This window comes from Oncorhynchus nerka, linkage group LG3 (assembly GCF_034236695.1).
Source record: "Oncorhynchus nerka isolate Pitt River linkage group LG3, Oner_Uvic_2.0, whole genome shotgun sequence".
Lineage (NCBI taxonomy): Eukaryota > Metazoa > Chordata > Actinopteri > Salmoniformes > Salmonidae > Oncorhynchus > Oncorhynchus nerka.
The window spans coordinates 3,318,040-3,388,226 of record NC_088398.1 but is presented as its reverse complement, the minus strand read 5'-3'; the positions used below and the strand labels follow the sequence as shown (position 1 = coordinate 3,388,226).

General features: G+C 51.5%; 4 protein-coding genes across 5 annotated transcripts in view; 1 reads left to right on the top strand and 3 right to left on the bottom strand.

Moving 5' to 3' along the window:
• Window positions 1–10,900, bottom strand: part of LOC115125607 (dual specificity protein kinase CLK2-like) — a 45,493-nt gene extending 34,593 nt beyond the window's left edge. The window contains exons 1-8 of the mRNA XM_065007119.1: window positions 9,512–10,900; window positions 7,328–7,418; window positions 7,091–7,209; window positions 6,822–6,988; window positions 6,280–6,374; window positions 4,783–4,912; window positions 4,624–4,711; window positions 3,993–4,072 (exon numbers count right to left, since the gene is read on the bottom strand). Coding sequence (XP_064863191.1) covers window positions 4,042–4,072; window positions 4,624–4,711; window positions 4,783–4,912; window positions 6,280–6,374; window positions 6,822–6,988; window positions 7,091–7,209; window positions 7,328–7,375 — 678 coding nt within the window. The 5' untranslated portion in view covers window positions 7,376–7,418; window positions 9,512–10,900 and the 3' untranslated portion in view covers window positions 3,993–4,041. The remainder of the gene's footprint in view (window positions 1–3,992; window positions 4,073–4,623; window positions 4,712–4,782; window positions 4,913–6,279; window positions 6,375–6,821; window positions 6,989–7,090; window positions 7,210–7,327; window positions 7,419–9,511) is intronic.
• A 4,311-nt stretch (window positions 10,901–15,211) lies between these two features.
• Window positions 15,212–24,218, bottom strand: LOC115125606 (KH homology domain-containing protein 4-like). The gene is given in 17 exon segments (XM_065007111.1): window positions 15,212–16,161; window positions 17,127–17,218; window positions 17,385–17,500; window positions 18,450–18,593; window positions 18,771–18,799; window positions 18,802–18,822; window positions 18,825–18,862; window positions 18,864–18,981; window positions 19,066–19,123; window positions 19,281–19,341; window positions 19,598–19,809; window positions 21,162–21,325; window positions 21,437–21,489; window positions 21,651–21,730; window positions 22,080–22,208; window positions 22,417–22,609; window positions 24,135–24,218. Coding segments are annotated over 17 exon segments (1,791 nt in total). The 5' UTR covers window positions 24,164–24,218; the 3' UTR covers window positions 15,212–15,907.
• Window positions 24,219–24,367: 149 nt separating this feature from the next.
• Window positions 24,368–28,728, top strand: LOC115125605 (Fc receptor-like A). 2 transcript variants are annotated; one of them, XM_029655123.2, is made up of 8 exons: window positions 24,368–24,465; window positions 25,154–25,186; window positions 25,335–25,505; window positions 25,731–25,900; window positions 26,103–26,441; window positions 26,603–26,695; window positions 26,790–26,870; window positions 27,005–28,728. In XM_029655123.2, the coding sequence occupies exons 1-8, from the start codon at window positions 24,368–24,370 to the stop codon at window positions 27,022–27,024; spliced, it is 1,005 nt and encodes a 334-aa protein (XP_029510983.1). In that variant the 3' UTR covers window positions 27,025–28,728. The 2 variants fall into 2 exon arrangements, with proteins under 2 accessions (XP_029510983.1, XP_029510982.1); XM_029655122.2 differs by having other exon boundaries at window positions 24,432–24,590.
• A 14,159-nt stretch (window positions 28,729–42,887) lies between these two features.
• On the bottom strand, window positions 42,888–44,140 carry LOC115124045 (urotensin-2 receptor-like). Its single transcript, XM_065005911.1, has 2 exons — window positions 43,846–44,140; window positions 42,888–43,728 (listed from the first exon to the last, which is right to left on the bottom strand). The coding sequence occupies exons 1-2, from the start codon at window positions 44,056–44,058 to the stop codon at window positions 42,907–42,909; spliced, it is 1,035 nt and encodes a 344-aa protein (XP_064861983.1). The 5' UTR covers window positions 44,059–44,140; the 3' UTR covers window positions 42,888–42,906.
• Between the last annotated feature and the right edge of the window lie 26,047 nt (window positions 44,141–70,187).

Genomic DNA, 70,187 nt, shown 5'->3' with positions numbered 1-70,187 from the left:
GTGTCTTTATCTCAGGGGTAACTTACCCATAGAGGTTTAATGTGGTCTGTGACGTATCGTCCTGCCTTGGAGTTATCGTTCCAGTCTAGTCTCAGGTTAGAGTGTCTTTATCTCAGGGGTAACTTACCCATAGAGGTTTAATGTGGTCTGTGACGTATCGTCCTGCCTTGGAGTTATCGTTCCAGTCTAGTCTCAGGTTAGAGTGTCTTTATCTCAGGGGTAACTTACCCATAGAGGTTTAATGTGGTCTGTGACGTATCGTCCTGCCTTGGAGTTATCGTACCAGTCTAGTCTCAGGTTAGAGTGTCTTTATCTCAGGGGTAACTTACCCATAGAGGTTTAATGTGGTCTGTGACGTATCGTCCTGCCTTGGAGAGTTCCAGTCTAGTCTCAGGTTAGAGTGTCTTTATCTCAGGGGTAACTTACCCATAGAGGTTTAATGTGGTCTGTGACGTATCGTCCTGCCTTGGAGTTATCGTACCAGTCTAGTCTCAGGTTAGATTGTCTTTACCTCAGGGGTAACTTACCCATAGAGGTTTAATGTGGTCTCTGACGTATCGTCCTGCCTTGGAGTTATCGTACCAGTCTAGTCTCAGGTTAGAGTGTCTTTATCTCAGGGGTAACTTACCCATAGAGGTTTAATGTGGTCTGTGACGTATCGTCCTGCCTTGGAGTTATCGTTCCAGTCTAGTCTCAGGTTAGAGTGTCTTTATCTCAGGGGTAACTTACCCATAGAGGTTTAATGTGGTCTGTGACGTATCGTCCTGCCTTGGAGTTATCGTTCCAGTCTAGTCTCAGGTTAGAGTGTCTTTATCTCAGGGGTAACTTACCCATAGAGGTTTAATGTGGTCTGTGACGTATCGTCCTGCCTTGGAGTTATCGTTCGTTCCAGTCTAGTCTCAGGTTAGAGTGTCTTTATCTCAGGGGTAACTTACCCATAGAGGTTTAATGTGGTCTGTGACGTATCGTCCTGCCTTGGAGTTATCGTCCAGTCTAGTCTCAGGTTAGAGTGTCTTTATCTCAGGGGTAACTTACCCATAGAGGTTTAATGTGGTCTGTGACGTATCGTCCTGCCTTGGAGTTATCGTACCAGTCTAGTCTCAGGTTAGAGTGTCTTTATCTCAGGGGTAACTTACCCATAGAGGTTTAATGTGGTCTGTGACGTATCGTCCTGCCTTGGAGTTATCGTTCCAGTCTAGTCTCAGGTTAGAGTGTCTTTATCTCAGGGGTAACTTACCCATAGAGGTTTAATGTGGTCTGTGACGTATCGTCCTGCCTTGGAGTTATCGTTCCAGTCTAGTCTCAGGTTAGAGTGTCTTTATCTCAGGGGTAACTTACCCATAGAGGTTTAATGTGGTCTGACGTATCGTCCTGCTGGAGTTATCGTTCCAGTCTAGTCTCAGGTTAGAGTGTCTTTATCTCAGGGGTAACTTACCCATAGAGGTTTAATGTGGTCTGTGACGTATCGTCCTGCCTTGGAGTTATCGTACCAGTCTAGTCTCAGGTTAGAGTGTCTTTATCTCAGGGGTAACTTACCCATAGAGGTTTAATGTGGTCTGTGACGTATCGTCCTGCCTTGGAGTTATCGTTCCAGTCTAGTCTCAGGTTAGAGTGTCTTTATCTCAGGGGTAACTTACCCATAGAGGTTTAATGTGGTCTGTGACGTATCGTCCTGCCTTGGAGTTATCGTACCAGTCTAGTCTCAGGTTAGAGTGTCTTTATCTCAGGGGTAACTTACCCATAGAGGTTTAATGTGGTCTGTGACGTATCGTCCTGCCTTGGAGTTATCGTACCAGTCTAGTCTCAGGTTAGAGTGTCTTTATCTCAGGGGTAACTTACCCATAGAGGTTTAATGTGGTCTGTGACGTATCGTCCTGCCTTGGAGTTATCGTTCCAGTCTAGTCTCAGGTTAGAGTGTCTTTATCTCAGGGGTAACTTACCCATAGAGGTTTAATGTGGTCTGTGACGTATCGTCCTGCCTTGGAGTTATCGTCTAGTCCAGTCTAGTCTCAGGTTAGAGTGTCTTTATCTCAGGGGTAACTTACCCATAGAGGTTTAATGTGGTCTGTGACGTATCGTCCTGCCTTGGAGTTATCGTTCCAGTCTAGTCTCAGGTTAGAGTGTCTTTATCTCAGGGGTAACTTACCCATAGAGGTTTAATGTGGTCTGTGACGTATCGTCCTGCCTTGGAGTTATCGTACCAGTCTAGTCTCAGGTTAGAGTGTCTTTATCTCAGGGGTAACTTACCCATAGAGGTTTAATGTGGTCTGTGACGTATCGTCCTGCCTTGGAGTTATCGTACCAGTCTAGTCTCAGGTTAGAGTGTCTTTATCTCAGGGTAACTTACCCATAGAGGTTTAATGTGGTCTCTGACGTATCGTCCTGCCTTGGAGTTATCGTTCCAGTCTAGTCTCAGGTTAGAGTGTCTTTATCTCAGGGGTAACTTACCCATAGAGGTTTAATGTGGTCTGTGACGTATCGTCCTGCCTTGGAGTTATCGTACCAGTCTAGTCTCAGGTTAGAGTGTCTTTATCTCAGGGGTAACTTACCCATAGAGGTTTAATGTGGTCTCTGACGTATCGTCCTGCCTTGGAGTTATCGTTCCAGTCTAGTCTCAGGTTAGAGTGTCTTTATCTCAGGGGTAACTTACCCATAGAGGTTTAATGTGGTCTCTGACGTATCGTCCTGCCTTGGAGTTATCGTACCAGTCTAGTCTCAGGTTGGAGTGTCTTTATCTCAGGGGTAACTTACCCATAGAGGTTTAATGTGGTCTATGACGTATCATCCTGCCTTGGAGTTATCAACCAGTCAGTCTCAGGTTAGAGTGTCTTTATCTCAGGGGTAACTTACCCATAGAGGCTAGACGCCTGCAGTGAAAATACTTCTGCTTCCTCAAAGGACAAATCACACAAAGTGTATACTATGTGTGTCTGTGAGGAGTGTGTCTGTGTGTCTGTGAGGAGTGTGTCTATGAGGAGTGTGTATGTGTGTCTATGAGGAGTGTGTATGTGTGTCTGTGAGGAGTGTGTATGTGTGTCTGTGAGGAGTGTGTATGTGTGTATGTGAGGAGTGTGTATGTGTGTATGAGGAGTGTGTATGTGTGTCTGTGAGGAGTGTGTATGTGTGTCTATGAGGAGTGTGTATGTGTGTATGTGTGTCTATGAGGAGTGTGTATGTGTGTCTGTGAGGAGTGTGTATGCGTGTCTGTGAGGAGTGTGTATGCGTGTCTGTGAGGAGTGTGTATGCGTGTCTGTGAGGAGTGTGTATGTGTGTCTATGAGGAGTGTGTATGTGTGTCTGTGAGGAGTGTGTATGTGTGTCTGTGAGGAGTGTGTATGTGTGTCTATGAGGAGTGTGTATGTGTGTCTGTGAGGAGTGTGTATGTGTGTCTATGAGGAGTGTGTATGTGTGTCTGTGAGGAGTGTGTATGTGTGTCTGTGAGGAGTGTGTATGTGTGTCTATGAGGAGTGTGTATGTGTGTCTGTGAGGAGTGTGTATGTGTGTCTGTGAGGAGTGTGTATGTTTGTCTATGAGGAGTGTGTATGTGTGTCTGTGAGGAGTGTGTATGTGTGTCTATGAGGAGTGTGTATGTGTGTCTGTGAGGAGTGTGTATGTGTGTCTGTGAGGAGTGTGTATGTGTGTCTATGAGGAGTGTGTATGTGTGTCTATGAGGAGGGTGTATGTGCGTCTGTGAGGAGTGTGTATGTGTGTCTATGAGGAGGGTGTATGTGTGTCTGTGAGGAGTGTGTATGTATGTGTGTCTATGAGGAGTGTGTATGTGTGTCTATGAGGAGGGTGTATGTGCGTCTGTGAGGAGTGTGTCTGTGTGTCTATGAGGAGGGTGTATGTGCGTCTGTGAGGAGTGTGTATGTGTGTCTGTGAGGAGGGTGTATGTGCGTCTGTGAGGAGTGTGTATGTGTATCTGTGAGGAGTGTGTATGTGTGTCTATGAGGAGTGTGTATGTGTGTGTGTGTAACTGTCATCATGTGTTACCTGGTCTTGCAGATCATCGTAGAGGGGAGAGGTCCCTGTACTCTCTCCATCATGGCCAGGTGCTCCTGGTTGTCATGGGTCTGAGACAAACACAAACACTGGTCAGCAGAAGCTATAAACTCCCAACTTAGTTCACTTTCACTTGTATCACACAAACAACAAACACACAAACAGTCTTTTGTAACTAACATTGTGGGGACACACAATTCAGTCCTATTCAACAACCAGTTTTCCCTAACCCCTAATCCTTAACCGTAACTCTAACCCTTACTTTAACCCTAGCCCCAAAACCTAACTTTAACACTAACCTTAATCCTAACCCATAACCCTAAAACTAACCCTAACTCCTAACTCTAACGCTAACTCCTAACGCTAACTCCTAACGCTAACTCCTAACGCTAACTCCTAACCCTAACTCCTAACCCTAACTCCTAACCCTAACTCCTAACCCTAACTCCTAACCCTAACTCTAACCCTAACTCTAATCCTAAACCCCCTAGAAATAGCATTTGACGTTGTGGGGGCTAACAAAATGTCCCCAGTTGGTCAAATGTTTGTTTGTTTAGTATAGTATAGTATAGTATAGTATAGTATAGTTAAGCATGTCCACACAGACACGTCCACACAGTACCTGATATAGGGTGAAGCCCTATAGTAGTAGTACTCAAACAGGATGCAGCCGATACTCCAGACATCACACGGATGACTCCAGCCCAGCTCTGAGTTGGAACAGTAACACATGTTCAGCTAGCCAATAGTCCAAGATTAGAGTGTGATGTGTGTAGGTTACCCAGAATAACTTCAGAACCACGGTAGTGGCGTGTAGATATGATGGTGCTGTGGTGTTCGTGCTCAAACGTGGCACTGCCAAAATCCACCAGCCTTACTGTTGTATCCTTCACTCTCCTCTCATCCCGCTTCTGAGAGAGCGAGAGAAATAGAGGTGGGGGGCAGAGAGAGAGGGGGGGACAGAGAGGGGGACAGAGAAAGAGGGGGGGACAGAGAGAGCGAGAGAAATAGAGGTGGGGGGACAGAGAGAGAGGGGGTGGAGAGAGAGGGGGGACAGAGAAAGAGGGGGGGGACAGAGAGAGCGAGAGAAATAGAGGTGGGGGGGACAGAGAGAGGGGGAGGCAGAGGAGGGGGGGAGAGAGAGGGAGGGACAGAGAGAGAGGGGGACAGAGAAAGAGGGGGACAGAGAGAGCGAGAGAAATAGAGGTGGGGGGACAGAGAGAGAGGGGGCAGAGAGAGAGAGAGGGGGACAGAGAGAGAGGGGGACAGAGAGGGGGGGACAGAGAGAGGGGGGCAGAGAGAGGGGGGACAGAGAGAGAGGGGGACAGAGAGAGAGGGGGGACAGAGAGAGAGAGTGAGAGAGAGGGGGGGAGAAAGAAGAAGACAAGAAGAAAGGAGGGGAAAGGAAGATACAGGCATTTTATCAATTAGATTTGCTCACCTTCTGCATCCACTATCCTCAGTCCTCTATCCTCCGTCCACTATCCACCGTCCTCTATCATTCGCCCTCTCTCCTTCGTCCTTGGTCCTCTCTCCTTCGTCCTCTATCCTCCGCCCTCTCTCCTTCGTTCTCTCTCCTTCGTTCTCTCTCCTCTGTCCTCCGCCCTCTGTCCTCCGCCCTCTGTCCTCCGCCCTCTGTCCTCCGCCCTCTCTCCTCCGTCCTCTCTCCTTCGTTCTCTCTCCTCCTCCCTCTATCCTCCGTCCTCTCTCCTCCGCCCTCTGTCCTCCGCCCTCTGTCCTCCGCCCTCTGTCCTCCGCCCTAAGGTAAAAGTTCATCTAGGAGGATTGGCAAGGAGAGTGACCGGGGTTGAAATGAGACGGTCCTTCTCCACACATCAGGCAAATGACGTTTACAGGGGTGGATCCCAAAATAAATGTTTAAAGTGATCAAAACAAATTAAGATGCAAAAAAGTTTATGGTTAAAACAATACGTAGCATATTGTTTTTAAAAGTGTACATGTTTTTATATATATTTCAAAGGGGATGTGGTATGTTTCAAATGGGGTGTGGTATATTTCAAATGGGGTGTGGCAGATGTCAAAACTCTTCTGCAGTAGGATACTGTAGACATGAGTATCCTCAATGAAAAGTGGCTATCGAGGAGGGGACGACACTCTTCTTTGCCTACTAATAAATTGACACACTCCTCGACCACTCATCGGTTTCCGGGTCACAGATGAGAGAGGACAGAGGAGAGAGGAGGAGAAACCCCCAGATACAGCGTAGGTAAAGCAGAGAGTGATGAAGGAAGGATAAAGCCCTCCCCCTCCCTCTCACCTTCTCAGCGTTGTAAGTGATGGTGTAGTCAGAGTTGACAAACAGGATGTTCTCAGGTTTGAGGTCAGTGTGGGTCAGCTTGTTGATATGGAGAACTGCAGAGGGAAACAGATAAACCATGCATCCATCATGATAATACCTGGACAGCCAAGGTGAAACTGCCCAGCGTTGCACTTGCTGCCCATAGTTCCTCTACAGTATGTAGGAGACCAGCGGTATTCAACTCTGACCCTACGAGGTCCGGAGCCTGCTGATTTTCTGTTCTACCTGATACTTAATTGCTCTAAATCAGTCCCTGATTAGAGCGGAACAATGAAAAAAGCAGTGAAACTGGCTTTGAGGCCCAGAGTTGAGTTTTAGGCTTGTAGACTGAGCTACATCAATGAACCAGCGCCCTCTTCTGGTCAAAGAGACCAATACCAGACACGAAACAATCCCTGGTAAGTAATGTCATAGTCTATGGAAGTAGTCACCACCAACCCTGGTTCTGGAGAGCTACCAGCATGCACATGGGCATACATATATGTGTGTGACACACTCACAGTTGACAGCGAGGCAGATCTGGTAGGCCATCTGGCGGATGTGATCCATACAGTACGGCAGGAAGTTGTTCTCCTTCAGGAAGTCAAAAGTGCTGAGGGCTAGCAGCTCCATGGAGATACACACATGACCATGGTAGTCAAACCAGTCCAGCATCTGAACACATTGACTGAGAGCGAGAGAGGGGGGGGGGGGGAGAAGTAAAGAGAAAGCCACAGAAAGTGAGGGAAACAACTTCTCAAACTTTCTACTGGTTCATCAGACTCCGTACTGTTTGTTGTGTGGGTCTTTCTCGTTGATTTTCTCCAGGACATTGATCTCCAGTTGAGCAGCTTGTCTGTACTTCTCCATGTTCTTAATGATCTTCAGAGCTACATGTGCAATTAAAGACTGGGAAGTAGAGGAGTCTCTTTATGAGAGGGCTCGAAAACATTCACCTATCATGTCTTTTCAATGTGTGAAGACTAGAGGATAGTGGGAGGGACTAGTAGATGTAAACATAGCCTACATCTCTCTTGTAGAACGTCTCCATTCTGGTAGACCAGGTGACCATCATCAGGGGCCTTCTCGTTCTTCCCTGGCCCCTCACTGCTGCTCCGCTAGGGGTCAGAGGTCAGGGGTTTAGAGGAGGGGACTACAGGGCAAAAGTCATCAGCATAGTTGGACTGAGCCTCTCAATAACACACACACACAGCTGACATAACAGCTGCTTAATAATCTAAAATGCTTGTAAGCTGAGGACTAGTGTTGCAAGCCCCCGATGATGTTATCCAATTCCACAGGCTCCTCCTAACTCTTTAAGAAAACAGTCCATTCCTGATGAATGAAATGACTTGGGACTGCCACCTGGAACTGAACTGGTGAACTGAACTGCACTTAAACAGAGTATGCACTAGTGGACTATGTCAGTAGTGGACTATGTTATCTGTACATACAGTAGAGTGGAGCCCTAAACCCTCTCCCTGTCCTGTCCTGGTATTACGGGCCTAAAGGAGAAATGTCATGTGACTGGCTGGCCTACATGGGGCAGCTCTGTGACTATTTCCATCTACATTCTAAGACTGTTATTAATATCAGAACATCACAAGGAGAAAGAGTGCTGAGAGAAAGAGGGAGCCAGAGAGAAAGAGAGAGAGTGCTGAGAGAAAGAGAGAGCCAGAGAGAAAGAGAGAGAGTGCTGAGAGAAAGAGAGAGAGTGCTGAGAGAAAGAGAGAGCCAGAGAGAAAGACCGAGAGTGCTGAGAGGAAGAGGGAGCCAGAGAGAAAGAGAGAGAGTGCTGAGAGAAAGAGAGAGCCAGAGAGAAAGAGAGAGAGTGCTGAGAGAAAGAGAGAGCCAGAGAGAAAGAGAGAGAGTGCTGAGAGGAAGAGGGAGCCAGAGAGAAAGAGAGAGAGTGCTGAGAGGAAGAGGGAGCGAGAGAGAAAGAGAGAGAGTGCTGAGAGGAAGAGAGAGCGAGAAAGAGATAGTGCTGAGAGGAAGAGGGAGCGAGAGAGAAAGAGAGTGCTGAGAGAAAGAGAGAGCCAGAGAGAAAGAGAGAGAGTGCTGAGAGGAAGAGGGAGCCAGAGAGAAAGAGAGAGAGTGCTGAGAGAAAGAGAGCCCAGAGAAAGAGAGAGAGTGCTGAGAGAAAGAGGGAGCGAGAGAGAAAGAGAGAGAGTGCTGAGAGAAAGAGGGAGCGAGAGAGAAAGAGAGAGAGTGCTGAGAGAAAGAGAGAGCCAGAGAGAAAGAGAGAGAGTGCTGAGAGGAAGAGGGAGCCAGAGAGAAAGAGAGAGTGCTGAGAGAAAGAGGGAGCCAGAGAGAAAGAGAGAGAGTGCTGAGAGAAAGAGAGAGCCAGAGAGAAAGAGAGAGAGTGCTGAGAGGAAGAGGGAGCCAGAGAGAAAGAGAGAGAGTGCTGAGAGAAAGAGGGAGCGAAAGAGAAAGAGAGAGAGTGCTGAGAGAAAGAGAGAGCCAGAGAGAAAGAGAGAGTGCTGAGAGAAAGAGGGAGCGAGAGAGAAAGAAAGAGAGAGAGTGCTGAGAGAAAGACAGAGCCAGAGAGAAAGAGAGAGCGAGAGAGAAAGAGAGAGTGCTGAGAGAGAGAGCGAGAGAAAGAGAGAGAGTGCTGAGAGAAAGAGAGAGCCAGAGAGAAAGAGAGAGTGCTGAGAGAAAGAGGGAGCGAGAGAGAAAGAAAGAGAGAGAGTGCTGAGAGAAAGAGAGAGCGAGAGAGAAAGAGAGAGTGCTGAGAGAAAGAGGGAGCCAGAGAGAAAGAGAGAGCGAGAGAGAAAGAGAGTGCTGAGAGAAAGAGGGAGCCAGAGAGAAAGAGAGAGCGAGAGAGAAAGAGAGAGTGCTGAGAGAAAGAGGGAGCCAGAGAGAAAGAGAGAGCGAGAGAGAAAGAGAGTGCTGAGAGAAAGAGGGAGCCAGAGAGAAAGAGCTGAGCGGGCAACTTTCTCTGACTTAGAGGGTGGCTTAGAGACTGAATGAACACACACACAGACTCTCTCTCTCTCTATGAGTTGTGGTAGAGAGGCAGAAAACAGGTAGAGTGAAGGGTTGCCAGGAATAAAACTGAGCTGTATCAAACTTCACAAAACACAACTAAATGAATTCAAACATTAAGAAAAAGGCAGTGAACATATGAACAGTGCATATCAGAGGAAAGGAGGGGAGGGGAGAGAGAAGCAGACGAGGAGGAAGAGGAGGGAAGATGCAGATGGGTACTCACAGCGAGGCAGAGACAGTCCAGGAAGCTCTTATACACAGAGTACAACTCTGTCTTCCCCATAACTCAGAACAGAGAGAGGGAATTAAGGAGTTAAGGGAAAAGAGGGAGAGGAAGATACAGTGTAGGGAAAGAAGACAGCGAAGGAAGGAAGGATAAAGTCCACAAACAGTGAAACAGGAAAAGGAAAGACGACTGAAGAGAGGAGACAGAAACTAATGACAGAGCAAAAAGCAGTGCAGAGGAAGACAGAACTAATATAAGAGTGAGAAAGATAGAACAGACAAAGTCAACAGAGGGAAGAGAAAACAGCAAAAACAAAAGGACAGTGGCAGAGAAGAGACAAAAGTAAGAGAGTGAAGTACGAATTAAACAAGATGAGAGAGAAAGACAGATTAGATGAACCGATGAAGATGGAACAGAGAAGCAAAGAGACAGACAGACAGATAAGGAGAAAGTAGATGGGGAAGGAGAGATATGAGAAGGATACAGGAGACAGAGAGGGAGACAGACGGTTGAGACAGACAGACAGAGGAGAAAGTAGATAGGGAAGGAGAGATATGAGAAGGATACAGGAGACAGAGAGGGAGACAGACGGTTGAGACAGACAGACAGAGGAGAAAGTAGATAGGGAAGGAGAGATATGAGAAGGATACAGGAGATTGAGAGAGGGAGAAAGACGATTGAGACAGACAGACAGAGGAGAAAGTAGATAGAGAAGGAGAGATATGAGAAGGATACAGGAGATTGAGAGAGGGAGAAAGACGATTGAGACAGACAGACAGAGGAGAAAGTAGATAGAGAAGGAGAGATATGAGAAGGATACAGGAGACAGACGGTTGAGACAGACAGACAGAGGAGAAAGTAGATAGGGAAGGAGAGATATGAGAAGGATACAGGAGATTGAGAGGGAGAAAGACGATTGAGACAGACAGACAGAGGAGAAAGTAGATAGAGAAGGAGAGATATGAGGATACAGGAGATTGAGAGAGGGAGAAAGACGATTGAGACAGACAGAGGAGAAAGTAGATAGGGAAGGAGAGATATGAGAAGGATACAGGAGATTGAGAGAGGGAGAAAGACGGTTGAGACAGACAGACAGAGGAGAAAGTAGATAGAGAAGGAGAGATATGAGAAGGATACAGGAGACAGAGAGGGAGAAAGACGATTGAGACAGACAGAGGAGAAAGTAGATAGGGAAGGAGAGATATAAGAAGGATACAGGAGACAGACAGAGGAGAAAGTAGATAGAGAAGGAGAGATATGAGAAGGATACAGGAGACTGAGAGAGGGAGAAAGACGGTTGAGACAGACAGACAGAGGAGAAAGTAGATAGGGAAGGAGAGATATGAGAAGGATACAGGAGATTGAGAGAGGGAGAAAGACGATTGAGACAGACACTAATAATAACCTTTGGTCACACCCCCCAGGGAAAGTCCTGAGACCAGAATCAAGATGTGGAGTGTGTGTGTGTGTATGAGGGGCATATTTAGTTTCCCTCGCTGACACTCCTGTCACCTCCTTAACCCCGGCATAGTGCTTTTCTACACCTGTCCTCTGTGTATGCTGTTGAAGAAAAACCTCTTCCAAGGATCAGGCAGAGCTCATTTTCAAGTTAAGATTTTATTCAAGCAATTGCAAGGAAGTTAACTCTCCGGATATACCAGGGAAGAACTTAAACATGTACACATTACTCAGTCATTTATATTCTTCACCTATACAAAGAACTGCTTTCAACGTGGCACCGTCATAGGATGCTACCTTTCCAACAAGTCAGTTTGTCAAATTTCTGCCCTGCTAGAGCCGCCCTGGTCAACAGTAAGTGCTGTTATTGTGAAATGGAAACGTCTAGGAGCAACAACAGCTCAGCCACAAAGTGGCAGGCCACACAAGCTCACAGAACGGGACTGCCGAGTGCTGAAGGGTGTAGCGCGTAAAAAGTGTCTGCCCTCAGTTTCAACACTCCCTACTGACTTCCAAACTGCCATGTAGTGCAACTTCTGAAACTTTTATAGGAATAATGTTACCAAGCAGGACTAGACACATCTCTAAGCTTTACACCAAACCAAGTGGGTGGGCTGCTGTTGGGCTGACACAAACTCAGGATTGTACCTTTAAAGTTTGCCGTCTGTGTTTGGTGATACTGACCAGCCTGTATGTCGGTTAGTAGATGGATAGGTGTAACAGATCAATATGGGAGCAGTATAGCTTTAATATGCTAAATGGGCTGCTTGTGTTATCATTAAGCAGAGAAAGAATGAAGTGGATGTGATTTACCACTTAAACATTCACTTTAGCATCGTAATTGAGCAATTTCTGATGGAAATTGTCAGTTAAACTGATCTGGACAGTTATTTAATTCTGTCTGTAGTTACATACAATAAATATATTACCACTCTAACCCCCAATGCTGACCCTTTGCCTTCCACCCAAACTACTGAGCTGAATAACATTCATCTATATCAAAGTAAATACAGTCAAACGTCAACAGAACAGAAGACGTTAAGTCATTTTATTCTAGCGTCATAACAGATTGGACTTTTTATTACAGCTTTTGTGGTGTCCATCTCACATAGGAAAGAGCAGGAAGTCACTGAAGGAGCTGTGTTTATTTGAATCATCATAGATCCTTTAGCCTGATGGGAGACGCATGTAGACCAAGTCCCCCTCCTCCAGTTCTAGAGTCCCAGAATTGGAGAGATACTGTCACCTTCCGTGACTATTGTACTGTCCATTCCACATTACACCCTGGTCATTCCTGAACAAACCAAAGTCCATGTACTCCTCTCACTGGAGCACTGAAGACCCCTGCATCAGAGGAATAACAGATCAACATGGTCAGTCTCTCAAAGCCTGGACCAGACACTGGAGTACTGAAACCACCTGCATCAGAGGAATAACAGATCAACATGGTCAGTCTCTCAAAGCCTGGACCAGACACTGGAGCACTGAAACAACCTGCATCAGAGGAATAACAGATCAACATGGTCAGTCTCTCAAAGCCTGGACCAGACACTGGAGCACTGAAACCACCTGCATCAGAGGAATAACAGATCAACACTATCAGTCTCTCAAAGCCACCAGACACTGGAGCACTGAAGACACCTGCATCAGAGGAATAACAGATCAACACTATCAGTCTCTCAAAGCCACCAGACACTGGAGCACTGAAGAGCCCTGCATCAGAGGAATAACAGATCAACATGGTCAGTCTCTCAAAGCCACCAGACACTGGAGCACTGAAGAGCCCTGCATCAGAGGAATAACAGATCAACATGGTCAGTCTCTCAAAGCCTGGACCAGACACTGGAGCACTGAAACCACCTGCATCAGAGGAATAACAGATCAACATGGTCAGTCTCTCAAAGCCTGGACCAGACACTGGAGCACTGAAACCACCTGCATCAGAGGAATAACAGATCAACACTATCAAGTCTCTCAAAGCCACCAGACACTGGAGCAGCCTGTTAGTGATGTTGGACTCTGTCTGTATCTGGTCCCATTGGACATGTGTTTATACATGTAGATTGGTGTGTAAACAAGCAGTTGGCTACCTGTAGCCGCTTGGGCTGAAATTACTAATATAGGAACAATTTTGGGAACCTGTTCCTTGTCTGATTTGGACCAAATACATAACATCCTCTTTACATACTGTCTTTTTTCATCTCTACATTACCTGCATTCTCTGTCTTCAGCTCCTCTACCTGGCTCTCACTCTGGCCTGCAATCCTACAGTATCATACAAAGAAACTGTTGCATTCAACACACCACTACTCTGCTGATTACAGTAATCACATTAGATACAGCTGTCTTACTACCTGTGTTCGCTCTCTCCAGTTCCTCCACCTTGTTCTTGTAGAACTGCAGTTCAGTCTTAGTGATACTCAGCTCCACTCTCTGTTCCACCACCATGTTCCTCAGCTCCACTCTCTGTTCCACCACCATGTTCCTCAGCTCCTCTCTCTGTTCCACCACCATGTTCCTCAGCTCCTCTCTCTTCCACCACCATGTTCCTCAGCTCCACTCTCTGTTCCACCACCATGCTCCTCAGCTCCACTCTCTGTTCCACCACCATGTTCCTCAGCTCCACTCTCTGTTCCACCACCATGTTCCTCAGCTCCACTCTCTGTTCCACCACCATGTTCCTCAGCTCCTCTCTCTTCCACCACCATGTTCCTCAGCTCCACTCTCTGTTCCACCACCATGCTCCTCAGCTCCACCCTCTGGTCCACCACCATGTTCCTCAGCTCCACTCTCTGTTCCACCACCATGTTCCTCAGCTCCACTCTCTGTTCCATGTTCCTCAGCTCCACTCTCTGTTCCACCACCATGGTCCTCAGCTCCACTCTCTGTTCCATGTTCCTCAGCTCCACTCTCTGTTCCACCACCATGCTCCTCAGCTCCACTCTCTGTTCCACCACCATGCTCCTCAGCTCCACTCTCTGGTCCACCACCATGTTCCTCAGCTCCACTCTCTGGTCCACCACCATGTTCCTCAGCTCCACTCTCTGTTCCACCACCATGTTCCTCAGCTCCTCTCTCTGTTCCACCATGTTCCTCAGCTCCTCTCTCTGTTCCACCATGTTCCTCAGCTCCACTCTGTTCCACCACCATGTTCCTCAGCTCCACTCTCTGTTTCACCACCATGTTCCTCAGCTCCGCTCTCTGTTCCACCATGTTCCTCAGCTCCTCTCTCTGTTCCACCACCATGTTCCTCAGCTCCACTCTCTGTTCCACCACCATGTTCCTCAGCTCCACTCTCTGTTCCACCACTATGTTCCTCGGCTCCACTCTCTGTTCCACCACCAGGTTCCTCAGCTCCACTCTGTTCCACCACTATGTTCCTCAGCTCCTCTCTCAGCTCCACCACCATGTTCCTCGGCTCCACTCTCTGTTCCACCATGTTCCTCAGCTCCACTCTCTGTTCCACCACCAGGTTCCTCAGCTCCACCACCATGTTCCTCGGCTCCACTCTCTGTTCCACCACCATGTTCCTCGGCTCCTCTCTCTGTTCCACCATGTTCCTCAGCTCCCCTCTCTGTTCCACCATGTTCCTCAGCTCCTCTCTCTGTTCCACCATGTTCCTCAGCTCCACCACCATGTTCCTCAGCTCCTCTCTCTGTTCCACCACCATGTTCCTCAGCTCCAGTCTGTTCCACCACCATGTTCCTCAGCTCCACTCTCTGGTCCACCATCATGTTCCTCAGCTCCACTCTGTTCCACCACCATGTCTCTCAGCACCTTCAGTTCAGTGCAGATGTCAGGCTAGGTGGTCAACTGTTCAGCATCAGTCTTTCATCCTTCACTGTGACCCTGTTCAGTGATATCCTTCTCTCTGTCCCCTCTACTCTCTCCATGAGCCATGTCCCAGACAGACAGTGCAGCAACACCAGCAGAGCTACAACACCCCTCATTCTGAAACAATGTCTCTTCAGATCTAATGTAGTCTACTGGGCTCAGTCCTCTTCTTTATTCACACAGGTGTTGTTGAACCAATACATGGACATTTAACAGGTGTCCTCGTGTAATATTTTGAGAACATAGCCAAGGAATGTGTGATAGAACAAGTAAAGATGATTTCTTGGCAGTTGATTCAGATTGTGGGTTGTTAAAGACCATGGGAGATTCACACCTGCTAGTCAGTTAAACCACCCATTTTCTCTCTATTGCATGATCTGTCAAACCAGTCTTTAAATAAAACTCTTATACACAGAGATAATGCTCATTTATTCCACAAAAGCATTAGAACAGTTGAGCCAATTGCATTTTATAAAAGTCCAACAAGCATATTTATATGATCTGTACTCAAGGAAGAGAGAGATTTGATTAAGATTTGGACCAAGAAAGAAAATGGAGATGGGGGAAATATATTTTTTGACAAAGAAATAACTTAGAATGCATTGAAATCTCTTCTACCTCAGTGCTTTTCTACACTAGTAAAACCAGGAGTGGACACATTCCAAATCAACCAAAAACAGGCCACTATTACCCTTCATTTGTGTCTGTTCCTCAGCTGTCTCTCCTATACAGAGTTCAGAGTACACTTGAATCTGTGTGGAAGTCTGGGGCATCTTGCTGCTTGTCACCATGTATCCAGTCTGTCAGTATCCTGGTTGTCACTGGTTGGCTGGTTGAGTCTGTTCTCTTTGTATCAGCCAGCCGGTCTGTTTAGTCCATTTTACACACACACACTGCTTTACTGCTGAGCGCATGACAAAACTGTTTTAACGAAATCTAAGTCATCACAAAATAAATGATATCAAGTGGAGGAGCAGGTAGGAGTGATGGTTCAGGGGAAGGGGGGGACTCGGGCTCAGTTTGGGGTGTAAAATCTTCATTTTGGGACCCTCCAAAAGGCCCTAGGTGTCAGGGGAGGGTATGAGGTTTAATACTCCTGTGTTATGGGGCCATCCAGAAGGGCATGGGCTGCTGTGACTGTGCCTGCTGTGTTTTGGCACGTTGGGGAGGCGGAGGGGGGCAGCGGTACCCCAGAGTCCAGCCCGGGGATGACGTGGGGGTCGAGTGGGTTGCCCCAGCGACGTTACCATGGTTACCTGCCCCCAAGGTTTTGGGGGTGGAGTGGTCCTCCTCTTCGTCCGAGGAGTCACCAGCGTACGCCACGAGCCCCGTCTTCATCCTCTTCACTGAGGGATCTGAGAGAGATGAGAGAGAGGGAAAAACAGTGGGAGAAAGAGGGAGGAATGAGGGAGAAAGGAGAGGGGTGCAGGAGAGAGAAAGAAGACATACACACAAAGAGAAAGAACACAACCAAAGACCAGCACAAAGGTTTCAAAAACAACAGTTGGAAGTCAATTGTTTTACCAACAGATGGGGAGAGAAAGTTAATAGATTGCATTGTGTTTGGCAGGAGGGGTGAGTTAGGTAGAGGGGCATGGGTCAGCAGCAGCAGTCATTGGTCGGTGGGGAGCGGCAGCGTTAGGGCCGTCCAATCACAATGCAGGACAGCGCCACAGGAGAAGAGCCCCACCCCCATCCGGCATCCCACCCAGAGAGACATGGAAGAGAAGAAAAACACAGAAAGAACACAAAAAAAAGAGAGAATCTTGTTAGTGAGGGAGTCAAACACGGGCACAGACACTCCTGTCTGATGACGTCATCAGAAAGGGACGGGCAGCGAGGGGACAGCACCAGTTAGACAGAGAGGGGGACTCCCAATCTGAAATCCATCCCTAGACACCTCCTAGATGTCACAAGATGAGATGCCAGGTGTAAGCAGTATGGTAATAGATCAGCCTTACTCTTCTCAGGCCAATTGTAATTGTCTACATATTGCTTACACCTATAAAATACTCTCAGAACTACACAGTGCCTAGGGCTAGGGGTTGACTTAGGATCAACGACAGAGTTACCTGAGGCAGTGGGGGATCGAGCGTTGCCCAGTTCTTGATTCTGAACTGACTGACTGGCTTTCAAAGCAGAACTTATCGAGGAACACTATGCCGGTCTGATGTAATCTGCTAGAACCTGTTCTATCACGTGTGAGAACAGCATGTCTGCATGCAAAATGCTATTTGACTCTGACTACTGACAGCCAAGAGTCCGGGGGGGTGGGCAGCGTGCTTTATGGCTGAGGCCATGGATGGGGTGGGGCCCTTACCCAGGGGGCCTTGCAGCAGCCTCCTCTCCTCCATTTTGGGTGTCATGCCTCCGTTCATTGGAATGGGTGGTGGAGGCATCAGCTGCCTACTGCTGGAGAGAAAGAGAGGGAGGGAGGGAGGGGGGAAGGAGAGAGACAGAGAGGGAAGGAGTCAGTGTTGCACAACATCAATCACAAGCCTGCACACACGGTGTGTCCAGCATCTGGGATGAAGGACACTGTTATAAAGGAGAGCGACTCGTCGCCCCCATCTCGTACCTGTCCCTCTCCCTCGGCGGCCCGGAGGAACTCGGTGGCGGGGGTCCTGAAGCCTCTGGGCCGGGGCTGCCCACAGGGAAGCCTGCACCTAAATTAGTCATATGAATGGGTCCATGCTATGAGCAGAAAAACACACAGGCGCATTAGCACACATCCTCCCCTAAATTACTATTATTAATAGTAGGCCTACAAGCATGTAGTTATCTAAACTATTGAATGGAACTGAACTGCAAAGTTATTATTCCAAAACGTTTTCCTTTTCACTACACCTTATTTAAGCAGCTGAGAATAAAACTATTATTTTAAGTTTATACATGCTCCGATTGCACATAATCCAAAAATAGGAATGGACTGTATTAAAGTAACATATCATTAAATCAAGAGGACACATTTAAATTAGGCCTGTGAAGAAACTAGTATTGCGATATATTTTCCAGGGCAAAAATTAAAACAGGAAGCAGACCAAACTGTTTGGTCCTTTAAAAACCTGCTGTATGTAAAACATGATGTGCTATAGCCTGGAAAATAAATCTAATGACTCTGGGGGACAACATAACGATGGTTGTTTCGAACATTAGGGCCGTTTTCCTAAAGAAGTTCATCCGTTTCATGTTTTGTTTCCTTGCCATGATACTGATATCTTACCTGCACTAATTTCAATATATTGAAGTACATTTGATGATTATCCAACAATACCTTTCCAGAATCTCCATAATCTGAAAGTTATATAAATCCAATAATACATGGACTCAGATAATAACAGCTATGGTTACAATGCTTTTCAATGAACGTCATAAGATCTACTAGGGAAAAAACAAGTTGACACTGAACAGACACTTAGACCCATTCAACAAGCAAACCTTTTCTATAGAATGCAGACAGGGACTCACAGAATTACAGACAAGAGACAGTGAGAATCATAATGAATTGAGTCTAACAGAAAGAGGAACAGATATCAGATACATGGACAGAAGATAAGAAAAGACAGGAAGACAACAGAAGCAGAAGGGACAGACTGGATGAATACAGTACATAAGGTGGAAGAATAAAAGAATGGGAAATCACCTGGTATCCCAGCAGACCGCTGTCACTCTCGTCTGGCACCTCCTCCGTGAAGCGTCTTTTCTGCGGCGGATTGGCTAAGACTACAGGAGGCGGAGCTTTGGGCGGAACCGGAGCAGTGGGTGGGAAAGGAGAAGGTGGGAGAGTCTGGGGACAAAAAAAGAAGGAAAAAAAACAACTTGGATGTAATGCATGTTTAATACATCATATATACACAGCCTATCAAGAAAATGTTTTTCAACTAGTTTCATAACACGGATGTAATAGTCTCAATGTACTGTATTATAGGTCCAGACAAGTCTAAATCTGATTGACCAGCCTTACCTGTGGTAAAGTGACAGGTGCAGGGGGAGGGCGTACCGGTTGGGAGGGGGAGACCGGCAGGCAGCCCAGGGGGAATGGGAGGGGGACAGCATAGGGGGAGGAATGGGCTGAGGGGGAGGTACAGGGAGGGGGTAGCTGGGCTGGTATCTCGATGGGGGGTAGTAAGGAGGCTGGGGGGGCATCCCGTTGGCCATGGGGGGCTGCATAAAGCCTGGAGGAGGAGAGGAAGAGGAACACATCAGTACGTTGACACATTGTAGAGGCTGTAAAAGAGAAAGACAGCCAGAGTCTGTACCGGGAGTAGGCATCATGACACTCATCTGGTTGAGGAAGACAGAATACTCTGCATGAACCTGGAGAGAAGAGAGAACAGTCACAGATCCACATGGCAAACAGCCCAGCTACATAATACAACGCACTTCACATGGGACAGCTTGAAACAGGGTTTAAGTGACAGTAGAGCAGTGTACAGAGAACAGAGTGCCAGTCAGTAAACCATTAGACACTCACAGTCTGCAGCAGGTTGTCACACAGGGTCTTCGCTGCAGCAAGGCCCTCTGGTTTGGGATGACTGGGGAAGAGAGAGGAGTTCATGTGTGCCTGGTGTCTAAGCTCTGTGTCTCTGAGCTAATACAAATCAACATGGACTTTGCTCCCCCATTAATACTGCTATTTACCTGATGTAGATGTACATGAGTTCAAGGCCCTCTCTGAGTTGATACAGATGAACGAGTCTAGTCCATGAGACTTACCTGATGTAGATGTACATGAGTTCAAGGCCCTCTCTGAGTTGATACAGATGAACGAGTCTAGTCCATGAGACTTACCTGATGTAGATGTACATCGGTTCGAAGGCCTCTCGACCAGAGGCGGGCTCCAGACAGCCTGATCCCTTCCCCCTGAGGAAGACCTTGGCCCCAGTCTCACCCTGGATGTGCTGCAGGTAGGAGCTGCCTGGCCCTTCCACCCTCTCCTTCACTGAGAAGCCCTGGATGGCATGCTCCAGACCCACAAACAACTTTTCCTGCACATAGTGCATCTGAAAGGATATGGATGTGAGTCTTAAAGATTCATCAATGACATTGACACACACTGAGCGACAATCACACACACAAACTCTGTTTTCTTATTAGTGTCGGCCATCAGCTAATCAGCCGGTTACAGACTCATTTTCAGCCACCTACTTTTTCCACTTCATATTATCTAGGCTACTTTCCATTTAAACGTTTCAATCCCTAGTCCGCCGTGTGGATAGAGTGAACGATATGCATCTTCTAGCGATCTATTGATAGGATAGGTGCCCATCAGTCACAAAGCGAGCGATGACAGGGAAACGCAATGTGCTGTCTGTCCCGCCTCCTGGTACAATTTGTGTGCACTGTGGTTGGTTGCAGTCTAATTTCTTTACACAGAGGAAGGAGAGAGCATGATGCTAGTGAATTTGCACACCCCACGTTGCGTACGTACGAGGTAACACCCCACGTAGAGGATGGACGAGGTAACACCCCACGTCGCGTACGTACGAGGTAAGGCCCCACGTAGAGGATGGACGAGGTAACGCCCCACGTAGAGGATGGACGCGGTAACGCCCCACGTAGAGGATGGACGCGGTAACGCCCCACGTAGAGGATGGACGCGGTAACGCCCCACGTAGAGGATGGACGCGGTAACGCCCCACGTAGAGGATGGACGCGGTAACGCCCCACGTAGAGGATGGACGAGGTAACGCCCCACGTAGAGGATGGACGAGGTAACGCCCCACGTAGAGGATGGACGAGGTAACGCCCACGTAGAGGATGGACGAGGTAACGCCCCACGTAGAGGATGGACGAGGTAACGCCCACGTAGAGGATGGACGAGGTAACGCCCACGTAGAGGATGGACGAGGTAACGCCCACCGTAGAGGATGGACGAGGTAACGCCCCACGTAGAGGATGGACGAGGTAACGCCCCACGTAGAGGATGGACGAGGTAACGCCCCACGTAGAGGATGGACGAGGTAACGCCCCACGTAGAGGATGGACGAGGTAACGCCCCACGTAGAGGATGGACGAGGTAACGCCCCACGTAGAGGATGGACGAGGTAACGCCCCACGTAGAGGATGGACGAGGTAACGCCCCACGTAGAGGATGGACGAGGTAACGCCCCACGTAGAGGATGGACGAGGTAACGCCCCACGTAGAGGATGGACGAGGTAACGCCCCACGTAGAGGATGGACGAGGTAACGCCCCACGTAGAGGATGGACGAGAAAATAGTCCTGATCATATAAGCCTAGGCCATACCCCCAAACAACTAATTCATTCATTTTCAGTCAATTAAAATTGCCCTCGCTGGCTACTTTTTCTATTTGGCTGGCTACTCTATGTACTTGTGGAAAACACTGCTTACCCCAGACTGGAAGTGTGGTCTGTGATGGTGGTTGATGGGGGGCAGTGAGGGGGGCTGGGGTTTGTGTTGCTGGTAGACTGGGACTGTGGCTCCGGTTCCGCTGTAGGAGGTGGCCGCCTTCACCACTCCGTTAGTGATGATCTCCTTGATGCGGTTCACAGCTCCTGGAGAGAGAGATCGGATCGTCACAACATAGAAAGTCAGGAAAGAAGGACCCTGTTGATCATAAATGGTGATAATCTTAATCAAATTAGGTGAGGTAGAGATGTACTGACTGTCGACAAGCTCCCTGGTCTGGCCCTGGACATGAAGATAGAGGGGTCGGTCCCTGACGACAGAGAGAGAAGCAGTCGGTCAGTAGCCTAAGACTTGGTTGTATGATGCAATCAGACAACATATCTACTTGTCTGTATAGAGAAAAGTAAATACCAGTAACCTCTTTGGTAGAGCAGTGTGGTAATAATAAAGAAGGTGTGAAGCAGGACTCACCCTTGTGGAGCCTTGTACTTCTCCACTGCTGCCATGTATCGCCCCCTGGTGGACACAGCAGCACCGCTCACTTTGCTGATCTTCACACAATAGGATGAAGAAGAAGCTGGTCATTTACTGTCCTCAAGTGAGACATTTTCAGTCCCATACTGGTTTACATGACACTGATTCAGTCTGTACATGTGTGTATCACACAGAGAAAGAGCTGGGTAAACATACTGGTTTACATGACACTGATTCAGTCTGTTCATGTGTGTATCACACAGAGAAAGAGCTGGGTAAACATACTGATTTACATGACACTGATTCAGTCTGTTCATGTGTGTATCACACAGAGAAAGAGCTGGGTAAACATAGCAGTAAGTTTGACTGTTGACCAGATTGTCAATCAATGGGTCTAAAGATCACAATGATGTCATGGACTCTGACCTCGTCCTGTGTCTGTCCGCGGGTCAGCAGGTTCCGGCAGGGGAGAGGAACGTCGTTGATCTCCACCTCCGCCACCACCAGGTCATCCTTCGCTTTCATAGGAGGCTGGGGCTTCCCTGCACCCACAACCTGGTGATGACAAAGATTCATTTTTATGTGTCGCATGCTAACATTTACAACAATACCTCTAAAAAAAGAGAGAGATTAAGAGTGAGGGGATTATAGAATTTGGAGGCGAGAGAGGGACAGACAACGAAGACAGAGAGAAGCCAGATTACAGGTGGGAGACTGAAGGCGTTTCTAATGTTTTCAGTGTAAGAGGTTTCCTGACCATTACCTTGTCTGGGGGTCCAGATGGTCCAGAGGGTCCTATCTGGGAGGGCTTGAGCTTGCCCTTGGCTACCAGCATGGCGTTGATCTTAGCTGCCACAGCAGCTGCAGCGTCCAGAGCCCCTGTAGGAGCCGCCTCCGCCTCCCACATCTGGTCTGAACCAGGACCTGGGCCCGGCTGGTCCCATTTACTACGGCGCCTGAGGAACAAAGAGGGGAGCGGGTGGGGGAACAGAGAGAGGGGGAGGGGTGGAGGGAGAAAAAGAGGGCAATGGTAAGTGGAAGGGATGGGAGAAGCAGAGGGAGAATGGAGGGCAGTGCAAAAGCAGCAATCACAAGGCCTCTATCCAACCGTTTCTGTAAAAAGCTGGAGGGATCGGTGCTGGAGAAGCGTAGGCCTAACAACTCTGACAGAGCTATGGATGCAAAAACGGACCATCTATGATATAAAAATTATAGTTGTAACCATTTGTGGCAAAAAACAGTGTTTGTTTACATATACTTTTTGTTTTACTCCCATGTGGTAAAAAAAAGAGGTATATTTTGGTTTCTGATGTTGTATGTCAGTTGAGCTAAACTTTTTGGGTGACCGACCAATTTCACATGTTAGTTATATGCGTCCTGAGTGGCGCAGCGGTCTAAGGACCTGGAGTCCAACAGGACAGCACAAAAAAATGGTCCAGCATCGTCAGGGTTAGAGAAGGGTTTGGCCGCGGGGGCCAGGCACCTGCAGGCTGACTTCAGTCGTTAGTTGAACAGTGTTTCCGCCAACACATTGGTGTGGCTGGCTTCCGGGTTAAGCGAGCGCAGTTTGGTGGGTCATGTTTCGGAGGATGCATGACTTGACCTTCACCTCTCCCGAGTCTGTTGCGATGAGACAAGATCGTAAAACGTAATAATATGAAATTGGGGAGAAAACAGGGGAAAACATTTTTTTTTTTTTATGTATGCTAGTTATAGATTTGTCAAATCTAAGAAGCAGTAGATTTTCTATGCTTTCCGTTATTAAGTTGTTTTGTACCCCAGCTTCAAACAGCTGAAAATACAACATTTTTGGTTATGGAAAATATATTTGACATGGGATTAGATGGTACAATGATTCTCTACACTGTACCTGCTTGTTTTGTCAAACTGAAAGTAGGTGAACTAAATTACAATCAGGAAATCATGAAGTAAAAAAAAAAATGGATGTAACAACTGCAGGTTGCCCCTTAAATGACCACATCAATTACAGGGTTCAGAGGTCGTAGGCTAACAAGTTAGTTTAGTCATTGCCATCTAACGTTACAATTAATGTTAACTTTGTGGATTGAATTAATGTTGTTGACTTGCTAACGTTGGCTAGCTAGTTATCCAACAGTTTTGTTCAAGTCGCTGTGCTTAACGTTAGTTAACTAGCAACCATACGTAGTTAGCTAATGTAACTTACCAAAACAACATTTATCGAGCTAACTAATCGATAGCTAGGTAACCAACTCACATCGATTTTCAAAAAAATAGACGTAACACCCAACGGCGCTTTTAGCTAGCTATATAACCATCAATTTTCTAAACTGGGCAGCGACAGCTAGCTAGCTACAACGTTGGCTACTAAGCATACCCCACGTAGTTAGCTACAAGCACTCCGCCATTACAAATGAACTAGCTAGCTTTGTGCTGCTCAGTCAGTGTTGAGCAAGTCTGTGGTCAAATGCACCGTGATAACGCAACGTTCTTTCAACTCACCCGCCGTTTTGCGTTCCACTAAATGACATTAATCTTCTATTTGGTTGAATTTCTCTTTGCGTAAAAACACTAACGTTAATACTGACTCCGCCAGACTTTCAATATTGTCCAGACAGCGGAGTACTGCAAGAGCTTTCACTCTATGCGATATCGTTCCCACTTCCTGTTTTTTGGGGAAATTACCGGTGCTGTGTTGAATTTTGCTTCCCGCACACAGATTATTTTCTTCAATCATGTGCGACGCTAGGGGACGTAGTGAGCGGGACGCAGCGTCTCACCGGATGATGCAGTCCTGTGGCTGCCTGCTATCATCGTTTTCCTGCCACCCCAGGTGAGTGTTGCGGATATGAACCAGATTCATCTCGGTTCAGGTTTCCCAAATGAAACCCCACAGCTTGGTCTACGTCTACAGACATCTTACAAGCAGGATGCTGAGGTGATGATTGCCAGAGCCAGGTAAACTATGGTTGTTAGCCAGGTAAACTATGGTTGTTAGCCAGGTAAACAAACTATGGTTGTTAGGCCAGGTAAATTATGGTTGTTGTCAGCACGTGGTGTTGTCTCTGTGTTTAAAAACAATAACATTGGCCCCATTGCAGTTTATTGCATGTGTAAAATGTATTGTTGTCAACTTTTTTTTCAATATGTGTGGTTCTTTGTGGACCGTTTAATTAGCCCAACTGTTTATTGACATTTTTCAGTAAACTGATTTTCCCCTCCAACTACATGTTGTTTCTTAAAAACCCGTTTGCCTAGCTACTGTTGCTAACCATGATTTATTTATTTACCATGAATCACTGAATAGCTCAGGAATGTCTCTCCTTCCTGTACTTTGTAAGTAGACTATCAGCCAAGTTTAACCTTTTTTAATCACCTTGGCAATTAGATCATGGATCTGCAGGCTAAAATTAAATACCCAGTGCCACATAGGCTTAGCCTATTTTTACTGCTTATGTCTGAGTTTGGGTTATCAGGTCCTATGCCTTATTATGCATAATGTCTTGTCTATTCTGTTCTAGTGTTGAGTACACTGGTGGTCTATCCATCATCAGGTGAGTATCATTTTAAAACTACACACTCTTCATTTTTAGACCATGAATTATATTCAAGTTTACAGATCAAGTTACTTAATGTAGACTTTAGGTGTGACAGACTGGGCAATATCTTGAAATAAACACCTTGGGTGCTTTGCCAAAACAGCCCAGAATGTGTTGAAATTCTACACACAGAGTTCACAGAGGTTCTACTGATGCCGACTCTGACCGTGGAGCCTTCAGGACGACAGGTGTACTCTGAGGACACAGTCACCTTGGCATGTCAGTTACCTGGCCACTCTGGGCTGGGCTGGCAGTTCTACTGGCACAAAGACAGGTGTGACCTCCGGCTCCCTCTTTATGTTGCTTCTCTGATGGTGTATATTGGAGGTCGGGAGGTGTGATAGATTTCAGTTCAATCTAATAGAATGTGGGTGTTAGGCTACTTGTTGTATCCATCACTCCCTGAGTGATGATCGTAAAACATGGCACTGGATAACTGTGTACAGGAACTGGAATGTACTAACAAGTGGAACAAACTAATGCTAAAACACTATATTAGGCAGGACACTGGCCCTGTGGAGCAGATGTGGGGCAGTGGTGGAGGTGGGGCGGTCTACCAAATGTGGCGTGCCTCTGTCACACACACAGGCCAGTACTGGTGCAGAGCAGGGAGAGGACAGCCAGTCTTCTACACCCAATACAGCCAGGCAGTCTCTGTTAATGTCATTGGTGAGTGAGGAGACTAGCACATGAGTAATGGGTGTCTTGCATGTGGTGTCATGCTCTTTTTCATAGATTACTTGACAAGCCCCACTCATTACTCTAGCTCTTGTCAGTGACAATTGGAATATATTTCACTTCTCTACTTCTTTGTAATCTATATATTTCTCAACTTCCTCCTATCAATCTGTGTAATCAATATCCTCTCCAGAGCTCTTCACATCAGTGACTTTGTCAGCATTTCCTTCGACCGTGGTCAAAGAGGGCGGGGCTTTCAACCTCACCTGTGAGGCCCAGTTTAGCAACTGCAAGCTGAGCCAACATCATGGTAACCACAGTCTACATAGTCACCCTGATCCTGACCGTAACTGGACCACAGTGGTTGTAACATTCTCCTTCCTGAGGGACGGCTGGCCAGTGGCCAGGGACTCTGTCAGTGGGATGTACAGCGTAGCGAGGGCTTCTAGGTGTCACATGGGGACCTACAGCTGTGTGGCCAGAGCAGGCAGGGCCAGGAGGAGCAGTCAGGAGATCAGCATCACACTAGACAGTGAGTTCATACTATATCACCTGAACGTTTAGTTTGCCAATTGCTATAGGTTTTCATTCCTCATTGTTGGTCTGAAATCATGTTCATTATTGTGGTGCCAAAACTGCCACTCTTTACCGTTCACTTTGTATCCTGATCTCTCTCATGCTGCCTTCATCCAGACCTGTCTCTGATACTGGTCGCCTGCTTTGGCACCTTCCTGATCCTCTCCGTGGCTCCATTGGCATTTTTTGTGAGACTATACGCGATGAGATGTAAGTGGCAGCATAGTGGATCTTAGTCTGACTCTTGAGTCTCTGGGACTGACTCAGTTCAACACCTATCTCTTCTCTTTGTGTGACCATGTAGTATGGCAGCTCAGAGGCAGAGGACAAGGAGAATTGCAGTGCAATGAGTGCAGTACAATACAGGGACCAAAATGGAGGACAGGTGAGACGTGCTGTGAGAACTCATGTAGTTCACATGGCTGTATTAGTGCACAGGTGTAGGATCTTAATTTGATCACCCTGTTGCATGTTTTTTACTCAAAAGATTAAAACAGATGTTTTATTGTAATCTTGCAGATGTATCTGGACCCAGCTGACTTGAGACACTTTCTATAATTTATTACAAAATTGGAGTGTAGAATAATAAACATATAATTATTTGGAGAATTTTGACCAAAGAATGTTTTTGTTTTATTTTCATCACACCCAAATAATACATTGATTCAAAACTGCAACATGCCTGTATTGTCAAATAGAGCCAACTCTTTTCTCATAACAGGTTCCATATTTTGTAAAGAAATAACTGCCCACCACCAGTTGATTAAAAGTGAGTGTCAGTGAATCTCAACAGTGTAAGGCAAACTATAATATGTTTGCCCTTATGTTCCATTTATTGGTGAATTGTTAGACCTAAAGGATTGTATGATGAATGAGCCAAGATCTGAGAATTGCATTCTGTCTCCATATAAACTCACAAAAAAAGAAACGTCCCTTTTTCAGGACCCTGTCTTTCAAAGATAATTCGTAAAATCCAAATAACTTCACAGATCTTCATTGTAAAGGGTTTAAACACTGTTTCCCATGCTTGTTCAATGAACCATAAACAATTAATGAACATGCACCTGTGGAACGGTTGTTAAGACGCTAACAGCTTACAGACGGTAGGCAATTAAGGTCACAGTTATGAAAACTTAGGACACTAAAGAGGCCTTTCTACTGACTCTGAAAAACACCAAAAGAAAGATAGTTAGATAGAAAGACAGACAGCTGATTGTCCTCACAGTGGCAGACCACGTGTAACAACACCTGCAAGGGATCGGTACATTCAAACTTCACACCTGTGGGACAGGTACAGGATGGCAACAACAACTGCCCAAGTTACACTAGGAACGCACAATCCCTCCATCAGTGCTCAGACTGTCCGCAATAGGCTGAGAGAGGCTGGACTGAAGGATTGTAGTAGGCCTGTTGTACGGCAGGTCCTCACCAGACAACGTCTCCTATGGGCACAAGCCCACCGTCGCTGGACCAGACAGGACTGGCAAAAGTGCTCTTCACTGATGAGTCACAGTTTTGTCTCACCAGGAGTGATGTTCGGATCCGTGTTTATCGTCGAAGGAATGAGCATTACACCGAGGCCTGTACTCTGGAGTGGGATCGATTTGGAAGTGGAGTGTCCGTCATGGTCTGGGGCGGTGTGTCGCAGAATCATCGGACTGAGCTTGTTGTCATTGCAGGCCATCTCAACGCTGTGCTTTACAGGGAAAACATCCTCCTCACTCATGAGGTACCCTTCCTGCAGGCTCATCCTGACGTGACCCTCCAGCATGACAATGCCACCAGCCATACTGCTCGTTCTGTGCGTGATTTCCTGCAAGACAGGAATGTCAGTGTTCTGCAATGGCCAGCAAAGAGCCCGGATCTCAATCCCAATCCCATTGAGCACGTCTGGGTCCTGTTGGATCGGAGGGTGAGGGCTAGGGCCATTTTCCCCAGAAATGTCCGGGAACTTGCAGGTGCCTTGGTGGAAGAGTGGGGTAACATCTCACAGCAAGAACTGACAAAACTGGTGCAGTCCATGAGGAGGAGATGCACTGCAGTACTTAATGTAGCTGGTGGCCACACCAGATACTGACTGTTACTTTTGATTTTGACATCCCCTTTGTTCAGGGGCACATTATTCAATTTCTGTTAGACACATGTCTGTGGTACTTGTTCAGTTTATGTCTCAGTTGTTGAATCTTGTTATGTTCATACAAATATTTACACGTTAAGTTTGCTGAAAATAAACACAGTTGACAGTGAGAGGACATTTCTTTTTTTGCTGAGTTTATTTTGAAGTGTAAGTTCGGGAATGGGGCTCAGATGAGAGTGTCAATAGGTCAGAGGAGCTTTGATGCCCAACTTGACAAGGGAGGACTGTTTATGGGCAGAGACATGGAAAGAGGGAGAGACGGAGGGATACTCTGCTTTGACATAAAAAATGTATCCACTTGTCCTTCGATATTACAATGACAGAAGACGTTAGCGCAAACAACAAACATTCCATCTTTAAGGCTCCCCTGGAGGATGGTTGGCCACCCTTCATAGCGTATAAAATATTGCAGCATTAAGCCTATAATTACAACCAAATACTTTACATTTCTTTATAAAATAATTTACTCACTCAATGAATCAGGGATCAAATGGATTTATTTGGCTAATTCAAAGAAAGGTAACTAACTAAGGCGTGTTTATCTATAACCTTGTAAGGCTAAAATATTCTTGTTTCCATGGAGATCTATTGACAGCATTGGAGATATTTGTCAACTAGGCTATTCCAAGAATATATTTTACAGTTGTCAGAATGACATAGCCAATGTTGAACAGAGGGGAATTCCAGCTTTCCACACAGATTTATTTTTCAGCTCCCAATATTCAGCGCTGTAGAGACGGTTGGTCTCTACAGGAGTATGTGGCATTGGTTTATTAAAGATGGAAGCTGCAGTAGGGGGAAACTGCTCCAATGGCCGCCCTTCCACCGTTCGTATAATCTTTGTTGATGAGCTGAGGAGCGTCACACGGCATGTTAAAATTCTTTGACGGATTCCAGCTTTAAGGCACCAGTTCATCAACTGCTTGTCGGTCATTTGCAGTTTGAGTACCGGTGACATTAATACATGATAATGTTAAATAGATAACTGCCGAGATAACTAGCCAGGCTTCACGATATGTAGTTAGTTGTTATGTAGTTATCTAATTAGTCTGTTGTCTATCATTATTTTATAGGCTAGGCCTACCTGCTGCAATGTCTCTCTCTCTCTCTCTCTCTACTCTGGCCGACTCACACTGGCACACATGCAGGTGATGCGCAACAGCTGCACACCATGAATTTTCCAGGATTTTCATGACTGTACACACCCTGTTTGCTGACCAAAATGTGCATTAACTGTGTAAATAACTCACTAATTAGCACTGAATATCAACACTTGCACACACTGCTACACACAGCTCTTTGCTTTGATCTCAAAAGCTCACAACCCGGGATGATTGAAAGACTGCTCCTACCTGTCATTTCAATACAATCCTACTGCAGTCTGCAGAAATGGGGAGAACAGCAATACATCGCATTCAGGGGGGACAATGATCCAACTCTGATCCAATTGTCATTGTTTGATATTGCAATGTTTTTGTGTGATTGTTTTACTTGTCCATTCGGACAACTCAAATCTATATTCTTCTTGTTCAACTTTTTAAAATTATTTTTTTCTACAAGCCCTGGGAGAAGGATGGAGAGACATGCCATATTTACAGTCTTTACTAGTAAGAGCCCATGTGCGAACTGCAGAGCCTATGTAGGTTTATGTAACCTCCAGCCTTCAAGGCACGCAAGCCTGGGTCTCGCCTGATGTTGGCGGCTGACACAGAAGTGTGAAGACAGGGGACGTGGCTGAGAGGAGGGTTCCTCATGGTGGGGGTGCCATACGGTGAACAAAGAGACTGTCTGTTCCCTGGTTTGAGTGTTTGCTGTCAAACCAGCAATTACGAGTAGGGGAGTTTTGAACAGGTTTTCGATTGCATTCGCTAAAATAAACCCTACCCTAATACTTTGATAAATGTTGTTACCACATTAAATGATGTAGTAAGTAACCATGTGTCAGTTGTGACTGGTTGTGATGCTTCAGGGAGTCAATAAATTCAGTTTATTTGCTCACACAGCTTGGCCTACAGGGCATGAGTAACTACACTGACATGAGTAACTCACACAGCTTGGCCTACAGGGCATGAGTAACTACACTGACATGAGTAACTCACACAGCTTGGCCTACAGGGCATGAGTAACTCACACAGCTTGGCCTACAGGGCATGAGTAACTCACACAGCTTGGCCTACAGGGCATGAGTAACTCACACAGCTTGGCCTACAGGGCATGAGTAACTACACTGACATGAGTAACTCACACAGCTTGGCCTACAGGGCATGAGTAACTCACACAGCTTGGCCTACAGGGCATGAGTAACTCACACAGCTTGGCCTACAGGGCATGAGTAACTACACTGACATGAGTAACTCACACAGCTTGGCCTACAGGGCATGAGTAACTACACTGACATGAGTAACTCACACAGCTTGGCCTACAGGGCATGAGTAACTCACACAGCTTGGCCTACAGGGCATGAGTAACTCACACAGTTTGGCCTACAGGGCATGAGTAACTCACACAGCTTGACCTACAGGGCATGAGTAACTCACACAGCTTGGCTTACAGGGCATGAGTAACTCACACAGCTTGGCCGACAGGACATGAGTAACTACACTGACATGAGTAACTCACACAGCTTGGCCTACAGGGCATGTGTGACTACAGGACATGAGTAACTCACACAGCTTGGCCTACAGGACATGAGTAACTCACACAGCTTGGCCTACAGGGCATGAGTAACTACACTGACATGAGTAACTCACACAGCTTGGCCTACAGGGCATGAGTAACTACACTGACATGAGTAACTCACACAGCTTGGCCTACAGGGCATGAGTAACTTCAGGGCGTGAGTGACTACAGGACATGAGTGACTACAGGACATGAGTAACTCTTACTGCTTATTATGATAGCGTGAGTAAAGAGTTAAACCTTTTTTTAGTAGTCATGTTTTTCATAATTTTCCAGGATTGATGGACGTGCTTCAGTCTGTAACCTTTATAAAGTCATATGGGGTGAGAGAAGGGACAGGGAGGCAGAGAGAGAGGGAAACAGAGAGACTTGTGAAGTAGAGAAAGAGAGTGATTTGAGAGAGGGAAAACAGATGGGAAGATTGCATTTTGGAGAGAAACGGAGCGAGAGAGGAGGAGGAGTGCAAGGCAAATCTTTTTTGTGTGTGTCTGGATAGAAGGGAGCCTCTTATACCCCTCACAGCATGAGCTTGGCCCGGGCTGCGGCCCAGTCTCGTCTGCACAGCAGGGGCCTTTCCTTAGCAGGCTGCCCAGGGGAGGGGCACCTGCTCCAGGCCTAAACACTGGCTGAGAGAAGGGTTTGGAGGGTGGGGCGGAGGGGCGAGGGGATGGAAAGACACTCAACAGTTCCAGGAAATAGACGTGCTGGATTTATGAAACTCTCAGGTAACAGAGCGACGCTCCTGAAAGAAAATATTTGTCTTCCTGCTCTCCCTGCGGACGAGAGGATAGGATGAAGACACCCGTCTCTGGTGTGAAATAAGAAGTTTCTGTGGAGAGCAGGAGGCAGAAGTTATGGTTGGACCCGACCTGCAGGAGCTAGTTACTACCAACACAAACCCACAGTTTAGGGATTGGCTTAGCCTCCGACTGAGGCAATATTTTCCGCCGGTTTGGTTGGGTTGAATAAACACAACGTGTTTGAAGTTTATCAAACACTCAGTCATCCCAGCAGACGTGAGGGATAACTTAATCATCTGATATATGGAGTATGAGAATACACTGACACCCACGGCCTGTCCAATATGCCTGAGACGGGCAATATTCAACGACCAACTCCACTGCCAGTACTGTCAAATCCCCAATGGCGAAAATGGAGTGAAATGTCTGTTTTGGATGAGCTTCAGTTTAACCCTCCATTTCTGTCATTTTGCTGTAAGTTTGGGATCCGTGGAGCACATTCCCACATGAACCTTACATTCGCCCAAGAGCCAATATGTTTTTCTTTATACAGCGTCTCTGTCTGTCAAATATGCTGTATCTCTACTATAACGTCTAGTCCGAGAGCCCAGTTGGACTAAGAAGGTCTCCGAGACCGACTAGTTGTCTGTGACATTAAGGGTCTCAAGGTGGATGGCTATTGCATTGACTTCACAGAAGAAGCGCCCCCCCACGGAGTGACCGCACAGGGCGCTGGGTAATAACTGCGGTGGGAACGTCACGCTCCGAGGTAACCCAGGTAAATGGAAACACATGGCGGCAAAACCCGAGACTTCAGGAGAGGCTCCCAACCATACAGACAGAACGGCCAGGACGCACATTCAGATGGCTAGAACAGTTCTGAGTTCCACAACCATTTCCACAGTTCACCCATATCGCCATGAAAGTCAATGCGTAATTTGTTGACCTCACATAATTATTGTAGACTTATCGTGTATAGCGATCTGTCAAAACAAACTATAATTGGTTTGGGATGTCTCCAGAGGGTGTTGTTGCTGTGTATGTTGATAAATGTACCATGGAAAAGGGTGTTTGCCCATCAGCCAACCAATCCAACGAGCTACTGCCCACCAATGTTTCTCATCATCAGTGTTTTAAGGGTCAGGTGTTACCAATATGTCTCTTAGTTACAGGACTTCCCAGCTCCCTCCTTACCCCCTGTGTAGGTCCACTCTCTCTGCGGATTTGAGATTCCCTTCACTAAGTTACATTTAGGCCGTTCTGAATAGTAACCGAGAACTTTTAGGGACTGTACGTTATTTATAATGAATGACAACTGGAGAAAATCGGACCTGAAAATGGATGGCCCTCATTCAGTAAAATATACTTTTAGCCGACCCTCCCTGAACAACTTTAACCCGACCATCCCTGAACAACTTTTACCCGACCCTCCCTGAACAACTTTTACCCGACCCTCCCTGAACAACTTTTACCCGACCCTCCCTGAACAACTTTTACCCGACCCTCCCTGAACAACTTTTACCCGACCCTCCCTGAACATCTTTTACCCGACCCTCCCTGAACAACTTTTACCCGACCCTCCCTGAACAACTTTTACCCGACCCTCCCTGAACAACTTTTACCCGACCCTCCCTGAACAACTTTTACCCGACCCTCCCTGAACGCTTAAAAAAAAACAAGTGACCCTCCACTATACCCATAATAACAATGAAAACATAGTGGATAGCAGAGAACATGCCTACCGTTTACCCTCCTAGGACAGACCAGAGCCTTAGATGCCGTTTTAGAAACTGTTTTTTCTTTTGTAAGCATTACATGGCAAAGTGGCAGAAAGTTGTGATTCGCAGACCACCGCTGACAAGGGTAGGGGTGAAAAGATCTCCATTCTAATACAAGCACGGCATGAATCTATCATCTTATTTGCGGTCTGAGAAAGTAGACTTTAATAAAGAGGATAGTCTAAGTCTGGAACAGTGCTAAAGTTGTCCAACTGTGAACATGGAGCTCAACAGAACCAGTTACATCTGAAGTATCTGATCATACATGAATTCGAGAAAACGTTGTTTGTTTTTTAACACAGCAGCCGCCCGCATATCATCAGGTAGGCCTACAGTATATGCACTTGTAAATGTACAAATGTATTCTATTTTATTCCATGATATTGTTATCACAAAATAGATTTGTGTTTACTGTGATTAGGGCATAAGAGCATTTGTTAGGTTAAATTAACTAGGCATGCATGGCTCACCGCATGATTCTCAAACCAAAGACTGGCCAAACTCATGTTTCTAAAAGTGAATTCAAAGGCATTGTAGAATATAATGTCAAAGTGGAATTATATTTTTCTAAATGTTTACAAATGAATTAAAATAAAAAGCTGACATGTCTTGTGTCATTAAGTTTTCAACCCCTTTGTTATGGCAAGCCTAAATAAGTTCAGGAGTAAAAATGTGCTTAACAAGTCACATAATAATTTGCATGGAATAATTGTGTTTGACATGATTTTTGAATGACTACCCCACACATACAATTATCTCTAAGGACCCTCAGTCGAGCAGTGAATTTCAAACATAGATTCAACCACAAAGACCAGGGAGGTTTTCCAATGCTTCACAAAGAAGGGCACCTATTGGTAGATGGGTATAAAAAAACACACAAAAAAACAGACGTTGAATAGTCCTTTGAGCACGGTGAAGTTATTAATTACAGTTTGGATGGTGTATCAATACACCCAGTCACTACAAAGATACAGGTATCCTTCCTAACTCAGTTGCCAGAGAAGAAGGAAAGGGATTTCACCATAAGGCCAATGGTGATTTTTAAAACAGTTGCAGAGTTTAATGGCTGTGATAGGAGAAAACTGAGGATGGATCAACAACATTGTAGTTATTCCACAAATCTAACCTAATTGACAGAGTAAAAAGAAGGAAGCCTGTACATAATAAAAATATTTCAAAACATGCATCCTGTTTGCAACAAGGCACTAAAGTAATACTGCTAAAAATGTGGCTAAGCAATTAGCTTTTTTTCCAGAAGGCAAAGTGTTACGTGTGGGGCAAATCTAATACAACACATTACAGAGTACCACTCTCCATATGTTCAAGCATAGTGGTGGCTGCATCATGTTAATAAATATCAAAGATTCAAACCATCTGCCTCCCATGTCTGCATCTGGGTCTCGCCTTGTGCCCTTATAGTGGAAAGTAGTCTGAACCAGGTTTTACATTTAGCCTCTGCTTAGCTCTATTCTGTACATTTTGTGTCCTGAAAGACGTGTCATTCCTTAATGATTACAAGCATTATCTTAATCAATCCAAAAGGGGTAGGCAAGAGAATGGTCGTGGACAGGCAAAAGGTCAAACCAGTTCAGAGTCCAGGAGGTACAGAGTGGCAGACAGGCTCGAGGTCAGGCAGGCTCGAGGTCAGGCAGGCTCGAGGTAAGGCAGGCTCGAGGTCAGGCAGGCTCGAGGTCAGGCAGGCTCGAGGTCAGGCAGGCTCGAGGTCAGGCAGGCTCGAGGTCAGGCAGGCTCGAGGTAAGGCAGGCTCGAGGTCAGGCAGGCTCGAGGTCAGGCAGGCTTGAGGTCAGGCAGGCGGTATGGAATCCAGAAAACAGACAAGGGTCAAAACCTTGTGTAGATGGGTGAAAGAAAACAATCTATTTAACCCATTTTGTATTCAGGTTGTAACACAACAAAATGTGGAATAAGTCAAGGGGTCTGACAACTTTCTGAAGGCTCTGTAACTTTGCCCTGTGATTCTCAGAGCATGCTCTTCATATAGCCTATAGTATAGGGTATGGAACATTTGATGGAGACCACACTAGGCGGACTCTATTGCACGCCCAGCAGAGAATCAGGTATGAGGGGCAGCATTGGGCACACATCGAGATATAATAAGCAACTCATTCTCAAACACTGAGCAATATGACATTTAATTGATTACAAATTACATTACCCTCCCCTGGACTAAATAAAACAAATATTAAACCCTCCCCTTGAAAAAGTACAACCATCCCCGATTTTCCTCCGGGTAACAAATGTATACATTTCAACCACTACCTTATGTCCTTGAATGCCACATGATTTGAATGGACAGAGGAAACACATCATTCATCAGTAATGTAATATTAGAACGGCCTTTTACCTTCTGCAATTCATTTAAAACCCTACTTGATGGATCTGTGTTGACCCTGAACCATTCATCTAAAGGAGAATATCTCTGAGGGACTGGGATGGATAAAGTGCCCTTCTGTCTCTGTTTCTTTAACTCTCACATCATACAGAGGACAGAACCATAGTATGGTGATATAACTGGTATAAATGGATATTTCTATTATATTATTTCAATAGGATGTTACGACTAAACGTTGTATTGAATCAAATAATGTCAATTATTACATACAGTGCATTCAGAAAGTATTCAGACCCCTTGACTTTTCCACATTTTGTTACGTTACAGCCTTTTTCTGAAATGGATTAAATAAATAAAAATCCTCTAGAACTCAGTGGCCTCCATCATTCTTAAATGGAACAAGTTTAGAGTAAGCTTAGAGTAGAGCTGGCCATCTGGCCAAACTGAGCAATCTGGGGAGAAGGGACTTGGTCAGGGAGGTGACCAAGAACCCAATGGTCACTCTGACAGAGCTCCAGAGTTCCTCTGTGGAGATGGGAGAACCTTCCAGAAGGACAACCATCTCTGCAGCACTCCACCAATCAGGCCTTTATAGTAGAGTGGCCAGAAGGAAGCCACTCCTCAGTAAAAGGCACATGACAGGCAACTTGGAGTTTGCCAAAAAGGTAGCTAAAGACTCAGAACATGAGTCACTGGTCTGATGAAACCAAGATTGAACTCTTTGGCCTGAATGCTTAGCGTCACATCTGGAGGAAACCTGGCACCATCCCTACGATGAAGCATCGTGGTGGCAGCATCATGCTTTGGGGGTGTTTTTCAGTGGCAGGGACTGGGAGACTAGTCAGGATCGAGGGAAATATGAACGGAGCAAAGTACAGAGAGATCCTTGGTGAAAACCTGCTCCAGAGCACTCAGGACCTCAGGCTGGGGCGAAGGTTCACCTTCCAACAGGACAGAGACCCTAAGCACACAGCCAAGAAAACGCCGGAGTGGCTTTGGGTCAAGTCTCTGAATGTCCTTGAGTGGCCCAGCCAGAGACCGGACTTGAACCCGATCCAACATCTCTGGAGAGACCTGACAATAGCTGTTCATCCAATCTGACAGAGCTTGAGAGGATCTGCAGAAAATAATGTAAGAAACTATCAAAATAAAGGTGTACCAAGTTTTTAGCGTCATACCCAAGAAGACTCAAGGCTGTAATCTTTCCAAAGGTGCTTCAACAAGTACTGAGTAAAGAGTCTGAATACTTACGTAAATGTAAAAAAATGTTTTATTATAAATTGGCAAAAATGTATAAAAAATGTTTTTTGCTTTGTCATTATGGGGTATTGTGTGTAGATTGAATATTTTTACATTTATTCAATTTTAGAATAAGGCTATAACATAATAAAATGTGTAAAAAGTCAAGGTGTCTGAATACTTTCCGAATGCACTGTATACACTGCTCAAAAAAATAAAGGGAACACTAAAACAACACAATGTAACTCCAAGTCAATCACACTTCTGTGAAATCAAACTGTCCACTTAGGAAGCAACACTGATTGACAATACATTTCACATGCTGTTGTGCAAATGGAATAGACAACAGGTGGAAATTATAGGCAATTAGCAAGACACCCCCAATAAAGGAGTGGTTCTGCAGGTGGTGACCACAGACCACTTCTCAGTTCCTATGCTTCCTGGCTGATGTTTTGGTCACTTTTGAATGCTGGCGGTGCTTTCACTCTAGTGGTAGCATGAGACAGAGTCTACAACCCACACAAGTGGCTCAGGTAGTGCAGCTCATCCAGGATGGAACATCAATGCGAGCTGTGGCAAGAAGGTTTGCTGTGTCTGTCAGCGTAGTGTCCAGAGCATGGAGGCGCTACCAGGAGACAGACCAGTACATCAGGAGACGTGGAGGAGGGCAACAACCCAGCAGCAGGACCGCTACCTCCGCCTTTGTGCAAGGAGGAGCAGGAGGAACACTGAACACCCAGATTGGCAAATTCGCCACTGGCGCCCTGTGCTCTTCATAGATGAAAGCAGGTTCACACTGAGCACATATGACAGATGTGACAGAGTCTGGAGACGCCGTGGAGAATGTTCTGCTGCCTGCAACATCCTCCAGCATGACCGGTTTGGCGGTGGGTCAGTCATGGTGTGGGGTGGCATTTCTTTGGGGGGCCGCACAGCCCTCCATGTGCTCGCCAGAGGTAGCCTGACTGCCATTAGGTACCGAGATGAGATCCTCAGACCCCTTGTGAGACCATATGCTGGTGCGGTTGGCCCTGGGTTCCTCCTAAATCAAGACAAGGCTAGACCTCATGTGGCTGGAGTGTGTCAGCAGTTCCTGCAAGAGGAAGGCATTGATGCTATGCATTGATGTTACTGTCACGGATCCCTCAAGGAACTTTCATTACACACACCTGTCCCCTATTCCCACTGATTAGTAGCGTGAAATGCATCAACAAGTCCATTGTTCTTCTCCCCTCTCTTAAATGCACCCATGCAATACTTCTAAACAAACCTTCACATATGTACACCTCCACCACCTAACCCCCTATCCCTCCCACCACCCAACCCCCTATCCCTCCCACCACCCAACCCCTATCCCTCCCACCACCCAACCCCTATCCCTCCCACCACCCAACCCCTATCCCTCCCACCACCCAGCCCCTATCCCTCCCACCACCCAACCCCCTATCCCTCCCACCACCCAACCCCTATCCCTCCCACCACCCAACCCCTATCCCTCCCACCACCCAACCCCTATCCCTCCCACCACCCAGCCCCTATCACTCCCATCACCCAGCCCCTATCCCTCCCACCACCCAGTCCTCTATCCCTCCCACCACCCAGCCCTCTATCCCTCCCACCACCCAGCCCCTATTCCTCCCACCACCCAACCCCTATCCCTCCCACCCCCAGACCCTAACCCTCCCACCACCCAGCCCCTATCCCTCCCACCACCCAGACCCTAACCCTCCCACCACCCAACCCCTGTCCCTCCCACCCCCAGACCCTAACCCTCCCACCACCCAGCCCCTATCCCTCCCACCACCCAGACCCTAACCCTCCCACCACCCAGCCCCTGTCCCTCCCACCACCCAGACCCTAACCCTCCCACCACCCAACCCCTATCCCTCTTACCACCCAGACCCTAACCCTCCCACCACCCAGCCCCTATCCCCCCCACCCAGCCCCCTATCCCCCCACCCAGCCCCTATCCCCCACAACCTCACTCCTCTCTGTCAAACAACAATATTTGCTCATCTGCATCAAAGAGCCACAGGGTTTTGTTGGGTGTACAGTACAGTCAGTGTTTGAGTCAGACACAGACAGACACGCCGTTGCTACAAGGAGACACAGAGAGAGACTGCCCAACGAACACACACAGGGAAGGGGAAGACCTGAGAGACTCACAGACACGCTGACACAGACACACAAATAAAAGTATGAGTGCAAACTCAAATCCAGGGATTTTTCCACTCAGCACTTTCTTCTTGGCCTTTCATTCTCTGCTTTTTTCTCTCTTTTTCTGTTGCTCCTTCTTCTCGCCTTCTGTCCCCCTCCTTCCCTCTACATCTCTTTGCTCACTCTCTCTCTCTGGCCATCCCTCTACATCTCTTTGCTCACTCTCTCTCTCTGGCCATCCCTCTTTTTCTCACGGTCTCTCTCTCTCTGGCCATCCCTCTTTTTCTCACTGTCTCTCTCTCTCTGGCCATCCCTCTTTTTCTCACTGTCTCTCTCTCTCTGGCCATCCCTCTTTTTCTCACTGTCTCTCTCTCTCTGGCCATCCCTCTTTTTCTCACTGTCTCTCTCTCTCTCTGGCCACCCCTTTTTTCTCACTGTCTCTCTCTCTCTGGCCATCCCTCTTTTTCTCACTGTCTCTCTCTCTCTGGCCATCCCTCTTTTTCTCACTGTCTCTCTCTCTCTGGCCATCCCTCTTTTTCTCACTGTCTCTCTCTCTCTGGCCATATCTCTTTTCCTCACTGTCTCTCTCTCTCTGGCCACCCCTTTTTTCTCACTGTCTCTCTCTCTCTCTGGCCATCCCTCTTTTTCTCAGTCTCTCTCTCTCTGGCAATCCCTATTTTTCTCACTGTCTCTCTCTCTCTGGCCATCTCTCTTTCTCTCACTGACTCTCTCTCTCTCTGGCCATCCCTCTACATCTCTTTGTTCACTCTCTCTGGCCATCCCTCTTTTTCTCACTGTCTCTCTCTCTCTGGCCATCCCTCTTTTTCTCACTGTCTCTCTCTCTCTTTGGCCATCCCTCTTTTTCTCACTGTCTCTCTCTCTCTCTCTCTGGCCATCCCTCTTTTTCTCACTGTCTCTCTCTCTCTCTCTAGCCATCCCTCTTTTTCTCACTGTCTCTCTCTCTCTGGCCATCCCTCTTTTTCTCACTGTCTCTCTCTCTCTGGCCATCCCTCTTTTTCTCACTGTCTCTCTCTCTCTGGCCATCCCTCTTTTTCTCACTGTCTCTCTCTCTGGCCATCCCTCTTTCTCTCACTGACTCTCTCTCTGGCCATCCCTCTACATCTCTTTGCTCACTCTCTCTGGCCATCCCTCTTTCTCACTGTCTCTCTCTCTCTGGCCATCCCTCTTTTTCTCACTGTCTCTCTCTCTCTGGCCATCCCTCTTTCTCTTACTGTCTCTCTCTCTCTCTGGCCATCCCTCTTTTTCTCACTGTCTCTCTCTCTCTCTGGCCATCCCTCTTTTTCTCACTGTCTCTCTCTCTCTCTGGCCATCCCTCTTTTTCTCACTGTCTCTCTCTCTCTCTGGCCATCCCTCTTTTTCTCACTGTCTCTCTCTCTCTGGCCATCCCTCTTTTTCTCACTGTCTCTCTCTCTCTCTCTCTCTCTGGCCATCCCTCTTTTTCTCACTGTCTCTCTCTCTCTCTGGGCATCCCTCTTTTTCTCACTGTCTCTCTCTCTGGCCATCCCTCTTTTTCTCACTGTCTCTCTCTCTCTCTCTCTGGCCATCCCTCTTTTTCTCAGTCTCTCTCTCTCTCTCTGGCAATCCCTCTTTTTCTCACTGTCTCTCTCTCTCTGGCCATCTCTCTTTCTCTCACTGACTCTCTCTCTCTCTGGCCATCCCTCTACATCTCTTTGTTCACTCTCTCTGGCCATCCCTCTTTTTCTCACTGTCTCTCTCTCTCTGGCCATCCCTCTTTTTCTCACTGTCTCTCTCTCTCTGGCCATCCCTCTTTCTCTCACTGTCTCTCTCTCTCTGGCCATCCCTCTTTCTCTCACTGTCTCTCTCTCTCTGGCCATCCCTCTTTTTCTCACTGTCTCTCTCTCTCTCTCTCTGGCCATCCCTCTTTTTCTCACTGTCTCTCTCTCTCTGGCCATCCCTCTTTTTCTCACTGTCTCTCTCTCTCTCTCTCTCTGGCCATCCCTCTTTTTCTCACTGTCTCTCTCTCTCTCTCTCTGGGCATCCCTCTTTTTCTCACTGTCTCTCTCTCTCTGGCCATCCCTCTTTTTCTCACTGTCTCTCTCTCTCTGGCCATCCCTCTTTCTCTCACTGTCTCTCTCTCTCTGGCCATCCCTCTTTCTCTCACTGTCTCTCTCTCTCTCTGGCCATCCCTCTTTTTCTCACTGTCTCTCTCTCTCTCTCTCTGGCCATCCCTCTTTTTCTCACTGTCTCTCTCTCTCTGGCCATCCCTCTTTCTCTCACTGTCTCTCTCTCTCTCTGGCCATCCCTCTTTTTCTCACTGTCTCTCTCTCTCTCTCTCTCTGGCCATCCCTCTTTTTCTCACTGTCTCTCTCTCTCTGGCCATCCCTCTTTTTCTCACTGTCTCTCTCTCTCTCTCTCTCTGGCCATCCCTCTTTTTCTCAGTCTCTCTCTCTCTGGCAATCCCTCTTTTTCTCACTGTCTCTCTCTCTCTGGCCATCTCTCTTTCTCTCCCCTCGTCTGCTATTGTCATAAATACCATAAAACCGTGGGTATGAGATCTGTATTTTCAGTTATGTTGTGTTCTTTTCTGAGGGGTCAAGAGGAACACATCCTCTCCTCTAGGGAACAAAAAACCCGTGACATAGACTCTAGTATATAAAGCATGTTTTTATTTGATATATTATATCATATTATACACACCAAACTGGATATAAATACAGGCGTCATCGTCACCATGCAAAGCATTGCAGAGTTCATGACAAAATAAAAGTCCAAACCCAACATGCAGGTATTGCTAATAAAAAAACGTCTGACTTTAGGGGTGCATATCAAACGTTAAGGGTCCGTGACACGAGGTCCTCTCTACCCCCTCAAACATCAGTCTCTGTGTCAATAAACAACTTTTTAAAGAAAAATCTCCAAATATGTCATGGCCAGTGACAATCAGTTGCTGTTCAAAAGCAAAACCTTTTCTGGCCTTCCAGACTGATAGAAGTGCGTCGTCATTCTACTGTAAATGCACGGTTCCACTAAAGCCCCCTAAATGATAACAGAACACACAAACGCTGCTTCCCTGTTGTCATACTCCACTCATGGCCCGTATGTGGATGTATTTTCGCTCAGCCCGTCACATTTTTAATCTCCAAAAAGGAAATATGGTCCAGTCACATCCGTGCATATAAAGTGCTGTCTTTAATATAGTCCTTATGAAGTAACAATCACACAGTGAAATGCCCTTTGATATTTCAGGGGGAGACGGGGGTGTTTGAATCGGACAGTTTGTAAGCAGCCCCCCCCCCCCCCCCCCACCAGCCCCCAGAGCAGTCTATTATACCGGACTGTCTGTGTTGTCACGAACACTACTGCGGACTGCTCTTGCGGCAGAGCTGATTTGCTGACGTCGGTGTCTGCCTGTTCCTCCGTCGTTTCCCCCCTGTGAGCAGCGTGTAGAAGAATGGGTTCACGCAAGAGTTCCCGTACGTCAGCCCCGTTAGGATCCGGTTCACCGTCACCTGGGTACCCACCGGTACTGTCCGCAGCATGTCGGGCCGGTATAGCGGCAGCAGCTGCCACACCCAGAAGGGCAAGAAACAGGCCCAGAAGGCCAGAACTATCCCCAGGATGAGGAGAAGGACCTTGGGCCTTGGGGCCCGCGGAGGGTAGGACGTGCTACCCCCACTACCACTGGCCCAGGGCTGGGTCTGGGACACCCAGTAGAGACGGCCCAGAGTAGCATACAGCGCCCCGATGGCCAGCCCCGGCCCTATCATACTGGTACAGAACAGCACGCTCATATACACTTTGGAGCTCTGCTCGTCCCAGGCAGGGACACACAGCTGTCCGTCGTCTCCGTTCTCCAGGTGGAGGGTGATCATCATGGGCAGGCTGAGGGCCACCGCCAGGCCCCAGGCCAGGGCCACACGGAGCAGCCCAGAGGAGGGGGAGGACGAGGTGGCCAGGGGGTTGGCCACAGCCCGATAGCGGTCCAGACTCATGGCGGTGAGGGTGTAGATGGAGGCGTGCAGGGTGATCAGGTCCAGGCTGAAGAGGAGGCGACAGCCCAGCTCCCCAAACGCCCAGTCAGCCGCCAAGCTGTCGTACACGATGAAGGGAGCCGTGAAGAGGTAGAGGAGGTCCGCCAGAGCTAGACTCAGCACCTGGAGATGGAGGGAGGTGGAGGAAGAGGAGGTGGGAGAGGAGGAAGGGGAGAGGGAGGGGGGAGAGGAGGAGAGGCAGGATGGTAACGGTACTCCTCTCCCTCCTAAACAGCAGCTAGAACACCCTCGCCTCCTCCTGCCTCTCCTGCGTCTGATGAGGAGACCCATGGTGTAGAGGTTCCCCCCAATGCCCAGGAGAGCCAGGAGGGACAGGAGGGAGCAGAAGAGAGCGGTTGAGGCCAGGCTGGGGGAAGGAGAGATGTATGGAGAGGCGGAGGGGAAGGAGGAGTTGGGGATGAAGGGGGAGGTGTATAATGGAGAAGGTGAGGGAGGCAGGGAGCTAGAGAAATCCATACTTTTTAGTTGAGACTTCTGAAATGGTGGTGGTGTGGAGGTTAGCTAAGTTTATATAAATGTCAGAGGGAGAGGAACTATTATTTTGATTCCACTTGGCTAGATGGGAGGGTTTTGGTGGTGGACAATGGTAAGAGTGGGGGGGGGGGTAGACAAAGGAGATGGGGAGCATGGTTGAGAAAGGGAAATGGGAGAGGAGAAAGTTATATGTATTAGCATTGAAACACAGAAAATGGCCCTCTGAAAAGCATCTACAGCATTTAATGATTTGGCACATGGATGAATGTTCTGTCAATGTATTGTATTTGTGTAGTAACAGGCATTTTAGAAAGGCAAAGTCGTTGTATTGGCAAAGCTTCAATTCTAGATACGTTTATGGTGCTTTTTTTCACATTGGCAAAGCTTCAATTCTAGATACGTTTATGGTGCTTTTTTTCACACTGGCTTTTCTGTGTAGGGGTGTAGAGACAGTTGTAGATCATAAATTTACTGATGAACCCCCTGCACTCCTGTTAAGGTCGCACCGCTGGTTGTGGACAACAATTGCATGGCACGAAACGAAATGTGGAACCGACGCATACAAATGTTCTCCGCGCGCCTCATGAAGTTGAACATGAGGCAAGTAAGCTGACGCGTTTTCGGCCCTTTCCAGATTTCTGTCTACGTGCACATTTGCGCACCGGGGGCACGAGAATGCAGAGACTCCGGCGTCAAGCTGTCACCACATGTTCAACTTATCAGAACATATTCCTCACCAGTTTATGAAATTCCATCGACTTGCTACACCGCTGTGGCTGAGGATAGGAAGAGCAAGGCAGGAGACAGAGAGAACCCATGTTGTTGGCAGTAAAATATCATGTTTTGTTTGACAATCGGTGATTTATTAGGGCATAAAATGAGGGTTGAAACCCACTGTTTCATTAAACAAAACATTGCGATATCTACATTAGGCTAATTATAATAAGTTAATAATGGTTATAAACACATAAGTATAGACTTGTTTGCAACATGGTTTCCTATAGGCGAATCCAAATAACCTATCCAACCTAACCTATAGCTCTCGGTGTAGTGGTAATTGTAGTGATTGTAATTGTACGCGGTAACGTCAAAGCAGATCGAGGGGTAAAACTAGAGTGCCGAAAAAAAGCCTATGACACATGTTGGCTCTGCCAGTACCGGGGTTAAGAGCTACTGTTGAACTGTAGAGGGCCTGTCGAACTCCCGCTGTGGCCCATGTCCCACGGGTTTAATGTGCCCCCTAAAATAATATCTCTAACAAATGGACATTTCATTCAGACTGTTGCATTTTTCCTGGAGGTTTCTTTCCTTAGATTGTTACTTAGATATTTAATATTTTTTGCCTCATTTTTCTTTCTAAAAATGTTAGGCCAAGACTACCACATCAAAATCTAAAACGATTAGGCTACGTCTTCTAAATGTAGGTGACAGGTATTATTTTGTGAAAATATTTGGTGCAAGCTCCAAATATAACATTTAGTCAGAGACTATAAATGACGTTTGAATGTAATAAAAATGCTGACAAACAGGCCTCGGCCTACGGTAAACACAGTGACATAAACATAACTGAAAAGACAGACTGAAGAGTAGAGTAGGCCTAATGATGACTTGTTAATTATTGATAATAATCATTTAGGCTAAATGGTCAGATGAATGGGTAGCGTATCCACCCAGCATTAGACAATTCTTCCACAGAAGTGGATATCCAAGACCAGAGCTCTTTATTACAGACTGCTCTAGCCAAGACAACAAATACACCTTTTTGAAGTAGGCTATATAATCTGTTGAGTTGTCTTTACCTTATTCAATCCAATTCCGGTAGTTGCAAATAACATCATCATCCATTTAATTTGTCTGAATGTCCGATTCAGTTTCCATTCAAAAATCCACAGAGGCCTATAGTTGGTCCAGTTTTTGTCTATAGAAAAAATAGATATCCTCAATTCTTTATTATTCGTTGTCAGACAGGTGATGGTTGTTGGATCTGAAGCTGTTCCTCCTAACTTTGTGCCTCGCTATGCTATGTTTCCTCTCCTCTCCCTCCTCATAGTGTGGCTCTCGCCCCCTCGGCCCAGTCTCTGGTGTGTCTACGAGGCCGCGGGAGGGGAAGGAGGAGAAACAGGCACGCTCACAGCGTTAAGAGGGAGAGAATGAGAGAGAGAGAGAGAGGTCTTTCACCCATCACTCATATATTAGTGGCACATAGAGTTCCATACTTTGGCTGAACATTTGTTGTGGTTTGTTTTATTTTTTGTATTGGACATCTGGTTCTATTAGTCAGTTATTAAAGGTCGTGGTTAATGTAACTATTCTAGCTGTCATTCATGCAGCCTATAATCAAGTACTTACAGTAAATGGTTATTGTCAAATGGTGGAAGTTTGGACACTCTTCAAGCTTCCCTAATGCATATCTAGATCATATTTCTTCTATTCTAAATTGAAATAATGAATAGATTTGGAAATGTAACATTGCTTGCTTGAATGAGTGTCTTTCAATACTTTAGGTTCATATGAAGTGTTCTGTAGTTACAGCCTCACATAACACTTCATATTATGGTCAACATAACGGGCTCCGTTACACTTGACTTGGGCTTTTCTTGTGTTACTATGTGCGTTTTGAGATGAGTTGTATTTGCTGGAAAGAAAAGGTGAGGGTTGAACAGTGTTGTTGCATGATCATGTGTGTGAAAATGCTATATTTTGATATAATAGGTTCAATATTTTTGAGCCAGGTCCAGATAAACGTCCTGGAAAGATTTCCCCACAAAATTTAAGTATTTGACCATAAATGGTATCTGAAAATCAGACTGCAGTACATTGCAGATGCCAATGAATCAGGGATGTATTACCATGATGTCTAAATGTTAAAAGTTCTCCATAAAGTATATCATTATAGATTTGTATCAGCTGGATGCTTTGGTCTCAGCTGTGATTCCAAGAGGAGGAATAAGTTGGGGATCTGGCATTCTGATGAGATGACTCAGCAAAGAGATTACTGTTGGAGGGTAAAACTAATACAAACCTTTCAATTAAGAGATCAAGAACATCCCTTTTAAAGCCAAATAAATATTTATCTTACGAACCCTTTACTGAAATAAAAAGCTAGTTTATTTTATATAGGATGTTATATTACTACAAATACTTAAATGTCCCATAGGGCGGCGCACAATTGGCCCTGCGTCGCCTGGGTTAAGGGAGGGTTTGGCCCTGCGTCGCCTGGGTTAAGGGAGGGTTTGGCCCTGCGTCGCCTGGGTTAAGGGAGGGTTTGGCCCTGCGTCGCCTGGGTTAAGGGAGGGTTTGGCCCTGCGTCGCCTGGGTTAAGGGAGGATTTGGCCCTGCGTCGCCTGGGTTAAGGGAGGGTTTGGCCCTGCGCCGCCTGGGTTAAGGGAGGGTTTGGCCCTGCGTCGCCTGGGTTAAGGGAGGGTTTGGCCCTAAGGGAGGGTTTGGCCCTGGGCGTCGCCTGGGTTAAGGGAGGGTTTGGCCCTGCGTCGCCTGGGTTAAGGGAGGGGGTTTGGCCCTGCGTCGCCTGGGTTAAGGGAGGGTTTGGCCCTGCGTCGCCTGGGTTAAGGGAGGGCCTGGGTTAAGGGAGGGTTTGGCCCTGCGTCGCCTGGGTTAAGGGAGGGTTTGGCCCTGCGTCGCCTGGGTTAAGGGAGGGTTTGGCCCTGCGTCGCCTGGGTTAAGGGAGGGTTTGGCCCTGCGTCGCCTGGGTTAAGGGAGTGTTTGGCCGGGGTAGACCTTCATTGTAAATAAGAATTTGTTCTTAACTGACTTGCCTAGTTAAATAAAGGTTAAATAAAATGTTTTTAAAATACAGTATCTGGCTCCCTCATAGCCTAGGCCAAGACATACTAATACTATTCACTGTGAATCAGTGAATCACTTTGAAATGAATTATGCAATATTTCTCCTGCCAGTGCAATAAACAGTAGGCTTAATTACTTTATAACAACATGACACAAAAATGAACAACACAAGAACAAAACCAATGGTGAGTACACTAGACTACAATACATATTGTACAAGCATTGTTGCTATGAATTAACTAAATTGTACATTCTTCATTACAGACATTACGTTACTAGGGTTTACTGAACACCTTCCAGTAAGAGTCACGATGAAGCAGGAGAATAGTCTTAATCAATTGGGGCTGATTAAGATAAGGTAAAGGGCGGCAGGCAGCCTAGCGGATAGAGAGTTGGGTGAGTAACGGAAAGGTTGCTGGTTCGAATCACAGTGCCAACAAGGTGGGGAAATTATGTTGACGTGCCCTTCAGCAAGGCACTTAACCCTAATTGCTCCTGTAAATTGCTCTGGATAAGAGCATCTGCTAAATGATTTAAATGTAAAAATGTAACTTTATCGACTCCAAAAGGAATCAATCCTCAATTGCACCAGCCAATCCAACAGACAGAACTACAATCAGCAACGTTCTGCCGCAACATACTGTGAATAAGTATCTAGATTACACAAACTCACTGGTCTTGATATGCGTGTTAGTTCCAGTATCTTCCAGTAAAAATGTGTGACTCATGAGGCTTTCCAGTGAAACAGACCAGAACAGGACAGGAGGCAGACGGACAGACGTGCTGACACACCAGTGAGACGTCCTTATTTGCTGGCATTTCGGGGAGCGCTGCAATAACTAACGCACTTCAACTACAGCCCAATGTCAATACTACACACACACACACACACACACACACACACACACACACACACACACACACACACACACACACACACACACACACACACAGCTTTATATGGTAGTGGGATCTCTGAATTCTGAATTACAGTAAGGCAGCCAGTGCCTCTAACAACATATTTCCATGTCAGAAACAAGTTCAAATAACAATGATTTGGTCATTAAGCATAGAAGAAACTTCTAACTCACATTCAGGCTTGTGCACGGGGATTGAAACCACCATCTTGGGTCTGCCAGCACCACTATGCCCCTAGCAACTCAGCCACATTGACCTGGTTGTGTGTGGTACTTATTGAGTATTAACCTGTGCACTGTACGCCTCTTAGCATGATTACTGTATGTGATACCAATGCTGAGGTCTGGTCTTGATGTCCCATACATGTGTTAGCAAGACCGACTGAGACAGGTCGTAAAGACGAGAAGTAGAGAGAGAGAGGGTGGAGGGACATACCTAGCCCCGCAGGGTGTGAGGAATTCGAACAAATACCTGGCACGGGCATGCCAAAGAAGGAGGAGAGGGTTAGGGGGAGAGGGGCTGGGGGAGAAGCTGGAGAGAGAGCGGCTAGAGGCGGGAGAAGCTGGAGGGAGAGGGGCTAGTTGGGGGAGAACCTGGAGGGAGAGGGGCTAGGGACAGGAGAAGCTGGAGGGAGAGGGGCTAGGAGGGAGAGGGGCTAGGGGCGGGAGAAGCTAGAGGGAGAGGGGCTAGGAGGGAGAGGGACTAGGGGCGGGAGAAGCTGGAGAGAGAGGGGCTAGGTGGGAGAGGAGCTAGGAGGGAGAGGGGCTAGGAGGGAGAGGGGCTAGGTGGGAGAAGCTGGAGGGAGAGGGACTAGGGGCGGGAGAAGCTGAGAGAGAGGGGCTAGGTGGGAGAGGAGCTAGGAGGGAGAGGGGCTAGGTGGGAGAAGCTGGAGGGAGAGGGACTAGGGGCGGGAGAAGCTGGAGGGAGAGGGGCTAGGTGGGAGAGGGGCTAGGAGGGAGAGGGGCTAGGGGCGGGAGAAGCTGGAGGGAGAGGGGCTAGGTGGGAGGAGCTAGGAGGGAGAGGGGCTAGGAGGGAGAGGGGCTAGGTGGGAGAAGCTGGAGGGAGAGGGGCTAGGTGGGAGAGGAGCTAGTAGGGAGAGGAGCTAGGAGGGAGAGGGGCTAGGTGGGAGAAGCTGGAGGGAGAGGGGCTAGGAGGGAGAGGGACTAGGGGCGGGAGAAGCTGGAGAGAGAGGGGCTAGGAGGGAGAGGGGCTAGTGGCGGGAGAAGCTGGAGGGAGAGGGGCTAGGTGGGAGAGGAGCTAGGAGGGAGAGGGGCTAGGTGGGAGAAGCTGGAGGGAGAGGGGCTAGGAGGGAGAGGGACTAGGGGCGGGAGAAGCTGGAGAGAGAGGGGCTAGGAGGGAGAGGGGCTAGGGGCGGGAGAAACTGGAGGGAGAGGGGCTAGGTGGGAGAGGAGCTAGGAGGGAGAGGGGCTAGGTGGGAGAAGCTGGAGGAGAGGGGCTAGGAGGGAGAGGGACTAGGGGCGGGAGAAGCTGGAGAGAGAGGGGCTAGGAGGGAGAGGGGCTAGGGGCGGGAGAAGCTGGAGGGAGAGGGGCTAGGTGGGAGAGGGGCTAGGAGGGAGAGGGGCTAGGAGGGAGAGGGGCGAGGAGGGAGAGGGACTAGGGGCGGGAGAAGCTGGAGAGAGAGGGGCTAGGGGCGGGAGAAGCTGGAGGGAGAGGGGCTAGGAGGGGTACAGGGACATAGGCTTGCTCCGATACAAACAGAACAATGGACTGAAATAGAGATACAGTGTATATAGACAGGGATGAAGAAAGGTAGAAGGAAAGGCCAAAGACGGGAAAGAGCAGTGAGCTCTGGGTGCTCAGAGATAGAGAGAAAGAGGGTTCCATACCCCTTCATCTCTATCTTTCTCTCTATCTCTGTCCACTTGAGAACCCAAGCAGTTAGGTGAGAGAATTTAGAGGTCAATGTTGACTCAGACAAATGAGGAGAAAATTGAGAAGGACAACTTGGGGGAAAGAGGGGTGAAATGGAGAGAAGGGGGGATGAGAAGGGAAGTTCATCTGAGATGGTATGCGGCGTGTTTTCTTCTGTGGTACAATCCAGCCCATCGATCTCTGTTCACATGACAGTCCTGTCTGGTGTAATCTCTAATTACATGCACTTGAGCTATGACTGCGGCATCTTAACCTAGTCTACAGTTGTTTCAATGAACATTTGAGGGACGAAGAATAACCTCATTCAGAGATGTGACTTCAGAGATGTGTCCAGATCAGCCAACAGTCATCCGTGTTGTTCTGATGTAAGTCAGGTGTGTGTCTGATGTATGTAATTCATCTGTATTGTTCTGATGTAAGTCAGGTGTGTGTCTGATGTATGTAATTCATCTGTATTGCTCTGATGTAAGTCAGGTGTGTGTCTGATGTATGTAATTCATCTGTATTGTTCTGATGTAATTCATCCGTATTGTTCTGATGTAAGTCAGGTGTGTGTCTGATGTATGTAATTCATCTGTATTGTTCTGATGTAAGTCAGGTGTGTGTCTGATGTATGTAATTAATCTGTATTGCTCTGATGTAAGTCAGGTGTGTGTCTGATGTATGTAATTCCTCCGTATTGCTCTGATGTAAGTCAGGTGTGAAGCCTTCCATGTGACCCACAATCCTTCTGACGTGTCTCTGTAGACTACTGCTGAGAGTTCCAGAGGTTATGACTATGAAAACATAACTGAGCTTGGAATCACACTCAAACTGAGCTTGGAATCACACTCAAACTGAGCTTGAAATCCCACTCAAACTGAGCTTGGAATCACACTCAAACTGAGCTTGGAATCACACTCAAACTGAGCTTGGAATCACACTCTCCTTGGAAAAACAGTTTTTATTTTTCTATATATCAGCATCTGTGAGCGGTAGTTACAAGGGATGTAACTTTAGTAGCCTGTCATGACAGAAATTGAAATACACCAAATAATCACCTCCGGCTTCTCGTGCTGTCCTTCTGCTATACCTTCATTATGTTAATTCATTTATTCCTGTTTCTCAACGACTGACTGACAAATTGCCCACCGTTTGGCCAGCTTCCCATACTAATAATTAAATGGGCGGACATCTTTTCTGCGTGACAAACGGTTGTTTCTTCCGGCTGATTAGCCACGCTCGTGATGAGTTATTGATCCCTCTCCGCACACAGGCCTATGTAGGACTCTAAACAAGATGTTTCACTTTCACTAATCCACAGAGCAAGAGTTGTTTTGGCTTTATTGTGTTGTCATTTACCAGCACAACAGATGCCAATATTTCTTTCAGCGAGACTGGCCTCTGCCAATAGGTCTAGATCTTTATGGCACAGGAAGAGTTACCTCCGCATTGGTAGTTCTTTTCCCCCCTCAATTGCTACTGTCCCATGTAGTCAGAGTAACAGTGATGTGAGTAACTCTGAAGAAAGGTTGACAGCAGTATCGGACTTTGACTGCAGCCTCGCAAATCGATGTTTGTGTCTTTTGGACGAACATCATATATAGCAGTGAGTTTGTGAGATCGTGTTGGATGTGGCATCCCACAGGAGTCATATGAACTGCTGATGGCTGCTCTAAGGGAGGAACAGTTTAACCTGCGCCTCTGAATCACTTATATATGATGTTTCTAGTCTCTTTTGACAGGCACAGATTGAACCAAAATGGTCTCTCCTCCTCCTCCTGAATCCTGGAGCATTTGATTTGGACATTCTGTGACCATGACCAAATCTGGAAACTGTTACTGGGCCTGAATCTCTTTGTCCCAGATCAGCCCATGTGAAATGTTATCTCTCCAGCCAAGGTCTTACTGCAGAGGAGGGAGATGGTCTCCATCACTGTGATGAGCAGATCAGTGGAAGTATTGGACATATCCGTCTTGTCTTCTTTCTCCCAGATGCTGAGAGGGTTATAAAGCATTTATTCAATGTAACTTTAGTTTAACTATCTATTATGATCATTTTAATGTAATAGTTATGTAATAATAATAGTATTGGTGTAGGATGCAATATATTTAATGTCAAATCACTTGACTATCACAAAAAATAAACCCTTATACTCTGAAATAAGCTACATGAAAATGGTCAAATAAATGGCATTTTCTCCTAAGGCAGAGGGAAATAGTGCTTAGATTCCCTGTTGGGTAGTTTATACTATCATGCATAATCTAAATCCCAAACGTCAACCTCCCAATTGGCGCAGCAGTCTAAGGCAATGCATCGTAGTGCTTGAGGCTACACTATAGACCCGGGTTCAATCCCAGGCTGTGTTGTAGCCAGCCACCTCTCCCAAATCCGTACGGGAGTTGCAGTGATGGGACAAGACTGTAACTACTAATTGGGGAGAAAAAGGGGTAAAAAATAAAAATAAGCCCAAACCTTGGTTGCTGCAAGCACTTTGTTGATGATTGCAAAAATGGCTGACATCTGCTCTCTGGTGGTTATGTGTTGCTAAAGCACCCTCCCTCTACTCACCCAGACAAACAACCTAGAAAAAAGCATAGCCTGCCCTTGGGCTGGAAATGCCAATTACACATCTTTAGGGGAAGCATGTTCTGAATGATGGGATGTATCTTTTAATTGAACCCGGCGCGTAGGTACGGGTGGGCCTGGGTGGGTGCAGGCCCACCTGCTGGGAGACAGGCCCATCCTGCTGGGAGACAGGCCCATCCTGCTGGGAGACAGGCGCACCCGCTGGGAGACAGGCCCATCCTGCTGGGAGACAGGCTGCTGGGAGACAGGCCCATCCTGCTGGGAGACAGGCCCATCCTGCTGGGAGACAGGCCCACCTGCTGGGAGACAGGCCCATCCTGCTGGGAGACAGGCCCACCTGCTGGGAGACAGGCCCATCCTGCTGGGAGACATGCCCATCCTGCTGGGAGACAGGCCATTCCTGCTGGGAGACAGGCCCACCTGCGGGAGACAGGCCCATCCTGCTGGGAGACAGGCCCATCCTGCTGGGAGACAGGCCCATTCTGCTGGGAGACAGGCCATTCCTGCTGGGAGACAGGCCCACCTGCTGGGAGACAGGCCCATCCTGCTGGGAGACAGGCCCATCCTGCTGGGAGACAGGCCCATCCTGCTGGGAGACAGGCCCACCCGCTGGGAGACAGGCCCATCCTGCTGGGAGACAGGCCCATCCTGCTGGGAGACAGGCCCATCCTGCTGGGAGACAGGCCCATCCTGCTGGGAGACAGGCCCATCCTGCTGGGAGACAGGCCCATCCTGCTGGGAGACAGGCCCATCCTGCTGGGAGACAGGCCCATCCTGCTGGGAGACAGGCCCACCTGCTGGGAGACAGGCCCATCCTGCTGGGAGAGGCCATCCTGCTGGGAGACAGGCCCATCCTGCTGGGAGACAGGCCCATTCCTGCTGGGAGACAGGCCCACCTGTTGGGAGACAGGCCCATCCTGCTGGGAGACAGGCCCATCCTGCTGGGAGACAGGCCCATTCTGCTGGGAGACAGGCCCATCCTGCTGGGAGACAGGCCCATCCTGCTGGGAGACAGGCCCATCCTGCTGGGAGACAGGCCCATCCTGCTGGGAGACAGGCCCATCCTGCTGGGAGACAGGCCCACCCGCTGGGAGACAGGCCCATCCTGCTGGGAGACAGGCCCATCCTGCTGGGAGACAGGCCCATCCTGCTGGGAGACAGGCCCATCCTGCTGGGAGACAGGCCCACCTGCTGGGAGACAGGCCCATCCTGCTGGGAGACAGGCCCATCCTGCTGGGAGACAGGCCCATCCTGCTGGGAGACAGGCCCACCTGCTGGGAGACAGGCCCATCCTGCTGGGAGACAGGCCCATCCTGCTGGGAGACAGGCCCACCTGCTGGGAGACAGGCCCATCCTGCTGGGAGACAGGCCCACCTGCTGGGAGACAGGCCCATCCTGCTGGGAGACAGGCCCATCCTGCTGGGAGACAGGCCCATCCTGCTGGGAGACAGGCCCATCCTGCTGGGAGACAGGCCCATCCTGCTGGGAGACAGGCCCACCTGCTGGGAGACAGGCCCATCCTGCTGGGAGACAGGCCCATCCTGCTGGGAGACAGGCCCATTCTGCTGGGAGACAGGCCCATCCTGCTGGGAGACAGGCCATCCTGCTGGGAGACAGGCCCATTCCTGCTGGGAGACAGGCCCATCCTGCTGGGAGACAGGCCCATCCTGCTGGGAGACAGGCCCATCCTGCTGGGAGACAGGCCCATCCTGCTGGGAGACAGGCCCATCCTGCTGGGAGACAGGCCCATCCTGCTGGGAGACAGGCCCATCCTGCTGGGAGACAGGCCCATCCTGCTGGGAGACAGGCCATTCCTGCTGGGAGACAGGCCCACCTGCTGGGAGACAGGCCCATCCTGCTGGGAGACAGGCCCATCCTGCTGGGAGACAGGCCCATTCCTGCTGGGAGACAGGCCCATCCTGCTGGGAGACAGGCCCATCCTGCTGGGAGACAGGCCCATCCTGCTGGGAGACAGGCCCACCTGCTGGGAGACAGGCCCATCCTGCTGGGAGACAGGCCATTCCTGCTGGGAGACAGGCCCATCCTGCTGGGAGACAGGCCCATCCTGCTGGGAGACAGGCCCATCCTGCTGGGAGACAGGCCCATCTTGCTGGGAGACAGGCCATTCCTGCTGGGAGACAGGCCCATCCTGCTGGGAGACAGGCCCATCTTGCTGGGAGACAGGCCCATCCTGCTGGGAGACAGGCCAATCCTGCTGGGAGACAGGCCCATCCTGCCCATCCTGGGAGACAGGCCCATCCTGCTGGGAGACAGGCCCATCCTGCTGGGAGACAGGCCCATCCTGCTGGGAGACAGGCCATTCCTGCTGGGAGACAGGCCCATCCTGCTGGGAGACAGGCCATTCCTGCTGGGAGACAGGCCCACCTGCTGGGAGACAGGCCCATCCTGCTGGGAGACAGGCCCATCCTGCTGGGAGACAGGCCATTCCTGCTGGGAGACAGGCCCATCCTGTTGGGAGACAGGCCCATCCTGCTGGGAGACAGGCCCACCTGCTGGGAGACAGGCCCATCCTGCTGGGAGACAGGCCCACCTGCTGGGAGACAGGCCCATCCTGCTGGGAGACAGGCCATTCCTGCTGGGAGACAGGCCCATCCTGCTGGGAGACAGGCCCATCCTGCTGGGAGACAGGCCCATCCTGCTGGGAGACAGGCCCACCTGCTGGGAGACAGGCCATTCCTGCTGGGAGACAGGCCCATCCTGCTGGGAGACAGGCCCATCCTGCTGGGAGACAGGCCCATCCTGCTGGGAGACAGGCCCATCCTGCTGGGAGACAGGCCCATCTTGCTGGGAGACAGGCCCACCCACTGGGAGACAGGCCCATCCTGCTGGGAGACAGGCCCATCCTGCTGGGAGACAGGCCCATCTTGCTGGGAGACAGGCCCATCCTGCTGGGAGACAGGCCCATCTTGCTGGGAGACAGGCCCACCCGCTGGGAGACAGGCCCATCCTGCTGGGAGACAGGCCCACCCGCTGGGAGACAGGCCCATCCTGCTGGGAGACAGGCCCATCTTGCTGGGAGACAGGCCCATCCTGCTGGGAGACAGGCCCATCTTGCTGGGAGACAGGCCCACCCGCTGGGAGACAGGCCCACCCGCTGGGAGACAGGCCCATCCTGCTGGGAGACAGGCCCATCCTGCTGGGAGACAGGCCCATTCTGCTGGGAGACAGGCCCATCCTGCTGGGAGACAGGCCATTCCTGCTGGGAGACAGGCCCATTCTGCTGGGAGACAGGCCCATCCTGCTGGGAGACAGGCCCATCCTGCTGGGAGACAGGCCATTCCTGCTGGGAGACAGGCCCATTCTGCTGGGAGACAGGCCCACCTGCTGGGAGACAGGCCCATCCTGCTGGGAGACAGGCCATTCCTGCTGGGAGACAGGCCCATCCTGCTGGGAGACAGGCCCATCCTGCTGGGAGACAGGCCCATCTTGCTGGGAGACAGGCCCATTCCTGCTGGGAGACAGGCCCATTCCTGCTGGGAGACAGGCCCATCCTGCTGGGAGACAGGCCCATCCTGCTGGGAGACAGGCCCATCCTGCTGGGAGACAGGCCCATCCTGCTGGGAGACAGGCCCATTCTGCTGGGAGACAGGCCCATCTTGCTGGGAGACAGGCCCATCCTGCTGGGAGACAGGCCATTCCTGCTGGGAGACAGGCCCATTCTGCTGGGAGACAGGCCATTCCTGCTGGGAGACAGGCCCACCTGCTGGGAGACAGGCCCATCCTGCTGGGAGACAGGCCCATCCTGCTGGGAGACAGGCCATTCCTGCTGGGAGACAGGCCCATCCTGTTGGGAGACAGGCCCATCCTGCTGGGAGACAGGCCCATCTTGCTGGGAGACAGGCCCACCTGCTGGGAGACAGGCCCATCCTGCTGGGAGACAGGCCATTCCTGCTGGGAGACAGGCCCATCCTGCTGGGAGACAGGCCATTCCTGCTGGGAGACAGGCCCATCCTGCTGGGAGACAGGCCCATCCTGCTGGGAGACAGGCCCATCTTGCTGGGAGACAGGCCATTCCTGCTGGGAGACAGGCCATTCCTGCTGGGAGACAGGCCCATCTTGCTGGGAGACAGGCCCATCCTGCTGGGAGACAGGCCAATCCTGCTGGGAGACAGGCCCATCCTGCTGGGAGACAGGCCCATCCTGCTGGGAGACAGGCCCATCCTGCTGGGAGACAGGCCCATCCTGCTGGGAGACAGGCCCATCTTGCTGGGAGACAGGCCCATCCTGCTGGGAGACAGGCCATTCCTGCTGGGAGACAGGCCCATTCTGCTGGGAGACAGGCCATTCCTGCTGGGAGACAGGCCCACCTGCTGGGAGACAGGCCCATCCTGCTGGGAGACAGGCCCATCCTGCTGGGAGACAGGCCATTCCTGCTGGGAGACAGGCCCATCCTGTTGGGAGACAGGCCCATCCTGCTGGGAGACAGGCCCACCTGCTGGGAGACAGGCCCATCCTGCTGGGAGACAGGCCCACCTGCTGGGAGACAGGCCCATCCTGCTGGGAGACAGGCCCATTCCTGCTGGGAGACAGGCCCATCCTGCTGGGAGACAGGCCCATCCTGCTGGGAGACAGGCCCATCTTGCTGGGAGACAGGCCCATCCTGCTGGGAGACAGGCCCATCCTGCTGGGAGACAGGCCCATCCTGCTGGGAGACAGGCCCATCTTGCTGGGAGACAGGCCCATCCTGCTGGGAGACAGGCCCATCTTGCTGGGAGACAGGCCCACAGGCCCTGCTGGGAGACAGGCCCATCCTGCTGGGAGACAGGCCCACCTGCTGGGAGACAGGCCCATCCTGCTGGGAGACAGGCCATTCCTGCTGGGAGACAGGCCCATCCTGCTGGGAGACAGGCCCATCCTGCTGGGAGACAGGCCCATCTTGCTGGGAGACAGGCCCACCCGCTGGGAGACAGGCCCATCCTGCTGGGAGACAGGCCCATCCTGCTGGGAGACAGGCCCATCCTGCTGGGAGACAGGCCCATCCTGCTGGGAGACAGGCCCATCTTGCTGGGAGACAGGCCCACCCGCTGGGAGACAGGCCCATCCTGCTGGGAGACAGGCCCATCCTGCTGGGAGACAGGCCCATCTTGCTGGGAGACAGGCCCATCCTGCTGGGAGACAGGCCCATCCTGCTGGGAGACAGGCCCATCCTGCTGGGAGACAGGCCCATCTTGCTGGGAGACAGGCCCATCCTGCTGGGAGACAGGCCCATCCTGCTGGGAGACAGGCCCATCCTGCTGGGAGACAGGCCCATCTTGCTGGGAGACAGGCCCACCCGCTGGGAGACAGGCCCACCCGCTGGGAGACAGGCCCATCCTGCTGGGAGACAGGCCCATCCTGCTGGGAGACAGGCCCATCCTGCTGGGAGACAGGCCCACCCACTGGGAGACAGGCCCATCCTGCTGGGAGACAGGCCCATCTTGCTGGGAGACAGGCCCATCCTGCTGGGAGACAGGCCCACCTGCTGGGAGACAGGCCCATCCTGCTGGGAGACAGGCCATTCCTGCTGGGAGACAGGCCCATTCTGCTGGGAGACAGGCCCATCCTGTTGGGAGACAGGCCCATCCTGCTGGGAGACAGGCCCACCTGCTGGGAGACAGGCCATTCCTGCTGGGAGACAGGCCCATCCTGCTGGGAGACAGGCCCATCCTGCTGGGAGACAGGCCCATCTTGCTGGGAGACAGGCCCATCCTGCTGGGAGACAGGCCCATCCTGCTGGGAGACAGGCCCATCCTGCTGGGAGACAGGCCCATCTTGCTGGGAGACAGGCCCATTCCTGCTGGGAGACAGGCCCATCCTGCTGGGAGACAGGCCCATCTTGCTGGGAGACAGGCCATTCCTGCTGGGAGACAGGCCATTCCTGCTGGGAGACAGGCCCATCTTGCTGGGAGACAGGCCCATCCTGCTGGGAGACAGGCCAATCCTGCTGGGAGACAGGCCCACCCTGCTGGGAGACAGGCCCATTCTGCTGGGAGACAGGCCCATCCTGCTGGGAGACAGGCCATTCCTGCTGGGAGACAGGCCCATCCTGCTGGGAGACAGGCCCACCTGCTGGGAGACAGGCCCATCCTGCTGGGAGACAGGCCATTCCTGCTGGGAGACAGGCCCATCCTGCTGGGAGACAGGCCCATCCTGCTGGGAGACAGGCCCATCTTGCTGGGAGACAGGCCCACCCACTGGGAGACAGGCCCATCCGCTGGGAGACAGGCCCATCCTGCTGGGAGACAGGCCCATCTTGCTGGGAGACAGGCCCATCCTGCTGGGAGACAGGCCCATCTTGCTGGGAGACAGGCCCACCCGCTGGGAGACAGGCCCATCCTGCTGGGAGACAGGCCCACCCGCTGGGAGACAGGCCCACCCTGCTGGGAGACAGGCCCATCTGCTGGGAGACAGGCCCATCCTGCTGGGAGACAGGCCCATCTGCTGGGAGACAGGCCCATCTTGCTCCTGCTGGGAGACAGGCCCATCCTGCTGGGAGACAGGCCCATCCTGCTGGGAGACAGGCCCATCCTGCTGGGAGACAGGCCCATCCTGCTGGGAGACAGGCCATTCCTGCTGGGAGACAGGCCCATCTTGCTGGGAGACAGGCCCATCCTGCTGGGAGACAGGCCCATCTTGCTGGGAGACAGGCCCATCCTGCTGGGAGACAGGCCCATCCTGCTGGGAGACAGGCCCATCCTGCTGGGAGACAGGCCCATCCTGCTGGGAGACAGGCCCATCCTGCTGGGAGACAGGCCCATCCTGCTGGGAGACAGGCCCATCCTGCTGGGAGACAGGCCCATCCTGCTGGGAGACAGGCCCATCCTGCTGGGAGACAGGCCCATCTTGCTGGGAGACAGGCCCATCCTGCTGGGAGACAGGCCCATCCTGCTGGGAGACAGACAGGCCCATCCTGCTGGGAGACAGGCCCATCCTGCTGGGAGACAGGCCCACCTGCTGGGAGACAGGCCCATCCTGCTGGGAGACAGGCCCATCCAGGCTGGGAGACAGGCCCATCCTGCTGGGAGACAGGCCCATCCTGCTGGGAGACAGGCCCATCCTGCTGGGAGACAGGCCCATCCTGCTGGGAGACAGGCCCATCCTGCTGGGAGACAGGCCCATCCTGCTGGGAGACAGGCCCATCCTGCTGGGAGACAGGCCATCCTGCTGGGAGACAGGCCCATCCTGCTGGGAGACAGGCCCATCTTGCTGGGAGACAGGCCCATCCTGCTGGGAGACAGGCCCACCTGCTGGGAGACAGGCCCATCCTGCTGGGAGACAGGCCCATCCTGCTGGGAGACAGGCCCATTCTGCTGGGAGACAGGCCCATCCTGCTGGGAGACAGGCCCATCCTGCTGGGAGACAGGCCCATCTTGCTGGGAGACAGGCCCATCCTGCTGGGAGACAGGCCATTCCTGCTGGGAGACAGGCCCATCCTGCTGGGAGACAGGCCCATCCTGCTGGGAGACAGGCCCATCCTGCTGGGAGACAGGCCCATCCTGCTGGGAGACAGGCCCATCCTGCTGGGAGACAGGCCCATCCTGCTGGGAGACAGGCCATTCCTGCTGGGAGACAGGCCCATCCTGCTGGGAGACAGGCCCATCCTGCTGGGAGACAGGCCCATCTTGCTGGGAGACAGGCCCACCCACTGGGAGACAGGCCCATCCGCTGGGAGACAGGCCCATCCTGCTGGGAGACAGGCCCATCTTGCTGGGAGACAGGCCCATCCTGCTGGGAGACAGGCCCATCCTGCTGGGAGACAGGCCCATCTTGCTGGGAGACAGGCCCATTCCTGCTGGGAGACAGGCCATTCCTGCTGGGAGACAGGCCCATCTTGCTGGGAGACAGGCCCATCCTGCTGGGAGACATCCTGCTGGGAGACAGGCCCACCCTGCTGGGAGACAGGCCCATTCCTGCTGGGAGACAGGCCCATCCTGCTGGGAGACAGGCCCATCCTGCTGGGAGACAGGCCCATCCTGCTGGGAGACAGGCCATTCCTGCTGGGAGACAGGCCCATCCTGCTGGGAGACAGGCCCATCCTGCTGGGAGACAGGCCCATCCTGCTGGGAGACAGGCCCATCCTGCTGGGAGACAGGCCCATCCTGCTGGGAGACAGGCCCATCCTGCTGGGAGACAGGCCCATCCTGCTGGGAGACAGGCCCATCCTGCTGGGAGACAGGCCCATTCCTGCTGGGAGACAGGCCATTCCTGCTGGGAGACAGGCCCATCTGCTGGGAGACAGGCCCATCCTGCTGGGAGACAGGCCATTCCTGCTGGGAGACAGGCCCATCCTGCTGGGAGACAGGCCCATCCTGCTGGGAGACAGGCCCATCCTGCTGGGAGACAGGCCCATCCTGCTGGGAGACAGGCCCATCTTGCTGGGAGACAGGCCCATCCTGCTGGGAGACAGGCCATTCCTGCTGGGAGACAGGCCCATTCTGCTGGGAGACAGGCCCATCCTGCTGGGAGACAGGCCCATCCTGCTGGGAGACAGGCCATTCCTGCTGGGAGACAGGCCCATCCTGTTGGGAGACAGGCCCATCCTGCTGGGAGACAGGCCCATCCTGCTGGGAGACAGGCCCACCCTGCTGGGAGACAGGCCCATCCTGCTGGGAGACAGGCCCATCCTGCTGGGAGACAGGCCCATCTTGCTGGGAGACAGGCCCATCCTGCTGGGAGACAGGCCCATCCTGCTGGGAGACAGGCCCATCCTGCTGGGAGACAGGCCCATCCTGCTGGGAGACAGGCCCATCCTGCTGGGAGACAGGCCCATCCTGCTGGGAGACAGGCCCATCCTGCTGGGAGACAGGCCCATCTTGCTGGGAGACAGGCCCATCCTGCTGGGAGACAGGCCATTCCTGCTGGGAGACAGGCCCATCCTGTTGGGAGACAGGCCCATCCTGCTGGGAGACAGGCCCACCTGCTGGGAGACAGGCCCATCCTGCTGGGAGACAGGCCCACCTGCTGGGAGACAGGCCCATCTTGCTGGGAGACAGGCCCATCCTGCTGGGAGACAGGCCAATCCTGCTGGGAGACAGGCCCATCCTGCTGGGAGACAGGCCCATCCTGCTGGGAGACAGGCCCATCCTGCTGGGAGACAGGCCCATCCTGCTGGGAGACAGGCCCATCCTGCTGGGAGACAGGCCCATCTTGCTGGGAGACAGGCCCACCCGCTGGGAGACAGGCCCACCCGCTGGGAGACAGGCCCATCCTGCTGGGAGACAGGCCCATCCTGCTGGGAGACAGGCCCATCCTGCTGGGAGACAGGCCCACCCGCTGGGAGACAGGCCCATCCTGCTGGGAGACAGGCCCATCCTGCTGGGAGACAGGCCCATCCTGCTGGGAGACAGGCCCACCCACTGGGAGACAGGCCCATCCTGCTGGGAGACAGGCCCATCCTGCTGGGAGACAGGCCCATCCTGCTGGGAGACAGGCCCATCCTGCTGGGAGACAGGCCCATCCTGCTGGGAGACAGGCCATTCCTGCTGGGAGACAGGCCCATTCTGCTGGGAGACAGGCCCATCCTGTTGGGAGACAGGCCCATCCTGCTGGGAGACAGGCCCACCTGCTGGGAGACAGGCCATTCCTGCTGGGAGACAGGCCCATCCTGCTGGGAGACAGGCCCATCCTGCTGGGAGACAGGCCCATCCTGCTGGGAGACAGGCCCATCCCATGGGAGACAGGCCCATCCTGCTGGAGAGACAGGCCCATCCTGCTGGGAGACAGGCCCATCCTGCTGGGAGACAGGCCATTCCTGCTGGGAGACAGGCCCATCCTGCTGGGAGACAGGCCCATCCTGGGAGACAGGCCATCCTGCTGGGAGACAGGCCCATTCCTGCTGGGAGACAGGCCCATCTTGCTGGGAGACAGGCCCATCCTGCTGGGAGACAGGCCCATCCTGCTGGGAGACAGGCCCACCCTGCTGGGAGACAGGCCCATTCTGCTGGGAGACAGGCCCATCCTGCTGGGAGACAGGCCCATCCTGCTGGGAGACAGGCCCATTCCTGCTGGGAGACAGGCCCATCCTGCTGGGAGACAGGCCATTCCTGCTGGGAGACAGGCCCATCCTGCTGGGAGACAGGCCCATCCTGCTGGGAGACAGGCCCATCCTGCTGGGAGACAGGCCCATTCCTGCTGGGAGACAGGCCCATCCTGCTGGGAGACAGGCCCATCCTGCTGGGAGACAGGCCCATCCTGCTGGGAGACAGGCCCATCCTGCTGGGAGACAGGCCCATCCTGCTGGGAGACAGGCCCATCCTGCTGGGAGACAGGCCATTCCTGCTGGGAGACAGGCCCATTCTGCTGGGAGACAGGCCCATCCTGCTGGGAGACAGGCCCATCCTGCTGGGAGACAGGCCCATCCTGCTGGGAGACAGGCCATTCCTGCTGGGAGACAGGCCCATCCTGCTGGGAGACAGGCCCATCCTGCTGGGAGACAGGCCCATCCTGCTGGGAGACAGGCCCATCCTGCTGGGAGACAGGCCCATCTTGCTGGGAGACAGGCCCATCCTGCTGGGAGACAGGCCCATCCTGCTGGGAGACAGGCCCATCCTGCTGGGAGACAGGCCCATCTTGCTGGGAGACAGGCCCATCCTGCTGGGAGACAGGCCCATCCTGCTGGGAGACAGGCCCATCCTGCTGGGAGACAGGCCCATCTTGCTGGGAGACAGGCCCATTCTGCTGGGAGACAGGCCCATCCTGCTGGGAGACAGGCCCATCCTGCTGGGAGACAGGCCATTCCTGCTGGGAGACAGGCCCATTCTGCTGGGAGACAGGCCATTCCTGCTGGGAGACAGGCCCACCTGCTGGGAGACAGGCCCATCCTGCTGGGAGACAGGCCCATCCTGCTGGGAGACAGGCCATTCCTGCTGGGAGACAGGCCCATCCTGTTGGGAGACAGGCCCATCCTGCTGGGAGACAGGCCCACCTGCTGGGAGACAGGCCCATCCTGCTGGGAGACAGGCCCACCTGCTGGGAGACAGGCCCATCCTGCTGGGAGACAGGCCATTCCTGCTGGGAGACAGGCCCATTCTGCTGGGAGACAGGCCCATCCTGTTGGGAGACAGGCCCATCCTGCTGGGAGACAGGCCCACCTGCTGGGAGACAGGCCATTCCTGCTGGGAGACAGGCCCATCCTGCTGGGAGACAGGCCCATCCTGCTGGGAGACAGGCCCATCCTGCTGGGAGACAGGCCCATCCTGCTGGGAGACAGGCCCATCTTGCTGGGAGACAGGCCCACCCACTGGGAGACAGGCCCATCCTGCTGGGAGACAGGCCCATCCTGCTGGGAGACAGGCCCATCTTGCTGGGAGACAGGCCCATCCTGCTGGGAGACAGGCCCATCCTGCTGGGAGACAGGCCCATCCTGCTGGGAGACAGGCCCATCTTGCTGGGAGACAGGCCCACCCGCTGGGAGACAGGCCCACCCGCTGGGAGACAGGCCCATCCTGCTGGGAGACAGGCCCATCTTGCTGGGAGACAGGCCCACCCGCTGGGAGACAGGCCCACCCGCTGGGAGACAGGCCCATCCTGCTGGGAGACAGGCCCATCCTGCTGGGAGACAGGCCCATCCTGCTGGGAGGGACTGGGAGACAGGCCCATCCTGCTGGGAGACAGGCCCATCTTGCTGGGAGACAGGCCCATCCTGCTGGGAGACAGGCCCATCCTGCTGGGAGACAGGCCCACCTGCTGGGAGACAGGCCCATCCTGCTGGGAGACAGGCCATTCCTGCTGGGAGACAGGCCCATTCTGCTGGGAGACAGGCCCATCCTGTTGGGAGACAGGCCCATCCTGCTGGGAGACAGGCCCACCTGCTGGGAGACAGGCCATTCCTGCTGGGAGACAGGCCCATCCTGCTGGGAGACAGGCCCATCCTGCTGGGAGACAGGCCCATCTTGCTGGGAGACAGGCCCACCCACTGGGAGACAGGCCCATCCTGCTGGGAGACAGGCCCATCCTGCTGGGAGACAGGCCCATCTTGCTGGGAGACAGGCCATTCCTGCTGGGAGACAGGCCATTCCTGCTGGGAGACAGGCCCATCTTGCTGGGAGACAGGCCATTCCTGCTGGGAGACAGGCCATTCCTGCTGGGAGACAGGCCCATCTTGCTGGGAGACAGGCCCATCCTGCTGGGAGACAGGCCAATCCTGCTGGGAGACAGGCCCACCCTGCTGGGAGACAGGCCCATTCTGCTGGGAGACAGGCCCATCCTGCTGGGAGACAGGCCCATCCTGCTGGGAGACAGGCCATTCCTGCTGGGAGACAGGCCCATTCTGCTGGGAGACAGGCCATTCCTGCTGGGAGACAGGCCCACCTGCTGGGAGACAGGCCCATCCTGCTGGGAGACAGGCCCATCCTGCTGGGAGACAGGCCATTCCTGCTGGGAGACAGGCCCATCCTGCTGGGAGACAGGCCCATCCTGCTGGGAGACAGGCCCACCTGCTGGGAGACAGGCCCATCCTGCTGGGAGACAGGCCCACCTGCTGGGAGACAGGCCCATCCTGCTGGGAGACAGGCCATTCCTGCTGGGAGACAGGCCCATTCTGCTGGGAGACAGGCCCATCCTGTTGGGAGACAGGCCCATCCTGCTGGGAGACAGGCCCACCTGCTGGGAGACAGGCCATTCCTGCTGGGAGACAGGCCCATCCTGCTGGGAGACAGGCCCATCCTGCTGGGAGACAGGCCCATCCTGCTGGGAGACAGGCCCATCCTGCTGGGAGACAGGCCCATCTTGCTGGGAGACAGGCCCACCCACTGGGAGACAGGCCCATCCTGCTGGGAGACAGGCCCATCCTGCTGGGAGACAGGCCCATCTTGCTGGGAGACAGGCCCATCTTGCTGGGAGACAGGCCCACCCGCTGGGAGACAGGCCCACCCGCTGGGAGACAGGCCCATCCTGCTGGGAGACAGGCCCACCCGCTGGGAGACAGGCCCATCCTGCTGGGAGACAGGCCCATCTTGCTGGGAGACAGGCCCATCCTGCTGGGAGACAGGCCCATCTTGCTGGGAGACAGGCCCACCCGCTGGGAGACAGGCCCACCCGCTGGGAGACAGGCCCATCCTGCTGGGAGACAGGCCCATCCTGCTGGGAGACAGGCCCATTCTGCTGGGAGACAGGCCCACCCTGCTGGGAGACAGGCCATTCCTGCTGGGAGACAGGCCCATTCTGCTGGGAGACAGGCCCACCTGCTGGGAGACAGGCCCATCCTGCTGGGAGACAGGCCATTCCTGCTGGGAGACAGGCCCATCCTGCTGGGAGACAGGCCATTCCTGCTGGGAGACAGGCCCATTCTGCTGGGAGACAGGCCCATCCTGCTGGGAGACAGGCCCATCCTGCTGGGAGACAGGCCATTCCTGCTGGGAGACAGGCCCATCCTGCTGGGAGACAGGCCCATCCTGCTGGGAGACAGGCCCATCTTGCTGGGAGACAGGCCATTCCTGCTGGGAGACAGGCCATTCCTGCTGGGAGACAGGCCCATCTTGCTGGGAGACAGGCCCATCCTGCTGGGAGACAGGCCATTCCTGCTGGGAGACAGGCCCATCCTGCTGGGAGACAGGCCATTCCTGCTGGGAGACAGGCCCATCCTGCTGGGAGACAGGCCCATCCTGCTGGGAGACAGGCCCATCTTGCTGGGAGACAGGCCATTCCTGCTGGGAGACAGGCCATTCCTGCTGGGAGACAGGCCCATCCTGCTGGGAGACAGGCCCATCCTGCTGGGAGACAGGCCCATCCTGCTGGGAGACAGGCCCATCCTGCCAGGCCCATTCTGCTGGGAGACAGGCCCATCCTGCTGGGAGACAGGCCCATCCTGCTGGGAGACAGGCCCATCTGGGAGACAGGCCCATCCTGCTGGGAGACAGGCCCATCCTGCTGGGAGACAGGCCCATCCTGCTGGGAGACAGGCCCATCCTGCTGGGAGACAGGCCCATCCTGCTGGGAGACAGGCCCATCCTGCTGGGAGACAGGCCCATCCTGCTGGGAGACAGGCCCATTCCTGCTGGGAGACAGGCCCATCTTGCTGGGAGACAGGCCCATTCCTGCTGGGAGACAGGCCCATCCTGCTGGGAGACAGGCCCATCCTGCTGGGAGACAGGCCCATCCTGCTGGGAGACAGGCCATTCCTGCTGGGAGACAGGCCCATCCTGCTGGGAGACAGGCCCATCCTGCTGGGAGACAGGCCCATCCTGCTGGGAGACAGGCCCATCCTGCTGGGAGACAGGCCCATCCTGCTGGGAGACAGGCCCATTCCTGCTGGGAGACAGGCCATTCCTGCTGGGAGACAGGCCCATTCTGCTGGGAGACAGGCCCATCCTGCTGGGAGACAGGCCCATCCTGCTGGGAGACAGGCCCATCTGCTGGGAGACAGGCCATTCCTGCTGGGAGACAGGCCCATCCTGCTGGGAGACAGGCCCATCCTGCTGGGAGACAGGCCCATCCTGCTGGGAGACAGGCCCATCCTGCTGGGAGACAGGCCCATCCTGCTGGGAGACAGGCCCATCCTGCTTCCTGCTGGGAGACAGGCCCATCCTGCTGGGAGACAGGCCCATCTGCTGGGAGACAGGCCCATCCTGCTGGGAGACAGGCCCATCCTGCTGGGAGACAGGCCCATCCTGCTGGGAGACAGGCCCATCCTGCTGGGAGACAGGCCCATCCTGCTGGGAGACAGGCCATTCCTGCTGGGAGACAGGCCCATCTTGCTGGGAGACAGGCCCATTCCTGCTGGGAGACAGGCCCATTCCTGCTGGGAGACAGGCCCATCCTGCTGGGAGACAGGCCCATCCTGCTGGGAGACAGGCCCATCCTGCTGGGAGACAGGCTGGGAGACAGGCCCATCCTGCTGGGAGACAGGCCCATCTTGCTGGGAGACAGGCCCATCCTGCTGGGAGACAGGCCCATCCTGCTGGGAGACAGGCCCATTCCTGCTGGGAGACAGGCCCATCTGGGAGACAGGCCATTCCTGCTGGGAGACAGGCCCATTCCTGCTGGGAGACAGGCCCATCCTGCTGGGAGACAGGCCCATCCTGCTGGGAGACAGGCCCATCCTGCTGGGAGATTCCTGCTGGGAGACAGGCCCATCCTGCTGGGAGACAGGCCCATCCTGCTGGGAGACAGGCCCATCCTGCTGGGAGACAGGCCCATCCTGCTGGGAGACAGGCCCATCCTGCTGGGAGACAGGCCCACCTGCTGGGAGACAGGCCCATCCTGCTGGGAGACAGGCCCATCCTGCTGGGAGACAGGCCCATCCTGCTGGGAGACAGGCCCATCCTGCTGGGAGACAGGCCCATCCTGCTGGGAGACAGGCCCATCCTGCTGGGAGACAGGCCCATCCTGCTGGGAGACAGGCCCATCCTGCTGGGAGACAGGCCCATCCTGCTGGGAGACAGGCCCATCCTGCTGGGAGACAGGCCCATCCTGCTGGGAGACAGGCCCATCTGCTGGGAGACAGGCCCATCTTGCTGGGAGACAGGCCCATCCTGCTGGGAGACAGGCCCATCCTGCTGGGAGACAGGCCCATCCTTGCTGGGAGACAGGCCCATCCTGCTGGGAGACAGGCCCACCCTGCTGGGAGACAGGCCCATCCTGCTGGGAGACAGGCCCATCCTGCTGGGAGACAGGCCCATCCTGCTGGGAGACAGGCCCATCCTGCTGGGAGACAGGCCCATCTTGCTGGGAGACAGGCCCATCCTGCTGGGAGACAGGCCCATCTTGCTGGGAGACAGGCCCATCCCGCTGGGAGACAGGCCCACCTGCTGGGAGACAGGCCCATCCTGCTGGGAGACAGGCCCATCCTGCTGGGAGACAGGCCCATCCTGCTGGGAGACAGGCCCATCCTGCTGGGAGACAGGCCCATTCCTGCTGGGAGACAGGCCCATTCTGCTGGGAGACAGGCCCATCCTGCTGGGAGACAGGCCCATCCTGCTGGGAGACAGGCCATTCCTGCTGGGAGACAGGCCCATCCTGCTGGGAGACAGGCCATTCCTGCTGGGAGACAGGCCCATTCTGCTGGGAGACAGGCCCACCTGCTGGGAGACAGGCCCATCCTGCTGGGAGACAGGCCATTCCTGCTGGGAGACAGGCCCATCCTGCTGGGAGACAGGCCCATCCTGCTGGGAGACAGGCCCATCCTGCTGGGAGACAGGCCATTCCTGCTGGGAGACAGGCCCATTCCTGCTGGGAGACAGGCCCATCTTGCTGGGAGACAGGCCCATCCTGCTGGGAGACAGGCCCATCCTGCTGGGAGACAGGCCCATCCTGCTGGGAGACAGGCCCATCCTGCTGGGAGACAGGCCCATCCTGCTGGGAGACAGGCCCATCCTGCTGGGAGACAGGCCCATCTTGCTGGGAGACAGGCCATTCCTGCTGGGAGACAGGCCATTCCTGCTGGGAGACAGGCCCATCTTGCTGGGAGACAGGCCCATCCTGCTGGGAGACAGGCCAATCCTGCTGGGAGACAGGCCCATCCTGCTGGGAGACAGGCCCATTCTGCTGGGAGACAGGCCCATCCTGCTGGGAGACAGGCCCATCCTGCTGGGAGACAGGCCATTCCTGCTGGGAGACAGGCCCATTCTGCTGGGAGACAGGCCATTCCTGCTGGGAGACAGGCCCACCTGCTGGGAGACAGGCCCATCCTGCTGGGAGACAGGCCCATCCTGCTGGGAGACAGGCCATTCCTGCTGGGAGACAGGCCCATCCTGTTGGGAGACAGGCCCATCCTGCTGGGAGACAGGCCCACCTGCTGGGAGACAGGCCCATCCTGCTGGGAGACAGGCCCACCTGCTGGGAGACAGGCCCATCCTGCTGGGAGACAGGCCATTCCTGCTGGGAGACAGGCCCATTCTGCTGGGAGACAGGCCCATCCTGTTGGGAGACAGGCCCATCCTGCTGGGAGACAGGCCCATCCTGCTGGGAGACAGGCCATTCCTGCTGGGAGA

Coding starts and splice junctions, on each gene's coding strand:
- LOC115125605 (XM_029655122.2), top strand. CDS start 24,481: ATGAACCAGATTCATCTCGGTTCAGGTTTCCCAAATGAAACCCCACAG. Junction 26,696..26,789: donor GAGACTATACGCGATGAGAT/GTAAGTGGCAGC, acceptor GTGACCATGTAG/TATGGCAGCTCAGAGGCAGA. Junction 26,871..27,004: donor GGGACCAAAATGGAGGACAG/GTGAGACGTGCT, acceptor GTAATCTTGCAG/ATGTATCTGGACCCAGCTGA.
- LOC115124045 (XM_065005911.1), bottom strand. CDS start 44,058: ATGGATTTCTCTAGCTCCCTGCCTCCCTCACCTTCTCCATTATACACC. Junction 43,729..43,845: donor TCCTCATCAGACGCAGGAGA/GGCAGGAGGAGG, acceptor CCCACCTCCTCT/TCCTCCACCTCCCTCCATCT.